We start from the raw sequence: 72,089 nt of genomic DNA on the forward strand, positions 1-72,089 counted from the left end.
GTCAATATTGTGGCCCGGCCCGCACTCATCAATGCTGCCAACAACACCCTAAAATCCACACTAAGGGACCTAGAGGCAGGTTCTGCAACACCCCACCAGGAAATTAGCTCAATCCACACCTCCTGCTTTAGGGATATCGCAACCCACTTCTCAGCACCCCCAGCCCACGACGACAAACGACCCAAAGCCAGGCACCGCTGGTTCAACAAAACGTGCCGGTCCCTAAACAAGCGCCTAGTTCAAGCCATTAAATCCAAGGACCCCATCGCCATCCGCGTAGCTAGGAAGTCCTATAAATCTGCAATATGCATAGCCAAGCGTGATCAAGATAGCAAATGGTGGACATCACTCAGCGACGCTGTGCGCAAGAGAAATTATAGTCTGTTCTGGTCCCTGGCAGCGCGAGGCCCCGAAACCAGTGGTTTGGACATCACAACCAATATTGCCCCAAGAGACTGGATAGCCCACTTTAGTAGTCTGTACTCCCCTGATCATGATAGCCCCACCTCTGTTTGTACGGGCCCCCTCCTATTTCACTCGTTAGCACCAACCACCGCAGCACCCCTGTTGTTCTCCCAAAGTGATATAACTTACTCTCTAAGCACTCTAAAACGCGGCAGGGCCCCTGGTTCAGACTGCGTCCCAGCAGACCTATTCTCAACAGACCTAGCATCCTGGTCAAGATATCTCACCATTCTAGCTAACGCAATAGCATCTGGGGCGCCAATTCCCGACTCTTGGAAAGCGGCCATTGTTATTCCAATCTTTAAAAAGGGCGACAGATCTCTTCCCTGTAACTATAGACCCATTAGTCTAATTGACTGTGTCCAAAAAGTCTTCTGCCACTGCCTCCTAGGGAAGATAGAAGAATGGATAATTGACCACGATATCCTTAGCCCCCTCCAAGCCGGCTTCCGAAAGAAGATTTCCACCACTGATCAAGCCCTCAGATTCCTATTATTATATTGGAAAACAGTGTTCATCGGTAAAGGCAGCCTTTATGTAGCTTTCGTGGATCTCAAATCTGCTTTTGACCTAGTACCTCGCAACAAACTGTGGGTCACTCTCTCTCGGATGGGAATCCCGGAACACATCCTTGCCATTTTGATACGACTCCACGAGGACAACTACGCACAAGTCAGGTGGGGCAACAAGGGCCAACTTACCGATAGAATCCACGTCTCTAGGGGTGTGCGGCAAGGTCGCGTACTTGCCCCGACCCTCTTTTCCCTGTACATCAACGAAATTGTCCCCTCCCTCCTCAGACTGCAGGCTGACGCACCTTCACTTGGCACACAAAAAATCCCAGTCTTACTCTTTGCCGATGACACTCTCTTGATATCTAAGACCCCTAGTGGTCTAAGGAAACTCCTTGCGTGCTTCGAGCATTTCTGTTCATCCCAGGGACTCGAAATCAACGCAACGAAAACCAAACTAATGACCCTTAATCCCCACAGATCTTTCAAAGGGAAATTTACTCTAGAGGGCTCCTCACTCGAGAAGGTGGGCATTTTCAGCTACCTGGGCATAACACTCACTGACAACATGTCCTGGAAGCCACACATAGGAAAACAAGCCCTTAAATTAAGACAAACAACTGGGGCTCTACTAAAAAACTTCCACCTCTCACACACAAAACCAATTCGCCCAGCATTACAATTATACGAAGCCCAGGCAGTTTCCTCAGCGCTCTACGGGGCTGAACTTTGGGGTTATACCAAAACCCAAGACCTAACCACCGCTGAAAACAACTTCTTAAGAAACCTTGTGTCCCTTCCGCTAAGCACCCCACTGTTCCCTCTTTTCAAGGACCTCGGCATCAAACGCATTGGTCACAAAGCCCGCCTGCGACCTCTGCTGTACTGGCGGCGTCTCTGGACCACTCCGGAACTTGTCATCTTCACCGAAGCTCTACAGGTCATCCTAAAAGCCGACCACCTGCACAGAATCCCCTGGCTACGATCCATCAAGGATTTACTCCACTCTATCGGGCTCGATGATCTCTGGAACTCACCAGCCACGTCAGTCTTTCCCTCGAAAAGCGAACTAAAGAAACTTTACTGGCAAAGGGCCAACAACGAAGACACTCGGGCTGCACTCCACACTACATTATCTTGTGACTTTGCCAACCTAAAAGAGTCATGCAAGTACGAAACTTTTTGGGACCTAATCACGGCCCCAAGGGAAAGGAAACTGTACTTCCAGCTCCGCATTGGAACACTCCCATTAAGACTTTTCACCAGCAGCTGGTCACACAACGAATCCACCGCATGCCCTGCTTGCAAAGCCCCCGTGGAGAATCTCCCTCACCTCCTTTTTGCATGCCCCGCGTATACTGCCCCCCGTAGGAAATGGCTGGCCCCGGCATGCAGACTACTGGGAGCACGCTGCTCTGCGCTAGCTCTGCGAATCCTTAGATCAGACACCAGACCAACGCTAGTGATCGCTATCGCCAAATTCCTCGGAGCTAGTTGGCTTATTAGAGGGAAAACTCTCCTGGACAAAGACTCCAAATAAGACTGGCCCAACATCCTGCAGAGTGCATTTCACTTCATTTCATTTTTTCTAATTTCATTCCATTTTATTCTATCTCATTTTTATTCCATTTTAATTTTTATTTATATTTCATTCCCTTTTATCACCATATTTACCTGCAATTTTATTTTATCATGTGCATTTATTTGTATTTATTACTGCTCGCGCTTTTTTGGCTCTTGTAGCTGCAATAAAGCTTCTTTGAATTGAATTGAATTGAGACAATGATGGGTGGTAGGAATTTTGTGGATTCCTGCAGATTACGGAAGGTTCTATCACAAAAATGTGGGAAAAAGTTGTGCTTTCCAGAAAAGTTGCAGGTTTGCAGGGCATTGTGGGTAAGGAAATGGTGTGGGGTGCATGTGAAGCACACCAACCTGGAATCAACTAGATGTTTAGTTTTCAGATGTGTCTAGGTCTTGTGGATTTTTCTACATGGCAGCTTCCCAAAGTAAAAAAAAAGTGAAGCCCTCACCATTCCAAGTGGGACGATTTTGAGAGTTACCAAGCTCTCATGGCCAAAATGTAAAACAAAAAACCCAAATAATCAAATTTCCTCTTGCTTGCCATGGGATAAGATGTTTTAGTGCGCGGGGAGAGCTGAATGACTGTTAGCACCTTCAGTTCGGGTGGGGGCATAACCAGGCTCATACTGGTTGGTAGCCACCACCCCACTATTTTCTTTTTTTGTTTTTATTCCCTGGCATCTAGCAGACTTTCTGACCCCCCGGGGTGTGGATCGGGGGTAATTGCCCAACCTGCCCACTGGTGGGCAGAACAACCTTGGCCCCATTTATTTGGGGTGGGGGTATGGCCACACCCCCAACCTCTTATTTTGAAAAACAAATCTTCCCTGGTCTCTGGTGGGCTTTCTGCCCCCCCTTTGGGGCAGATGGGCTTTCCAAAAATAGGCCCATCTGAATGTTCCCCCCTGGGGAGCGGCCCTTGCCCAAGGGGCTGCCCCCCCCAATGCAAAACACACACATACACACACACCAATCCATGGAGTCTAGAGGTTTCTTCCCCCTTTGGGTGCAGATTGGCCTAACAAAAATCTGCTGATCTGCCCCCAGGGGGGTCATAAATGGCCTAATAATAATTTGCTCCCTCCGGAAGTGACCCTTGCTCAAGGGGTCGCTCTCCAAACATAAAAAAATAAAAATAAACAAAAAACTATTATCCCTGGTGTCTAGTGGTTTTCTGCCCCCTCCTGGAGGCAGATCAGCCTAATAATTTTAGGCTGATCTGCCCCTAGGAGGAGCAGAAATGGCCTAAAAATCATTTGCCCCCCTGGGGAGCGGCCCTTACCCAAGGGGCCACTCTCCTTATGTGCAAGTAGAAAAAAATAATAATAATCCCTGGTGTCTAGTGGAGGGGCGATCTTCCCCCGGGGGGGCAGAAATGGCCTAATAATAATTTGTCCTCCCTGGGAGCGACCCTTGCCCAAGGGGTCGCTCCCTAAACATAAAAAAATAAAAATAAACAAAAATAAATTATCCCTGGTGTCTAGTGGATTTCTGCCCCCCTGGGGGAAGATCGGCCCTGCCCAAGGGGCCACTCCCCTTATGCGCAAGTACAAAAAAAAAAAATCCCTGGTGTCTAGTGGTTTTGCCCCCCCCGCAAGGCCGTCCTGACCCCAGGGGGGGCAGAAATGGCCTAATCATAATTTGCCACCCCCCCGGAGCGACCCTTGCCCTAGGGGTCACTCCCCAAACATAAAAAAAAAACAATAAATCAAATTATCCCTGGTGTCTAGTGGATTTCTGCCCCCCTAGGGGAAGATCGGCCTAATAATTTTAGGCCGATCTGCCCCCGGGGGGCAGAAATGGCCTAGAAATAATTTGCCCCCCGAGGAGCGGCCCTTGCCCATGGGGCCGCTTCCCTTATTTCAAATAAGAAGAAAAAAAGAATTCCCTGGTGTCTAGTGGCATTTCTGCTGCCCGATCGCATTGCGATCAGGCAGCAGAAATGCTCAGAGAGACATGAAAGGAGAGGGAAGGCCTTTCCTCTCCTTTCATGCCTCTCCGCCCCTTCCACGTGATCGGAGGAGAAATGCTTTTGCATTTCTCCTTCAATCGGCGCTGAAAGCTGAGCTTCCAGCGCCGGGGGGAAGGCCTCTGATGAGGTCAGTGCGCGAAAGCGCACAGATGTCATCAGACGCCACGTGGAGGGTCACGGGGGGCGGGGTGGAAGGGGAAGCGATTCCCCTTCCATCTCTGCCCAGGGGAGGGGGGTGCTCGGCCATCGGGGGGAGCGCTAGAGGTGGAGGACGGGACGACCTCGTCCGCGGCACCCAAGGGGTTAAAGGGATACTTAAGTGGGTGGCACAATCAGTGCTGATGGCCCACTAGTAGTGATATAGCAGAAAATGTTAGTATTGTTCCCTCATGTTATAGAGCTCATCTATGTGTGACAGTTTATGTCTTATGTTAATCAAATTATTAATAGTTTAGTTGTAAAATGGTGCACTGAAAAGCCATATTACTGTGCATTCACTCTAGATCAACCATAGAAACCTATGTGGCATAGCGTTTTAATTTCATGTTTATTAAAGAATTAATTTGCTTCTGTGTGATAGTTTAGGATGTAAACTAACAGTCTGCATTAAAACAATATCAGTGTTTATAGAAAAAGTATTCTAAAATTAATTGTGAATGTAGAAAATGTAGAAATGTGCTACAGTTACATGACAGGGTTAGCAGAATCTTGTTGTTTTGAATCTGCTGTAACATGAGCAACTCTAATAGCTTATTAATAAAGAACTTAAGGGTTAGGAGATGCTATATGTATATTAAATGCATAAATGAATGTGCTGTCTTAACTCACTTGCATTAGCATAAGTGAAGCCTGCAAGGCCAGTGCATTGTAATTCTTTCTAGCGGGAACTTTCTTTCAGATATCATTCCCATGAGAAAGCTGGCTTTGAAATAGATATTCTATTGTTTATGCATAGCAGGCTTATTAGCTCAATCTTGAAGTTTGAACATTCAGAAACTGTAGAATACATAGTTGTACAAATGATTCAAATATACACGGAAGAGTACAGATGGAAACCGGTCACACAAAAATCCTGAGAAACTTCACCGATGTTGCAGTCTAAATCGTATCACTGTTCGTCATTGGACATTTCACCTTTTGCATCATGTGTTGTTAGCTTGGCCTATGACCTTCAATATACTGTTCCTCAATTGGCTTGGAGCAGATTCTACCTTGCAGCACTCTTCTCATTGTCCTAGTAGAGAAGAATCACCCACTCTTCACCACTTGCTGAACACCTTGGACTCTTGAGAGGTATATTGCTCTCTACCCTTTGGCTCTTTGAAATGCCTTGCTGAGATTTAGAAGGATTTTGTCTTTGACACAAGAAGAAGACTCTTGTCCAAGCTTCCGACATGCTGATGCCTTCCCTTTTTACCTACTTTTTGACAACCTTAGTTAGTTTCATGATTTCCCAGATTTCAGTTCTCATAATTCGTATTGCTCTTATTGTGCTTTTTACCTTTCTGGCCACCTGTGCTTGTCCCAGCACACGTTCTATGGATTTAGTAATTCATAGGGGTTCCCCTTGTCGAGGCTATTAAAAATGCAGGCTTAGAACAAGCTAAATGACTAACCAAACTAGGCAACACATGTTTCATTCCTTTCAGATTTTGGACTGGTCTTGTGTTTTGCAGTAATTGAGTGTCTAGTGTTTTTATTGTTAGTTTGTCTGAATTTCTTGAGGAGGTTTAGGCAGCTTATAATGGTTCTGTACCTTTATACTCTTGTTCTAAGAATGATACATGTTACTCTAAGCAATAATTTGTAATAAAGCTTTTTAAATTTTGTTTCAGCTTGGAGAGTCATTCGTGTGATTTAAGGAGTCAGAGTAAAATTTAAATTTGATTTTTGAAGTTTTTATGCCAGGTATCTCCACACCCTTACATGCAGGGTGTAAAGATCCATTGACCTTTACCTAGCATATATCATGTGAAGGAGAATGTGCTTCAGCAGTAGCATTTAACCTACAGGCCCTTGGCACATGCAGTGCCCCTTTACTAGTGACTTACAAGTAAATGAAATATGCCGATTGGGTAGAAGCCAATGTTGCCAAGTTTAAGGAGGGAGCACATGCACTTTAGCACTGATAAAGTGTGCAGAGTCTTAAGGCCAGCAATAATGAGATCACAAAACATGGAGGAGGAAGGCAAAAAGTCTGTGGGAAGACCACCCTCAGGCTGACAGGTCTAGCGTGTACCAAACATCCTTATCCCCTCTTTAACAGTTACCGTAGCTCTTTATTGCACCCAACCTGCTCCTTCAATCTCAAATGTTACTTTTAAGCAGATATTAAACACATTAGGCTTAGTTATGGAATCCATCTGACTTTGACTCATAATCATACTCAATCAGAAAATGTCTCAAACAGTCAATTAATGGATTATATATAACCACAGCAAAATAAATACATCACAAATTAAAATATCCATATGCAGTAAATGGATCAAACATCACCCATCCTCAATATGGTCTCGGCTAGTAGGCCCGCCACCAAACAACTGAGCTCAAGCGAGGAATCTAGTGATGAATATGGACTCCAGTTTGTCAATCATAAAAATACTGCATTAGTCCAAAATGTTTAAACTGCAGTTTGGCACTTCTTTTCCTCATATTGGAAATAAATGTATCTCTATCTATATTGCTTGAAATGCTTGTCCTGCCCTACTGATTGGAAGGGTTAACCCCCCAAAAGACAGGTCTCATTGCGCCCCTGCCTGAGATGTTTGCCTTTTAGACCTTTAAACACTGTAACAATCCTAAAGAAAAAACATTAAAAGTAAGCCGGTAGCTTTCACTTCTCCAATATTAGTAACACATCTAGTTCTAATCTGTACATCCAGGTCATTACATTTTTGCATTTAAAGGATGGGAAAATGCAAACTACACACATATCAAGCTGTGTTGGACACGGCCCTGAAAAGACTGTCACATTGGCAGCTTTCCCTCTGCCGTATTTGGATGAATTGCAGCTGAGCCTCAGACAGCTGCAACAGTTATCTCCCTAACTGTCAGGCAGGTGGGTTCCTGCCAGTAGTACTTAGATCTTGCAGTTGGACAGGCGGTGCACTAAGGACAGTTTGCTGATTGAGGGAAGACATCACTGGACCCAACTGACGTCAGACAATGCCAGTGGCCGTGGAAAAGAGGTAAGTCACACACACATGCACCTCTACCCTTCACATATACGTCCCCCTGCATTAACACACAACACAACACACCACCTACACGCCATTATCCATTGCCATTACATCATGACCCAACACCGACATGCTGCAAACACACATACACGTACATCCATCACATGACCTACTCAAACTAGTGACACTGCACCCACACATGACACAACAACGACAACAAACTCATCTACACAAACACACAAGCACAACTACACACATCATGACAGCGACAGCCACACAACAGCATGCACCTGAGTTCTGTACGCAACAACACAACATACCCAACAACATCCACGCCATATGCAAGTGGCACACATACTGGCACAACCGCATCACACACTACACCTCCCTCAACCTCATCCAGCCAGTCACATCGCACATACATATACATGCACTGACTCACACACACAACCCAACCAAAACATGACAGGTGAATTTCCCCTTGGAATGTGCACACATCAGCACAGCTGACAAGTGTGAATGTACCGTCATTGTGATGTCAGCATTCAATTGGCAATGAATACTGATGCTGTAATGACAGTTGTGTATGTGTTTGATATGTGTTGTGTAGCAGTGTGTCCCCACAAGTGTCTGTCCCACCCATGTCTTCGACATATGCATGTCACAATAATTTAAAAAAATTACTGTGACATGTATATGTCTGCAGTGGTTCTGTGCCCATGTGCAGTGACCCTCACTGTACACAACCAATGCGGGTTGGTGACCTTCGTGTCCAGCGACAGGGGGAGGGGTAATTTTTTCTCCGGGGTCTCCTCGCAACAGTGACAAAGGGCCCTGTCTAGTCATGTCCAGCTGGAAACGGAAGTCTAATTGGGAGAAAAGGTGAGTTTTCATTCTCTTTCCCTCGATCCACAAGTAATAAATGGAGGTCGGACCGCCACTTTTTGCTTGGCGGAATGGCACATCCAAATCTGCTTGGGAGTAAGTGTGACTGAAGTCCCTCCATCAGCCACTCTTTCCTATGGTGTCATGACGGGGATGGGATTCCTTGGTGCGTCAGCAGTACTTGGGCGGGGTTAAAATCTATGGGACTGCCAACATCTAAATACGTTGGGCGGACCATCATGGCGGCAGGTGGGTTTTCAGTCGGAAAGCCAACGGCAGGACCATTACCAACAATATCTAAATCAAGCCCTAAATGTGAAAATAGTGCTTAGAAGTCACTAGTGGTCAAAAGTTAATTGAAGTCGTGAGGGAATAGTGCAAATCCAAAGTTCAGTCAGATAGTAATGGAAGGCAGGCCAGACTACAGAGCCCATGCAGGTTCTGCTGGAAAATTACCTCTGATGGAGCAAAGTATCGACATTGAGGGCACAATGCGTCGGTTCTGATCCACACAGTCGGGCATATGTGTTATAGCTGAGCCACGCAGTCGGGTCCCATGTCAGCATCGAACTCCATTGCAGTGAATATAACGTGTTGTCATTGAGCCACGCAGACTGTGAATCCGCTGCCATCAAAACAGCCTCTGCATCAGCATCAAAGGGCGATGTAGCGGAATTTCTCATGCACTCAGGCGATATATCAGTTTTTACAGAAATCAGCTGCAGAACCCATTTATGAGGCCTAGGACTGGAGGGGGGGGGACTCAGGCAAGGATAGGACTCAGAGATAGCAGAGTCCAGCAGCATTAGAAGATTTGCAGGCAGTCTTTGATGTCCCTGAGACTGCTGGAGAACAGAGGGCAAGGTGACAAGCCCTTGGAGAATCTTAGGTTCAAGAATGTAGAAGACAGATCCAGTCCTTTTCACTCTTGGTCAGAGGCAATAGGCAGCAGGCTAACACAGCACAGCAAGCCGCAAAATGGGAGTCCATCCTACAGCACAGCATACAGCAAGCAGTAGGCCAACAAAGTAATGCAGTTGCAGAGTGGCAGTCCCACCTACCAGCACAGCAGTCCTTCTTCCTGGCAGAATATCCTTGCTTCCAGTAGAGTTCTGATTTGGTGGGGTTTGGGTACTGGTACTTATACCGAAATGGGCTTTTGAAGCGGGTGAGTCTTCAAAGAGGCCTTTGAAGATCACAGGATCCCTGCCCTTCCTTCCCTGGCTCCAGACATTTTACAGGGGGATGTGCAGCCCTCTGTGCGAGGAGAGGCACAGCCCTAATCAGGTGTGTCAGTTCCTTCCTCCCATCTGGCCTAGGAAGACCCATCAGCCTGGTGATGGGCCATCAGGATCAGAAATGCCACACCCGACTCTCTTTGTGTGTGACTGTTTAGAGGAAATGCACAAATCCCAGCTGCCATCCATCCCAGACATCTTTTCAGAGACAGACACATAGGGGGTCATTCTAACCCTGGCGGTAAAAACCGCCAGGGCGAATGACCGCGGTAGCACCGCCAACAGGCTGGCGGTGCACCGCTGGGCATTCTGACAGAAACGGAAAGTCGGCAGTGTACCGCCGACTTTCCGCTGCCCTGCAGAATCCTCCATGGCGGCGGAGCGCGCTCCGCCGCCATGGGGATTCTGACACCCCCTACCGCCATCCTGTTCCTGGCGGGTCTCCCGCCAGGAACAGGATGGCGGTAGGGGGTGCCGCGGGGACCCTGGGGGCCCCTGCAGTGCCCATGCCAATGGCATGGGCACTGCAGGGGCCCCCGTAAGAGGGCCCCAAAAAGAATTTCAGTGTCTGCCTAGCAGACACTGAAATTCGCGATGGGTGCTACTGCACCCGTCGCACTCCAGCAACTCCGCCGGCTCTATTCGGAGCCGGCTTCATCGTTGCTGGGTCTTTCCCGCTGTGCTGGCGGGCGGCCTTTTGGCGGTCGCCCGCCAGCACAGCGGGAAAGCCAGAATGGCCGCCGTGGTCTTGTGACCGCGGTGCGGTCATTTGGCGGTAACCACATGGCTGGCGGCGACCGCCGCGGTTAGAATCACCGCCATAATGGTTAAAGTAAAAAAATTGCAACTTTCTAAAAGTGCCATTTTCAGACTTGCAAATTAAAATCTGACTTCAATATAAGTTGTGATCTTAAATTGTGAGTCCAGAGACGCCAAACTCCATATTTCTATCTTTTCCCAATTGGACAATACACTAAAAAGTTGTTTTAAAGCAATCCCAGTGTTAACCTATAGGAGAGACAGGCCTTGCAGTAGTGAAAAAACAAATGTAATAGTTTTTCACTGCCTGGAAATGTTAAACCTAAAAGCACATGTCCAACTTTTTAAATACACTGCTCCCTGCCCTTCGGGCTAACCAGGGCCTACCTTGAGGTGACGCATATGGAATTAAAAGGAAGGTTTGGGCATGGCAAGTGGGTGCACTTGCCAGGACAAAATGGCAGTTTAAAACTACACACCCATTCTCTGCAAAGGCAGGCCTGAGAAATGTTTGAAGGGCTACTGTTGTGGCATGCACAATCGGTGCTGCAGCCCCACTAGTAGCATTTAATTTACAGGCCCTGTGCACATATAGTGCACTTTCGTAGGGACTTACAAGTAAATTGTGGATAAGTCAATGTCACCATGTTTTGGAATACAGACCACCTGCACTTCAGCACTGGGCAGCAATGTAAAGTGCACAGAATCATAAAGCCAGCAAAATGAAGTCTGAAAAACAGGAGGTCATAAGGCAAAAAGTCAGGGGAAACCACGCCAAAAATGGCAGGTTTAACACTCAGGTAGGAGCCAGAATAAACAGATGATGACAGAAGGAGTAGGAGGCCTAGGGTAACTTTTTGGCCCTGCCACCTTTTGCAGCTTTATCCTCAAGCATTTTGCCCCCTCCTTTTTTTTTTAACCTGTTTTTGTTGGCTTTAGGACTCTGAGCACTTTACCACTGCTAAACAGTGCTAAGGTGCATATGATTTCTGTCTAAAATGTATTGGTAATTGGTTTCACCATGATTGGCATATTTGGTTTACTAGTAAGTCCCTAGAAAAGTGTACTATGTGTGCCCTTGACCTGTAAATCAAATGCTATTAGTGGGCCTGCAACACTGCTTGTGCCACCCACACGACTAGCCCTGTAAGCATGTCTCAGACCTGCCACTGCAGTGTCTGTGTGTGCAGATGTAAAACTGCCATGATGACCTGGCAAATGCACCCACTTGTTTAGATCAAACCTTCGTTTTTTAATACAAATAAGTCACCTCTAAGGTAGGCCCAAGGTAGCCCCATGGGCAGGGTGCAGTGTTTATAGAAGGTAGGACATGTACTGGTGTGTTTTCACATGTCCTGGTAATGAAGTACTGCTAAATTAGCTTTCTCTCCCATAGGGTAAGATGGGGATTGCCTTGAAATATATTTTAAATGTAATTTCCCATTAGGAGCAGATAGAGATTTAGAGTTTGGGGTCTCTGAACTCCCAAATTTAAAATTACATCTATTGGTGAAGTTGTTTCTTGAATTGTAAGTTTGCGAATGCCACTTTTAGAAAGTGGCCATTTTCTTGCTTAACCATTCTGTGCCTCTGCCTGTCTGCTGAATACACGTCTGGGTCCGGATGACAGTTGGGCTGTTTGTGTATTCACTCTAGACAGTCACACAAAGGGAGCTGAGGTGTGCCCTGCAAATCCTGATGGTGCATCACCAGGCTGATGAGTCTTATTAAGCTATAGTGGTAGGAGGAGCTGACACATGCACCTGAATAGGGCTTTGCCTGTCCTCACACAAAGCAGTCTCCACCCTCTTTGAGTTTTGCCTACTTCAAAGACAGAAATGGGTATGAGTACTGGACTTCTAACACCACAAAGTAAGAACACTCCTGGACTGAGGACATTCTGTCAGGAAGAAGAGCTAAATGCTGCAGAACGGACTGCCACTCTGCCTGTTGCTCTGTTGTGCTGCCTGCTGCTTGCTGCTTCTGTCCTGGGAGTGAAAGGACTGGACTTTGCTTTCTACATCCTGTTTTCCAAGGTTCCCAAGGGCTTGAACTGAGCTTGCCTCCCATTAACAAATCTGAGAGACACCAAAGACTTCATTTGCCTGTGTCTGGGCTCTTCTACTGAGAGTCCTGACTTGCCAAGTGGTGCCAACTCCAGTCCCTGGGCCCTTGGTGGTGACTTGAAGGAAAAAATCCATGCACCAATGTACAGCGGCAGAAAAATCGACACAGCACCCGTCCCGCAGATGGAGAATAGATGCAGCACCTGTTTCACCGTGGCTCCATTAAAACAGCACATCTGGATTTTCCACACACCATCCCCAGGGCATCAGTTCCTCATCAAGCCCACACCGCAGTGAGGAACTGAGGCTGCATGTCCGGAAATGAATGCAGCACCTTTCATGCAAGAAAGAACCAATGCATCACCTTCCCTGTGCAGTAGGGGACCGAACCATTTCTTTGAGTTTCGTCGCCTCACCTCCCCTTTGGCCCGCATCGTCTTTGTTTCTCCACATCCCAGGTACTTTTTCCCAAAAAGATACATTCATTGATTCCTGTAGATTAAGAATAATTTCAACTTTTAAAAAGCGATACATTTACTGGTGTATGTTGGATTTTCGTCTTGTTTTACTCAGATAAATATTGCCTATTTTTAATAAACTGGTAAGGAGTACTTTTGTGGTGGTTTTACTGTGTTACTGTGTGTGTGTACAAATACTGTACTGATTGCCTCTGAGATAAGCCAGACTGCTCGTGCCAAGCTACTAAGGGGGTGAGCAGGGGTTATTTTAGCTGTGTGACTCCTTAATCCTGACTAGAGTGAGGTTTCCTAATTGGACAGGGTACTAGCCACTGCAAACTAGAGACCCCATTTCTAACAGACCTGAACAACAGTTAGTTTGAAGTGTACTGTTTGAAAACATTTGTCTTTGCAACTGGAATTCTGAACTATACACGTGTAAGGGAGTGTAAAAAAATAGGTTGCTGGTTGACTAAGATGTGAGCCCTGGTTAAGCAGCAGCTACAATTCTTGGCAGGGCAAGATACAAGCAAACCCCAAATTAGCCTGTGCTCACACTCTGGTCCCTTGAGGAACAGGGTCAAGACTGATTTGCATATAGCTGGGTCCAAACTGGGGTGGCATGGTGAGCAAAAGAACGATGGATTAAACCCAGATCTGTGACTGGGGGTGAGTGTTTGCATTGTTCAACACTCCGTCCATCATCCTTTTGTCTTGCTAAGCTTGACACCGAGCAGTCAGGCTTAACTTGCAAACAATGTTCAAAGGATTTGTGGGACACTTCAAACAGTAAAGCAATTAAAACATCACAAAAGAAAGGATCCCACACCAGGTTAGAAAAATAGAACTTTATTTAATAAATAAAACAAGACTAAAACAACAAAAATCCAATCAGTAGAACATGAGTTATGAATGTATGAAGAATAAACTGTAGTTTAGCATTCAAAAGCAAAAGGCACCAACCAGGGATCTCTGGTCGCATTGAACTGGGACAAAGTCGAAAGTTTAGGTAGACCGCAATCGAGCACAGGCCGGCTACAAGGACCCATTTAGTCCTGCTGAGCACAGTACCTTAAATCCTGGTTGCTGAGTGTTGTGTGGATTCGAGTGTTGTGTGGATTCGCTGTGTTGCACAGCTGATGCACTGTGTTGGTTCTGAGATGCAGTGAGGCTGCGGTGCGAGATCCTGTTGTGTTGGGGATCCCATCAACAGGGCTTGTGATGTGAAGAGCAGTGTCAGGGATGAGTTGTGCAGCTGAGCCGATTCACAGGTTCCCATAAGTGATAAAAATGCGATGCAGAGCTTTGGTGTCATCGTCAAGGCTGCTTTTGACATAGAACATGAGGACCTCCTCTGAGGAAGCATCACACAGTGATGATCCAAAGGCAATGCATCAAACCCAAGATGCAGGATGCAAGCCTTCTGCGCCCAGTCCAATCCATGCAGCAGCAGCGATGTGTTGGTTCTGTTTGAGGATGAGCCAGTCAGCGGAGGAGATGCGTTAGTTCTGCTAGGGGATGTACTGCTTAGCAGAAGAGAAGATGCATCAGTTCCACTGGGAAGCAGCTCAGGCCCATTTCCAAGGACCCAGGACTGGGGTGGCACCACTTGGCAGGGTAGACTCACATATGGCAGAGTCTGGGTTCTGGGTTGGGGAGATACAGGTCTACTCCTTCTCACTCCTAGGCAGGAGGGCAGCAGGTAGAAGTCAGCACAGCAAAGCAGGAGTACAGCAGAGTGCAGTTCAGCAGAGTGGCAGTCTTTCAACAGCATATCAGTCCTTTTTCCTGGCAGGGTATCTACAGGTCCAGAAGTGTACTGAAGTGGTGGTGTCTGTGGTCGAGTTCTTATACCCAATGGTGCCTTTGATGTTGGGGAGACTTCAAAGAAATACCATTGAAGTGCACAGATGTCCTGACATCACTGTCCTGGCTCCAGACTAACTACAAGGGGTATGCATCCCTTTGTGTGAGGATAGGGCACAACCTATTCAGGTGTAAGTGTGGCTGCATCAAGCTCCTCCCTCTCATCCAGCCCAGGGTGGCCCATCAAGTCACAGATGGCCCATCAAGTCACACCTACACTCCCACTGTGAATGGCTTTTAGGGGAAACACACAAAGCCCAACTGCCAGCTACACCCTGTCATGTGACCAGAGACAGACTGCAGGCACCAAATGGCGAAGCCAAGACAATTCCAACTTTCTAAAAATGGCATTTTCAAAATTACAGTTTAAAATCCGACTTTACCATAAGTTAGGATGTTAAATTGCGATTCCAGAGATGCCAAACTTGTGGGGCTGATCTCCTCCCATTTGGAAACTCTGCTTATGAGGTGTAATAAGGCATCTCAAATGTTATCCTATGGGAGAGATAGGCCTTGCAGCAGTGAAATTTTTTTTTACGAGTGTTTCAGCACTAAGGTGTGTAAAACTTAGAAATACATGTCCAAGGTTTTAAATACACTGCACCCTGCCCTTGGGACTGTCTAGGGCCTACCTTACGGGTGACATATGTATTAAAAAGGAAAGTTTGGGATTAGCTAGAGGTTTACTTTCCCAGGTCAAAATTGCAGTTTAAAACTGCACTCACAGGCTGTGCATCGGCAGGCCTGAGAAATATTTAGAGGGCTACTTAAGTGGGTGGCACAATCAGTGCGGCAGACCCGTTGGTAGTATTTCGTTTCCAGGTCCTGGGCACGGGTAGTGCAGTTTACTACAGACTTATAAGTAAATTGAATATGCCATATGGGTGTATGACAATGTTACCACTTCTTAGGAAAAGACCCTAAGCACATTAGCACCGGTTAGCAGTGGTAAAATGCACAGAACCCTAAGGCCAGGAAAAATGAAGTCAGCACAAAGCGGAGGTCTGAAGGCAAAAAGTTAGGGGAAACCATGTCAAGGAAGCCAGGTCTAACAGGGCATATTTCAACTACTCCTCCAATCACAATCCCAGTCTATATTATTTAGTAGACAAAATGCTCACACCTCAGGTAGCACAGAATATCTGCTAAAATGGGATGGCAGGGTGCTTATCAATGCACTCCCCTGACCCACTGCATTCACCCCAGAGCAGGAGGGGCAAGATCCCAAGGACTGTCCGAGCTTCTGCTAGAGCTTCCCTATTAGAATCTGCGACAGTGTTCATGGTTGCTCTTTCTCTCCTTAGTCTTGCCTTTGCTGCACCGCCTGGCTCCCCGTTTGCCACATGCACAGGATTATTGGTTTTCTGGTTGCTATCTCTGGCACCAGATCTTGCCCAGCTCCTGCTATGGAGTAGTGGAGAACCCTCAGTCTGAAGCAGCCACCAGCAAATGAGGCAGGTTAACTAAAATGATTGCAGTGTTGTTCTGTGAGTGTGAATGATTTTGTGAGACTGCGAGAGAATATTAGAAAGTGTAAGAGTATTATGAGTGTGTGTGTGTGTGTGTGAGTCCAGTGAGTGAAAGTGTGAGTTCGAGTTTGTAAGTGTGAATGACCGTGTGTGTGTGGGGTGTGCGTGTATATCAGTGCGAGAGGATGACAGTGCACATGTGTGTGTTTTGGGGAGAGGCTGTACATGTACAAGAGAGTTAGTGTAGGAGTGTGAGGGTTCAAGTGCTTGTGATACACCTTAAACGTGTGAGAGGGTGTGAGTAATTGTGTTTTAGAATGACTGTGGGTGTATGTGTTTGTGAGGGTGTGTGTATGAACATGAGAGTGTACAAATAATGAGCTACATCGTTGCAGAAACAGCAGCAATGACATACAAACAGCAGAATGAAGCCATCGCCCTATATGTAGAACACCCAACCATCCTAAGCATTTCTAAGATGATGCAACGCTCGGGGACTGTGGCTGGGGAAGTCCAGCTCCTAACATGTTGTCTGACGTTTCACGCCAGTCTTGAATATCACCAAGCACCTTTCCATCAGTTTGTACCATTTTTATCTCCTGGTCTGTTTTTACACCCAATAAGCATAAGGTATGCGTACCATGTTCCTTGGCAGGATATCATGCCAATGTCCCACCATAACTTGTAAATGTTATCTCACACACCTTGGATACCTGAGACGGCAATGTCCATAGATGTCAGCAATCACTGGACCCATTTGCAATACCTAGGGACGGTCTACCAGCTGCGCACTCCCATCTTTGCATCTTCCATCCCGGAAGTGCAGTGAGGGCTTAGTGATTAATACTCTACATAGGAATCTAGGTTTGGTACCAGTCAGCAAACTCCTCACCTGGGACATGTAGTTACTGGAGAGGTGAGCGAGGGCTCCCGGGGAGGAGGAGTGGTGTGCATGGAAAACTTAATATAAATAGTAAATGTGAATGTTCGGAATAATGAATGGCCACCTAGATCCCGAAAGGGAATACAGGCAGATGCCAATAGGTGGAATGCAAAATACAAAGAACTAAAGCCCATTTTTAGCTTTTTTTTATGCAACGCAGTAAGACCCCTAGCTGCGCTGCTCTGCTCTGCGTGAAAGGGTGAAGGCAGGAATGCACCATCTCTATCAAGGCATGGCACATCCCTGCTCTTTCCTTGCGATGGAGCTCTTTTGGCTGCCTAGTGCCAACGCAGGCACCCTTGCACCATTGTACAAGGGTGCTGCTTTGCAGGCACGATTGTTTTTGTGCAGGAAGGGATGCCTTCCTGCACAAAAACACTCATTTGATGTGTTTCCTCTTTCTACGAGTGCTGCAGTATGTGGCACATTTAGAAAGAGAAAAACATAATGAGAAATAAAGATATTTCTCCTTGTTGTGCCTCCCCTGGAAAGCCCTAGCATTCTGACAGATTCGCAGGTCTACCACTCATGTTAAATCTAGAAATGCAACAAAAATAATGGGTGGCTGCTTCACGCTCCACCCATGGAACTCCTCCCTGGGGCAGAGTAAAACAAGGCAGCAACTGTGCACTGCCTTGCATTATTCCAGATTTACCAAGCCACGCAGGGCTACGCAAGATGGCATTGCGTTGTTTGCAAAATCTCATGTTTTGCGTTGCCCTGCTTCCCCTTGCGTGGCACAAGGGTGATGTAAAACCTTAGATAAAACTAGGCCAGTAATCCTTGTGAAAGAAATAGTGCTGGAGCCTGAGGAGCAAGACTTCCTAGATGCAGGAATTCAGAATGAAAATAAAGCAGAGAGATGAAGTAACCAAGTCCAGCTTCACTGAAGTGTCTCTTCCTCACGGAAATAAGGTTCTCACATGGCACCATCACAGGCAGATTAAGGTGTTGCCACAGGGTACGAAATCAAAACCTGAAAAAAGGGTGGCCCCAAAGAAACGGTTTGTGCCAGCGCTTTCCGGCAACAGGGCTCCGTACACCAAGATCACAAGTATGGCTGACACATAGTACCTGGCCTCAGATGCTTCATTAGAGCAACCACACCTATGACTTGACAGCTGATCTGTGTAACAGATTTCCTGCAAACCTAGGAAATCATGTCACTCATTAACAGACCGACTGAGCTGTGAGATAAAGTGAAATCTCTGTGGCACATCCACCTCGTTACCAAACACACTGAGGTGAGAGATAAGATGTAAACCCAAGCGACTCACTGGGAAATTCACTAAGGTGTGACAAAATGTGGACTCTCTGGGACTCATGCTGTTTCTTTCACAAACACATGGAGGTTGAAGGTAACATGGAGTCTTGAACCTCATGCAGCTCACTATAAAACATGAAGGTGTGAGATAACATAGAGACCTGGGACACGCTAACAAAGTCACTGAGGGGTGAGATAGTATGAGAGCCCTGGAATTCATGAAACTTTTTAACAAATCTGCTGAGATTTAACATAGAAGGATTTGGGACTAATAGACCTCCTGTAGTGTGAAATAACATAGAAGCCTTAGGACTCGTGTGGCCTGTTGACAAATTCTCAGAGTTGCGCAATAAGTTGTAAACTGTGAGGGCCATTAATAAAGTCACTGTTGTGTGATTTGCATGGAGCCCCAGGATTTTCACGAATCATAACCAAACTATGGAGGGGAGATAGTAGGGAAGCCCTGGGACCTTTCAGTCTAACTAACCAACCGAATAAGTTGTGAGAAAACACCGACCTCCTGTGGCTCTTAGGGTTCATTATTAAACCCACTGGGGTGTGAGACAACTATCATAGGACTCTAGAACAAGTCCATGGAGGTGTGACATCAGACCAAAGCCCTGAGACTTACTGTGCTGGTGATAAATCGCACTGAGCTGTAAAGTAACAGGAAGCCATTGTCACTTACCTGCCTCATAAATATAGTCACGGAGTTGTGAGGTAACTTTGAAGTCCTGGAACTCGTCAGACTTATTAGCAGGTCAACTGAGATATGAGGTAATACAGAAGCTCAGGGATTCAGCACACCCTAACAAACGTAGTGAGGTGTGTGATCACCCTGACACTTATCACACTCATTAACACACCGACTGTGGGGGAGGAGAACATGGAGTTCTGGGACTCAGACAACTCATTACCAAACCCACTGAAGTGTGAGTTAACACCCACAGGAGACTTCTAGCTCTTTAAAAATGCTCTGAGGTGTGAAATTTAAGTGGAAGGACTCATTCATTAACAGAGCCTCTGTGCAATGGGATAAAATGGAACTCATCCAGCGCATCAATAAACCACTGACGTGTGAGACAACACCCACGATAGTCTTCTAACTAATTATATCTAGGTCATTGCCCTTGCACCAATCATTATTTATGAGGAGGTGGTGCCACCTTCTTTGAGCCAGGAACTTAACACAGGAAGGTTGCCAAACAAAGCCCAGCCCTATAGGCTCACTCATATGGCATAAGAGAGGCTGACTTGCCAGCATCCTCCTGGATTTTTTCTTGTTCCTTGAAGGCTGTGCAAGAACATGGGAAAGATAAAGAAACTGGGCCCCTTCTGGGCTTAAAGGTAATTCTGCAGCATAAAAGAAGTAGGGCTCTCAGGAATCCCCCTGCTGGGCCTGTGAGGTCAAGGCAGCATCTGCGTACTGCTGAAGCCGTGATTGGCTTGACTGGAACAGTAGCACATTCTTATAATGCTGCAGGATTATGGTTTTTATATTGCTTTGATAAAAAGTAAAAAAAATCGCCTTGTCTCTACTCACTGCTGTTTGTCTGTTACTAATTTCTGACATCTAGCACAAGGGAAGCTCAACTAAGAAGTGTCTTTGGCTTCTAAATGTGCTAGAGTGTTTTGTTACTGGGCATGTGCAGACTTTCGTTTTCAGTTGATCTTGAAGAGTGGAAGGAATTGGCCTTTTTATCAGCGAGGAAGAGTTAAGTAAGTTCTGTATGGATCTTCTATCGAAAGAAATCGAGTGATAATGCCAAAGCCATAAGAAGGAAATAAACATTCTGACACCATCTCATCAAGAGGGAGTGAAGAAGAAGGCGAGCAATTGACTAAGGGCCACTGGGGAAAGTATTTTGGAAAAGTGTTCTTACCAGAAATGTTTCTTATATCGGAATGAACATGGGATTTGCTGTATAAGATGAATTTATTACATACTCAGATGCAGTTTTAAGGCAATTAAAAAAAAAGTTGCAGTATCATTTACCAAACTTGATCATGTTTTGGATGTGAATGCAATGTTGATAGATTAGCCTCATAAATTAATGTATGGATTTCCTTCAATTCTGTTAATTTCAAATATCACAGCTTGGTTGAAGGACTCCAACAGGGCTATTATAATGGTAGCCTCCGTGTTGGCCATGTAGGTTTTGGTTCCCTTTACTTCAGAGGGTGTCAATAAGTAACTATTGGAAAATTTCGACAGGCCACTCCTCTCTCCGTCTTACAGTGATTTCTCAAAAACCTTTTAATTGGTTTGGAAATTGAGAGAGGAGGGTTACAGAGAAAATACATTTCAAATCATGTGGCAGAGGCTATCCAGAGTTCCAGAAAACTATCAAATTGAAATCTTATTGTAGGCATTGGGGATCTCTTAAAAAATTATGTTAAAAAAAGTCTTTGCAATGTCAGTTAGCTACAGTCCTGGACTTTTTGTGGAATGGTTTTGAAAAATGTTTAGCTGTTTACACAGAGCAAAGTGGTCAGCAGTCAGAGGTTTCAGGTAACCCTAGGAACATCTTAAGGAGGGCGAAGACATGGATAATGGCTATTGAAGAGCATCAGGATATCTTGTCCTATTGCCCACAAAATGACTCCTGAATGGGATTTAATTCATGTCCTTCACGTTTTACAATTACATCCATTTGAACCTCTAGACTTGGTTGATTTTAAATTTCTGACAATGAAGGTTACATTATTGATTACAATTACATCGACTATAAGAGTTGGAGAGTTTGGAGCACTAGTCTATATGACTTTTTTTATCTGTGCTTGATGATGGTATTCTGTTGAACACGAATCATTCTTTTAGTCCAAAATTACTTCTATTACTAATCCAAATCAAGAGATTTCTTTCCTTTTTTTCCACATTCATCAATACAAAATGTGGCAGTTATTCAATTTCAAGAGGACGGTTTTGAGCTATCTGGAAAGATATAAAAACTGTCGACTGACAGACCATTTACTAGTGACTTTTTTGGGCCTCAAATAAAGGACATAGGGCATCATATTTCACCTTGAGCAAGTGGATCAGGTTAACAATTGCCCTTGCCTACTCTTTGTCAGGTTTAAAGCTTTCAGAGGGCATTCAAGGAAGGTGGATGAGGGGTGTGTCTGCCTCATGGACAGAGGTGCAAGGACTGTCCTTCACAGAAAATTGTAGGGAAGAGACACAGCCCTCTGTGAATACCTTTAATGAACGCTATGGGCCTGATTACGACCGCTGCGAACGGGATTACTCTGTCCCAAAAGTGACGGAGATCCTGTCCGCCATTTTACAAATTCCATAGAATATAATGGAACTTGTAATACGGCGTGCGGGGTATACGTTGCGTTTGGGTCCGAGTATCCCATCCGCCAAGGTCGTAATGAGGCCCTATAAACTGATTTTATAAGATTAAAAAAGCTTTTGGTGTGGAAGTCTTAAGTGATATTTCTTCTTAAATCACTTTTATGTTGTACTTAACCAAAGTGGTGAATGCATTAAGTGACGTATTGTTTTTGTTTCTTTGGTCAAAGCCCAAAACAGTTGGCTTGGGTATTCCTCATAAGTAATGACTGGTGAGAGGAGAAAGGAGTTAGAAATAATGGCTTGATTATTTACCAATATTCCTCATTAACAAAAACACTGTGTGAAATAATGTCGAAGCCCTGAGACTCATCTCACTCATTTACAAACCCACTGTTGTGTGAGAATTAATCGAATCTCCGGGACCCCTATCATTTAGACACACAGGGAGGGATCAGTACTGATTCTATTGCATCTTTGTTAATCTTCATATTTAAGAAACAAGCATTGTGACACCTCCCACCCCCGCCCTCCATTTGCTACCTGCAATGAGGAGAACGTGGAAGGTTCAGAAGTCCTTTCATAAATTCTCTTTAAAGAAATTCCCTGTCCACAGTTTTGGGCTACACATGTAAGATGGTAACAAGTGCATCGGTCTTGATGGTGATGGGACCTTTGGTCTGCGTGTCCATTACAGTTGCATAGTGAAAGGGGCTCCCACGGTACACGGGGCGAGTCGTATGGCAATCGAGGGATGGATGACACGTATTTCAAATGGAGCAATTACATTGAAATAGAATGGCCGGATCCAAGGCCAATTCCCGGCATTATAAGGGTAGTAGGAACCGCTCTGTTTTGAACAACCTTTTACACCACTTTGGGAAGAAGTTGGACTAAAGGGGATGAACCTGCCCTCAAGTAACTGACTTGGATGTTTTTTTGTGTACTACTGCGCACGCAGCGAATGCTGGGAATGCAGTGCTGGCAGATGGGTATTTTGCTGAAGCTTAATGAACTTTATTGGGTATTATTTCTTTACGTTGTTCTGTACCTGAGTTCCAAACCCTCACCTAAAGTTAGCCTTGGTTGCTGGGCCAGACATTTGGGCAGTGCAGTTGTACACACGGACATTGGACCATCATGGTACGAGTTGCCTCCCAGAGACCTGCCCAGTAAGTAGTGACTGCCTCAGACCTGGGGATAAGGCATGAGGGGTCCTCGGGCTCAGACGCCACGAGTAGCCACTGCCCGCGAAAGGCCCTGTTGTAAGAGGCGTAAAGAAGCCCCCTGCAGCTTCTAATGCCCTGTCCTTCAGGGGGGCCATACAGCCCACTGCCAATGACTATTTGTGTTACACCACTGCGTGTGGGGCGGCCCCAGGGACATGAGCTTGTATATGAAGGGGTTATAAATTACATTGTCAGTATAATTCTGACTGTAATGTAAAACATTTCTGGGAGGCTTGTGGACAATCTATTCCATTCTAGAGAGAGCTGAGTGTTATTAATTCAGTCATATTAGGAAGGTCGATATCTGTTGGTATCCTTTTCAGTGAGCTTTGGGTTCAACATCGTGGCAAACTGCACAACAACTGGAAAATCCCTTGTCTTCATCCTGGGCAATATGGGGCCCAAAATGCTGTAAACGCCTATATGTACAAAAATCCAACAAAAATAGAAGACACAGCAAATAAACAGAGACGAGTTTCTTTATTCAGATAGATGTTTAAGGCATGCAGTAAATCACGTGAGAAAAGAAATCAACATTTTATAAGATACAAGCTTTTTCCTGTTAATCCGCAGGTGAGCCCCTGTTTTCCGAACACCCATCAGTCCTTTTTAGCTAATTTCATCATATTTTAGCGGAGAGACAGAGTCCCCCTGTACTGGGGCTTAATCCGAGCACAGGGCTGTGGAAACTGGAAGGCCCAATTATGACAACAACTCCGTGAATGCATTTGGGAATGCCTGGGAAAGCCAGAAGTGCATCCCAACCCCTATTTTAGTACAATGATGTTTTAGAGTTAGGGGGCTTGTGTTTGTTTACATTTAAGCAGGTGGGAATGGTCGGAGCTGCCTCTAGTCATCTAGAATTTTCTGAAACTGCACAGGTTGTTTGTCACCGCACTCGAGCAAGACGTGTCTCTTCAACTTTTGGGTTTTGTATACACACTTAGGTGGCTCTGTCACTTTATCAAGATCACACTGAATGACGTTATAGGCTGCTCCGCTCTCCACATTTGTATACATTTTAGTGATGCATGTTGCCAAAATGGTTTCTGGTTTTTCATTGATGAATTTGTGTCTAGGTTTACAGAAGAGTCCTTTGTTTATTTTCATATCCTTGATGGTCTTGGTGCAGAAGTCCTCGCCCACCAGGTTGGGGGCCACTTTAACAATGTGTTTCTCCTGGAAGTCTGTCCAGCGGTCAGCAGAGGCTGGGCTAAAGCCACACAAAGTGGCGACGGCCACTAGGGAGAGGATGAGGGGAGACATCTTCAAAGAAGAGACCTATGGGTGAGAGAAAGAGAGAGTGAGTTGGACAGCAGGCCTGGCTTTGCGAGATGTAGAGACTATGGGGGTCATTCTAACCCTGGCGGTCCAAGACCGCCAGGGCTAAAATGACGGGGGCACCGCCAACAGGCTGGCGGTGCCCCGCTGGGCATTCTGACCGCGGCGGTTTGACCGCGGTCAGAAGTGGAAAACCGGCGGTCTCCCGCCAGTTTTCCGCTGCCCATTTGAATCCTCCATGGCGGCGCAGCTCGCTGCGCCGCCATGGGGATTCTGACAGCCCATACCGCCATCCTGTTCCTGGCGGTTCGCCTGCCTGGAACAGGATGGCGGTATGGGTTGTCGTGGGGCCCCTGGGGGCCCCTGCAGTGCCCATGCCAATGGCATGGGCAGTGCAGGGGCCCCCGTAAGAGGGCCCCACAAAGAATTTCACTGTCTGCATTGCAGACAGTGAAATTCGCGACGGGTGCCACTGCACCCGTCGCACATTCCCACTCCGCCGGCTCCATTCGGAGCCGGCGTCCTCGTGGGAAGGTAGTTTTGCACTGGGCTGGCGGGCGGCCTTTTGGCGGTCGCCCGCCAGCCCAGTGCAAAACCCAGAATACCATCAGCGGTCTTCCGACCGCAGAGCGGTATTTTGGAGGGGGAAGTCTGGCGGGCGGCCTCCGCCGCCCGCCAGACTTAGAATCATCCCCTATGAGTGGAAGGACTGGACAGGAAGTGACTGTGACGTGAGACTAGATATTAACAATGGGACAGAGAGTGGGTAGCGGCAAGGAACCAAGGACTTGTATAAGAGAGAAGAGAGAGTGACAAGGAGACCAGAGACATGTGGGTCAGAGAATAAGTGAATAAGAGAGCTCAAAACCTGTGGGTGAGGGAGCAAGACATAACTGGGAGAACATGGCACATTTGCATAAGGGACGAGATGGTGACGCGGGAGAACAATTTCCTGTGCACGAGAGAAGGGGCCGCAGTGACTGGTGGTACAGGGTACCTGTGTATGAGAAAAGACACAATGACTTGAGCGAACAGGCAAGCGATTCAGAGAGGTGACTCTGAGTAACACTGGAGCAAATATGGAACATATGCCTTTACTGGCAGTGGCAATGTGCATAGTGGTCAGGAGTTACAGAGAAGCTCGTGGTTCTAGAACAGTCACTCGAAGCAAGATTAGTAAGGTCAGGAGTTTGCACATATTCAGAAGACGCTTAACCATTCATACACAGGAAGATACATCACTGGAGTAAACATACACAAACATGAAACTGTGTCAGACAGGAAAAGGGAAGAAGGAGGGCCCTTTGTTCAGCAGCAGGAGAGGCAGAATCAGTTCAGAGACAGCATTCAGTGCTTGGCAACCACGGCTATTGGGTTTCACTCTAATTTGAACGTGTTTGGCTCCCCGGCCCTATTGATGTTGTTTCCCTTTGCCCGATCCCTCAGGAGATAGGCCCCAATAGGGAGAATGGTGCCTTTACCCCCTCCCTTCCTTTTGTTGCTGCGGTCCTTCAATCAAGGGGGGGTGAGGGGGGCTGGCGTCATTACTTGACTGTCTGCCCTCTACCTTGTCGGCTGGGGGGGCTAGTTACAAGGCGCCCACATTCCTCTAACAAAAACCTAAATGTCAGGTAGATTGGTGTACACAATCCAAACGAGGGATGCAACTAGACCCAAACTTTGGGAGGGCTAACAGGTCAACCATTGGAGGGGTAGCTAACACTTCAAACAATGGGGCGTTACTTTCTTTGGACCCAGCAGAAGTAAATAGAGTGATAAATTGTGCATATTAAACATAGTGATAAAACATGACAGGACAGAAATAAGCATGTTTTAGTGAATTTGCCAATGTCTATTGGTAACTAACAATATTTTTTACAGAGGGCAATGAGTTATTTGACAACTAAAAAGCTACAGCGACAGATTTCAGTACAAAGCACTGAAGAACCAGTTTTTGCCAAGTTGTTATAAGGCAATTGCCTTTTTTGCCAATTCTCTGAGGATTCCTTCTGTGAAATGACAATGAGAAAATCAAATATTTTTAATTTTATCTTCAGAAAAACCCTCCTGTCTGACTGTTGACAAAAAGTATGCTTTCTGTCTGCTCATTGGGATGTTAAAACATATGCTTATTTGAGGCCACACACATGTACGTGCCTCAGAATATTGAGGTTAGTGGGTTATCATACCTGATTTTGGAATTTGTGACTGGCAAAGCTCAGGTCTGATTCCTAATGTATCTTCTGTTACTCCTGAGACTGAATATGCAAGTGCCAATCAGATGACAATATTAACGTCTGTTAATAACTCTGCTTCTAGACTGTGCTGTGCTAAAGTATAATAAAATAGTTATTATTAGCACTCCATGTTGAACAGGTATCATATGAGATGATGGAGCTATACCCACCAGGCTGAAAGCAAAGGCAAAAACAAGTAGTTGCCCTGAAAAAAACTTTGCAACAAATGGTGTTCTAGAATGCAAAGGATGCAAGTATTCTTCATGCTTCAAAACAGAATGTGTGACTGATGGGCAATGTCCTCGAAAGAGGCTACTCCAATAGAAATGATGTCTCTTAATAGTATATGTTATTATAACAGCAACCATATTTTTAAATCTGTTCTGAAGCCTCAGCACATAAAGGGTCAAATCCACTTAAGAATCAATGTTGTTACTACACGCTTAGCATGAGAAAGATGGTGGGGGAGCTGACACAGCCTGCTGAGTTCTAGAAGACGCTCCCGCTATCCATGAGGGAGCAAATTTCAGTAGCGAAGATGGTCTTCCTGCTGCGATAACTCTATGTGTTGCAGATTGTGATGTGCTTGCCCCCCCCTCCACATTCATGCAGTTGGATAAACTGCTGGGGGATGTAGTCTGGACTGGTGGATGGAGTAGGGTCAAATTTGACATGTTTAGGCTCCCGTAGGGGAATGGACACCTCCCCATTCCTGATCTATTTTTTTTTACTGTGCAGCATCGCAACTCCAGCACTTGGACAGTGGCTAGAAGATGACCTGAACTTGGAAAAATGCTCACCCCAAGAACATACGACCCACACATGCTTCTGAAGGCTCTTATGGTGGGAAAAACAGAACCTGACTCCCTACCATATTTATGCAACAAGTGGATCGCGTTTGGATCAGGGTGGTGACGGTGGTCCTATGCAGGGTGGCATATGCAGAAAATGTTCCCATCTGGGCACCTCTAAAATTGCTACTGGCCCTGTGTCTAGTGCTTGAGGGCACCCACTAAATATATCAAAAACCTATACATGCTGGTTATGAGTGGAGTTGTTACTTATAAAGTGCCCTAAGGCTGGACAGACTAAACATCAGAAAAAATAAGAGGATCATCATTAAAAAGATGAAGTTTAAGAGCTTTCCAAACATAGAATGGTTCTGTATTTTGTGCAATCTAAGAAGAGTGTATTCAAAATAGAGGAAGCAACAAGAGAAGGAGCATCCCTCTCTACACCCTCACCAAATGTTTCTAACTCAGGGGACTAATAGCAGACTGGAGGATCCCAAATGAAGGGATTGCTTAGATTTGGAGCAAACACATAAGCAGCATGGGTCCTTTTTCATAACAGGCTTCGTGGGCAAAGTGGAGTGTTTTATAATGGATTTTCTAGAAACTGTCAGCCAGTGCAGCTTAGGGAGAGCCTCGGCTCGGAGACCCTATGGAATTTCGTGAAATTCAGGACCTATCATGATGACATATCCTGAACACCTTGAATACTGTAAATAGCTGACTCAGGAACACCAATATAGCAAGCATTGGCATTATTCAATCTAGAAATGACGGTTGTATTAACGACACAAGCTTTCAAGTGGCACAGGATTCAAACAAGGTTTTGTAGATTTTGAGGGAAGTGATAACTGAGCCTTTCAACCCTTTTGATCTATCCTCAGGCAATTTAAATGAGCCACATCACAAAATAAAATGATGATGGAGTGTAGAAACCTTTCAAACACTCACCCCCAGTCACAGATCTCGGTTTAATCGATTGCTCATCACATCACCCCAGTTTGGACCCAGCCATATGCAAATCAGTCTTGACCCTGTTCCCCATGGGAATAGTCTAGCCCGAACTGCCAAACCAGGTCCTCCCTGGACTGGAAACAAGCATTCTGAGTCCAGTTTTGTGGTACCACCCCTCTTCAGCAAGGCTAGCTTGAAACCAGTGGTGTAGCGGGCTAGGGACCCACGTCTGGGTATACCCTAGCCACTTTGGGCGCACATAGCAACATCACAAAATAAAATGATGGACAGTGTTGAAGCTTTTCAACCACTCACCTCAGTCACAGATCTGGTTTTAATCCCAGTGTTTAAAAGGTTTCAGCATTCCATCTGCACCCAGCCTTCCCTGTGGCTGCTTTCATGCTGCCAGCAGCATGAAAGCAGCAGTAGGATTGGATGGACCGCCCAGCCAGGGCGCTCTGAGGCAGAGTGGGAGCCTCTGCCTGATTTCTCCAACCCAACCCAGCACTGCGTTGCTGGGTTGGAGAGAGCCTAGTGCTCATGTATGTTTGGCCAGACCAAGACGGCAGCCAAACATACATGTGCACTGAGGGGGAGTGCACAGCACTCCCCCTCTGTCCCTGTCACGCCTGTGGCCCCGCTCCTTTTACAGTAAAAACATAAGCATAGTTTATTATGTTTTTACTGTAAACGTTATGCAGCTGCTGCTGCTAGAAGGGGTGGGGGGTGGTGGGAGAAGCTCCTTCACCATAGCAGAGGAGCCACCTCTGCTATTTGGTTAAAAGGGCTTCAGCCTCCCTGTGATGTGTCTTAGCCCGGGCTGCAACTGTGCTGTGCTGCAGATGGGGAGCAGTGGTAGACTTCTATAAAGAATTTCACAAATCCACCAGAAAATGAAGTATTTTAAATATGGGGTCTGTAGCCCTGAATGTGTGAGTCTACAACTATTTTGTGAGCCTTTCCCCGTCAGGTAAATGAATATGAAATACAACGTATAAATACAGGTTAAAGTAATTGATGGGGAATGCATTATTTTATGCTAAGGGACTTCTCAATTGGTTAATGTCTCTGCAGATGTCTGTGTGTGTAACCAGACAGGCGCAATCTGCATCCTGCTAAGTGCATGGGTGATTAGTGAATGTGTGTTTATAGTGCCACGAGGCCCCAGCCTGTGATTGAAAGCAATATGAATATGCAAATCTTTCTTTTAAAATTACATGAAACTAAAGGTAGTGCTCAAGCCAGGCATTCAGTTTGAAGCTCTCTTGGACTCTCGAACTCTAAACAAACTGAGCTTTTGTGGTTACTCAAACCTCATGTGCCAAGAATTAAAGCTAAAGCATTAACCTTCAATGTGTAAAACACAAGAGAGACAATAAAACAAACATCTAGTGGCCGAGTTCCACATTGTGAAGTCAGAAAACCTGGTCACGGCTTCCCCGCTTGACCAAATAGTGTGATTGTACACATATATTTTATTTCATTGTGCCTCTTTTTTTCTATATAATTGCATATGAGAGCACTTTGAAGTACATGAACTCAGGATGTATGCTGTACAAAAACCTCTTGCCTTTGATTTAATATTTTATAAGTTGCTCCATATTAATAAAAATGTAGGTCACATTTAGGGTGCACGTCAACTAACTTGTCTCTTAGTTCACTAATGGCAATGTAATCAGGCCTGGGGGATGGGAAGTGTGAATTTTTCTAGATTCCTGTTTATCAACTATCACTTTTAACAAATGTGCCTCAATGCAGTGATGTACTCTTCTGTAAAAGGTAAAATGCTTCAGCATGGTACCAAATATATTTTTTTAATTAACAAGAGATTTTATCATAATTTTACATGATGTTTGCTGGACGATTTACATGTCAAACATTTTCATGGATCAGCTTGTGTACCGGGTCTCAAAGCTAAGCCAGACACTCTGCTTGCGTTGATTTGGCTGGGGCTCAGCTCTCTGTGATAATTTGTTGGCTTGCTCTCTATATTACATACAGCAGTGGTTCCCAACCTTTTGATTTCTGTGGACCCCCACTTTAACATTAATGGAACTCAGGGACCCCCACTGACTCATCATGGGAATCCAGGGACCCCCACCTGAGTCATTACTGGAAGGTGGGGACCTAATTTGTCAATATTTGTTAATATATTTTAATTTTCTATGGTCTTGCGGACCCCCTGAGAAGGCTTTGCGGAGCCCCAGGGGTCCCCGGACCACAGGTTGGGAAGCACTGACATACAATATAAGATAGGCTACTACATCTCAAAAACATTAACAGGTAGAGAAGTATTTGATTTTTCAGTGGCTCTCGTGCCCATGGTGTCATACTCTTGCTCCTTAATCAGCCCACTTGTAACGTGCTCATAAATAAAATGGACCCTGATTGGGAAATGTGTGGAGCAGAATTCCTGCGTGAAATTCCATTCAGCACAATTATAAGAGGCCCAGGGTACCTGCACATGGATTTACTAGGTGTGGAAACAATGAACCATATTTTACCAACTGGAAAACCCAGCATGTAAATCAATGCGGGAAAACCTTACTTTTCTGCACAGACTCGGTCTTTGACCCTTGCCCAAACCTCAAAAGCATGCTCCTGTCTGCCAGCCAACATTTTCCACCCTTTCCTTCATCCTCCTTATGCCTTCCTTCCAACTGCGCCTTACAACACATTTTTACCACAGCCGTTTGGACATTTTTACTACCTGGTCAGAGAAGGTGCTAAATGTTTGTGTTAAACCCTACAGAAAAAGGAATACAATGTGGAACATGACCTGATAAATCCTGATCTGCACAGTAATTCCCAATTCCTCGTGAGTTAACTCAAAGTGGTGGGTTGCTACCACACAGTACTGGTAATTACTGGTGCAGAGTTTGCATCCCACCAGTTCTGTGCAACTTGTAATCCGGGTAATGGTGGCCCATTTAAAGTAACACAAAAGAATGATGGACAGAGTGCTGAAACTTTTCAAACACTCACCCCCAGTCACAGACACAGATCATTCTTGACCCTGCTCCCCATGGGTACATTTGAGCCCGATCTGCCAGGCCAGCCCGAACTGCCAGGCCAGGTCCTCTCTGGACTGGAAACAAGCAATCTGGGACCAGTTTTGGGCTATCACCCCTCATCAGCCAGGCTAGCTTGAATACAGTAGCACAGTGAGCAAGGGACCCATGTCTGGGCATACCCTTTCCACTTAGGGAAACTTTAGTAATAGAGAAGGATGATGGACAGAGTGCTGAAATTTTTCAAACACTCACCCACAGTCACAGATCTGGGTTTAATCCATCTTTCTTTTGCTCACCATGCCATCCCAATTTGGATCCAGCTTCCAGCTGTATCCAAATCAGTCGTGACCCCACCCCCCCACCACGCGCCACTCCTTTTCCCTCCTGCGAGCTGTGACTGCCAAATGGGCATTGCACCCCTGATACAAACCCATGGCTTGCCACTGGGAGGCCAGCCCCAGCTCAGCTTCTCAGAGAAAACAGTGCATTGTTAGCCCTGTTGCAGGAGGTCTCTTCATCATGGAGGGTGCACTTCGAACTTCCTGCAAATATAACCTTCTTTTCCCACTTTCAAAGAAATGTAATCTGGACTACAAATCCAAGGCTACATTTTCTGAGAAGCAGAATGGCACAGTGTCAAGCTGCCTTAGATGTGCATGAGTGTTTGTTCTGTTTTCAGTTTGGCTTTTCCACAATAATGAGCCATAAAATGCACTTTGGGGTATTTTGGTACAATCCTCTGATGCTAGTTCTCAAGGGCTAAGGGCACGCCAGATTTGATGGGTTATTTTTATAATAAGAGCTAGCCATTGACTCTAGAACCCTAGCAACAAGCTACTACCACTAATTCACAGAAGTGGCAAGTGCCTTCTTTACAGGATTTGACTTCTAGGGCCAAACGAGATAGAAAAGCCATGGATTACTTTAGAAGAGTGATGTAGATTTAAAAACCGGGATATCGATAACACGTAATTGACCCAATACTTGTTTTGCTCAGTCTGTGCCTTGCCTGTGTAAAAGAATGTGACTTTTATTATTTTATGGTTAAATATTTTAGCAAAATGCAACAGCTCTGCATTTAAACATGTTTCCACCAAATATGGACAAACTAATTTATTTAGTAGTTGTAACACAGTATCAGGCCACACATCTAGGACTGTCACATGAATGCTTGGGGTTGCAAATGCAGCATCATCAGGCTTTCGTCCTCAATTCTAGAATCTATGCTACTTTAAGGAAGGGTAGAAGAGAGTTGTATCTCTGGACCAATATGTTTCTCAGTATTGGTGCAAGAAGTTCCACTGAAAGTATAACAGGGAATTGAATTTGTGGCGAAAATAGCAAGATTATGTCGATAATCAGTGGAAGTTTTTTCCATTCAATGAACCAAACAGATCTCATGCCATACTTCAAAATCCGGAATGAGCCAAATCGTAGTGCATTTTCCAGGCATATGGCTCATCCCCAGGGACCGCATATCATTTAATTGCTAAAGTGTCTCAGAATCAAAAGGTGATAGCATCCATCCCATAATTCTAGCAGGGAATGTATATTGGCTTCATACAAACCAAAACCAATCAGATGCTTTTTCTGTGGTTGCTGTTGTTTTGCCAATGCTGGATACTTCAAGGGTAAGGGACAGAGAACACATGCTTTCAATCGAGGCAAGATCTCTGCGACTCTTATTTTGTGTAGATGTTACTTCTTGCAGGCCACAAACCATCCTGCTTGCTCAAACAAGTGGGATGAACACAACACCCTCTCTGTTAAAAGACTTATAGATCCAAATCAGACACACAACAACATGGTTACAATGGCCTGTGCATGAAGAAGCCTTCACAAGCAACGCAGGCATGCTGAGGGACAGGTAAGACAGCTTAAAGGGTGTCAATCACTATCTAATATTACATCCCTTTGACTTGGGGCTACACACAAGTGTCCTAGCAATCCTGTTACCAAATGAACAACACCATTATGCTACATATGACAGACGGCTCTGGTGAATCAGATAGGACATGACCGCCACCATTATGCTACATATGACTGATGGCTCTGTTGGATCCGGGAGGAACGATCAGGGGGAAATTGCTATCTGCTCTGGATCATGCTCAAGCCTGTGCACTGCTTATATTGCACTCCCTATAGGTTTTTGCCATGGTCCCCTGTAGGCTACCCATCAGAAGATTCTCTACAACCTTGGCTGTTAGTAAAGAATCACTTAGACTTTCCTCATCGACCAGTCTCACAACGAAAAATGGCATCAACTTCGACTTGCATCCCTATGTGGTGTTTTGCAAGGATCTCCACTCTTGGCAACTCTCTTGAAGCCCACATTTTTCTAATGGCAAATATCTTGTAAAGTTTTGACTTAAAATACTACGTTAAAATTCATTATACTCCAATTCACACATGGCTATCTAATATATCTGGTGGTTTCCTTTCCCACGAACTGCCTAACTCATGTTTAAAGACAGATGCCCCAGAACTGGGTAAAGGTGGACACTTCAACAAGAGAAGCCAGGGCAATGGGTTTAATGACCCAACCATTCTACTACTTGATTGTCCATTCTCCAAGGGCATTCAACCAAATCCCTTTTCAAAATTTCCACAACTATGGAGTTATATTTGCTTCTTTCTAACTTCTTGCTTATTTCACAGGAGAACACCACTAATACTCATTTTTCCACCTACACATCCTCTGTGGGATCTTACCTCTATCTCTCACTCTGCAACCAATCAACCTTGTGGTATCAGAAGACATTTCTGGAATCGGCTATTGCAACAGACTGTGTGAAGGCTTTCATGCTAAAACAATGATAAATCTCCAAAGCTTGCAAAATCATTGCCGCCCATCTCACCCTCAGCCTGAGCAGCGCAGAACACACCTCTCCCACACTGATGACACCTGCCAACCCATGAAATGGTAAGCTAAGACTCCATGCCTCTTTTATGAAGCCTTCCAAATTAGAGCATCAGCTTACCTTGTGTCAGGTACTGGTGGCCCTAGAGACACTCTTAATATAATCGGTGAATAACATGCAGTTCTTTTGGCAACATGGGACCTTTGTGAGTCAGACTAGAACCCTTTATCTTAAAAAATGGAAGAATAAGCACATTAGAGAGTGAAAAGCAGACAGTGACTTCAGAGAGACAAGGGGAGCAGAAGGCCTCCAGGTGAAGAGGAGGAGAAGGTCCGTTCAGACAGATGGGAAGAGAGGTTGCTTTAGAGAGGCAGAGTAGGGGGAGAGGGTCAAACCAGAGAGAGAAAATGAAAATGTCTCCTTTAGCGAGAGAGAGTGAGATATCCAACACGGGGAGTAGGGAAAGAGGAGCTTGAACTAGTGCATGTGCAGTCTGGTGAGCTGATTCATAGTAAACGTATTTTTTTCAAGTATACAGAATACCTTTTGAAAAATGAATTTTAATCTTTTAAGTGTCGCTGCTGATAGACAAAAAGCATCGTCTCCCAGTCTTTGGAATGTGAGTAAAACCCACAAGGGGGCCAAGAGCACACTCGGCATCTTAGAGTGGGGAGTCCTTGAGTGCTCAGGAGCACGTGGACTACAGGCAACCATGGAATCCAGGGCAGAGGAGCAGTGAGGATCACTGTTTAAAGAGAGTGCTGATTGCCCCCTATCTCCAGTGATAGGTAAGGCAATGTGTGGGCACCCAACGTGAGGACTAATAGTAAAGGGAGCTCTCTCAAGCTAGTATTCTATGGCCCTCATTATGACCCTGGCGGTGTTGCACCGCCAGGGCCAACGGGGGCGGGAGCACCGCCGACAGGCCGGCGGTGCTCCCTTGGGCATTCTGACCGCGGCGCATTGGCCGCGGTCAGAAATGGAAAACCGGCGGTCTCCCGCCGGTTTTCCGTTGCCCATTTGAATCCCCCATGGCGGCGCAGCACAGGAACAGGATGGTGGTAGGGGGTGTCGCGGGGCCCCTGGGGGCCCCTGCAGTGCCCATGCAGGGGCCCCCGTAAGAGGGCCCCGCTAGTATTTCACTGTCTGCATAGCAGACAGTGAAATACGCGACGGGTGCAGTAGCACCCGTCGCACCTTCCCACTCCGCCGGCTCGATTACGAGCCGGCTTCATGGTGGGAAGGTCGTTTTCCCCTGGGCTGGCGGGCGGCCTTTCGGCGGCCGCCCGCCAGCCCAGGGGAAAAGTCAAAATACCCGCCGCGGTCTTGCGACCGCGGTACGGTATTTTGACGGCGGGACTTTGGCGGGCGGCCTCCGCCACCCGCCAAGGTCCAAATGAGGGCCAATGTGTTTAAAGGTATTAGCACGTTCCATGTGTCTGCTACCAGCATTAATATCGGGGCACTTTACTGGGAGAAATACAAAATGAAACAATGAGTAGGAATGAGGTCCGGAAAGGTCAGACCTTCTAATATACTCACTTGCGGTGTTCTCTGGTGCGCAGACAGATGTGATGTCGCCTCCCGATTGGCACTGCTAGAGCTGGTACCTGATGCTGGGCACTGAGGAGTCACTGTTTTCGTAGGGTCTTGAAAGAAAAAGGCAAATTTACAAATGTAAGTTGTAAGAATTTATTGTAGATATTTTACTGTTTACTGAGATTCTAGTAGCAAAACGTGATTCTCTGAGCCACTCTTAGGGAAGCGTGTAAGGTCCTACAGACCAGATGCTTCATTGGCCGTAGGCAGAGCGTGTGGCATGTGCATCTTTTCTCATGGAAGGCAGCACTGGGTTTAAGTGAGGATGCTTTCCCTCTGCTTATAGTGGAGAGGATTCAACCCCTGAGATCATACACTGAGCGGATATCAACTGAGAGGATCCACCCATTTTAATGGAAGGATCCAGTCTCCTACGTCTGAGATCCAAGACCAGGAGCAATTATAAAATGAAGATCTCTAAAATTATGCTAATAATTCCCTACAAAGTTAATTCACTCCACATCCTCACAAATTAAAGCATGTGGTGCCATCCTTCAAGCAGGTTGAAGACAATACAAAACTCCAACACCGTATGTGTTACCCTTCACTGCCTACAAGAATGCAACCCTGGATGTGAAAACAAAGAATATCTTCCATCTCATCTGCTGACCAATTTGGCAATGTGGAAAGGAAGGCAGGTGCTTTTCAGTTTGTTGAGGGGGAGCTGCTTCAGGGGGGTCCACCTGTTCAATTGCATGATATCTGGATGTCTGCTTCCTTACACTCCTGAAAATTAGGAACTTAGGGCCTGATTTAGAACTTGAAGGACGGGTTACCCAAGCGGTCCTGAAGGAGAGGTCGGTATAGGTACACAGAGAGCGCCCACCTTTGATGCAAGTCTGACTATAAGGGGACACTCCCTCTCCAGGATACCAGAGGCTACTAGCCTTGAGTGTTAGGGTCCTCCCCAGGTATTCCCTTGGTTAAGATAGGCCCTTCCTCCCCCCTTTTTCTACTGTGATTATTTCTGCAGCGCTTAAGAAGCATATGCAACAGGGATCCAACTCCCTGATGAATGCCCAGAGACCCTCCATAGCTCAATTATAAGGGCAGAAACATGTCGGCTACTTCTTTTAGATAGGTGACCTTGTGAGTCATTGTTCTCACACTGGTTCCCCATTTCTTTTAATCACACCACACAGAACCTTCTATTAAACTCACCCGGGTATCTGAGTAGGTGTTTTTATCTCCATAGCATAGCTGGATCCCCTTTTTCCAGAAATCAAATTAATTTACGTACTCCCTCCTGTTCTTTTAACAGTGAGGTCGAGTCCGCCCAGGTGGTATTGTCCTACCTGGGTGGGGCTAGGTGGTCATATGATGAAGCATGACACTATATAGTGTGTGAGACCACCTAGTCCGTAAAGGAAATCCCCCTCTACAGACCTCATACCACCCCACAATCCATCCACAATTTACCTTTAGTCAAGGTATAAGATTGGTCTAGTGTCGCAACTGGCACACTATCGATCTACTTATAGTTACAAGAACCCCGTACTCTCTTTTGTGATTTAGGACGGGTTACTCAGTCACAATGGTGACTGATGTCCCGTCCACCAAAATTTAAATCCCATAGGATAGAATGGGATTTAGATTTCAGCAGATGGGTATCTGTTACCGTTGTGATAGAGTAACCTGTCTGCAGACTTCTAAATCAGGCCCTTAGTTTACTCTGGTCACACAGTGAGACAATAAACAAGCTGCATGACCCCAGAAAGTGAAGAAATAAACATCAAGACAGACTTTCTTGTTTCTAAAATATTTTCGCCTTTGCTAGGGTTTGAAGGATTTGTTAACTTCAGCATGTTTGGTACAACCCATAAAGAAATTCCTTCAAGACAGCCTTTTGGAACTTACCTCAGCTCGGCTCTTAGTCTGGCTGTGAGTTAAGGAGGCTAAGAGCTCCTTTATATGCAGGTTCAATCCCTTCCAGGGTATCACGTGATACACGTCGAAAGAAGAGGATTAGTCAGAACCGCTGCCTGAAAGTCCAATCATGGAGTTCCACGCAGCTTCTAGGCTCCTGCCCTATACGTCATTTTTGGCAGGGTACCATCAACTACAAATTTGCTGGAGTTTTTCCTTAAAGTATGACTTCCTTGTTTTGTGCAAAGGATTGATTGGTAGGTACAGGCAGCATACTTCATATTTATGTATATTTGTGCCTTTTCCCAAGGACCACTTCACTTCCTTGAGAGTTATATGCAAATGGGGTACCTGGCTATGTGCTGAAAAGTCTGTAGGTATTCAAACTATTATGCAAAACATGGAAAGAGAATCTGTACTTCATGTGAGCTAAATTATACAACAGTGAAGAAAAGACAATGGCCATTAAAATGTCTGTTCATGCGACTGACTATGCCTTGTAGGCAAACATGCCCTTCAGTTGTGAATGAACAAAGGGGCAGACACATATCTGTGCAGGGTCATATGCTCATTTCATATTTATGTTATTTATGAATAGAAACAAAGGCTCAGTTTAGGAATGATTTGAGTTCAGCTCATTGACTGCACTGTATTCTCTGGATAGACATCGAAGCATATGTCCAGACCCATGTTTTCAATTTTGGGGCCGTTTATTCTCAAGATATTGGCCATTGAAGCATTGCTTGAAGTGAACAGTGAACTGGTGTTTCCTGAAAAGCAGGTGCGCAGGTAACTACAATGATGAATCCAAGCTTCGTCTCCAACTCGTAAAAACAAGTGCTTCCTTCTCACTACTCTCTCCAGCCTCTCCTCTTTACAGCATCAACGGCTTGCAAACAGGGACGGCTTTAGAGCTAGTGGCGCCCTGTCCCACAGTCTTGGCACCCGACACCCCATGACCACCACCTCGGATTCACTCACTTCCACTCCGCAAATGTGCCCTTCAGCTCTCAATAGCCCACCTTTCACATAGATTCATTTGCTTTAAAGCGCTTATAAAGGATGGCTTTACTAATCCACTCTGCTATCCACATGAAATTGATCTCTGTTCTTTGCAGCAGGGATATTAACCCTCTACACTACTTTATGGCAAGTCAAAGCTGCTGCTAGACAAAATTCCCATCTCTCTGCCTAGCAGGAACAGAAATCACAAGAGGTATCTTGACATTTTAATTGTTTCCTGAATGCTGGACGCACGAGGAACATCTTAGCAGGTGCTTTTAAATCGCAAATGTTGTAAGTTATTGCTAAACACAGTGCCCCCTTGAGGTCAGCGTCCCCAAATCCAGGTCAGTATCCAATGCGGCCGCACCTCTTGCACCTGCCTAAAGCCGGCCCCGTTTGCAATCACACTGTTTATCTCTCAGACTCTAAAGCTACTCTCAAGAATTATGTTTCCTGACTGTAATCATCCACCTTGCCACTTGGGGAGTAATATTTTCTTACATTTTGCACAAAAGAGTATAGATTAAAGGTTTGTGGTCAGAACAGACTATAAACAGAACACCTCACAAAAAATGAGAGGTTCAGTGGCCGAACAGGAAGCCAACAGTCCCACTTCCCTCTACTGAATAGTTGCTTATCAAAGTTTATGCTTAGTTAATTAAACCTTTGTTAAAACACAGAAAGTGGAAAAGTCCTGTTGTCTTGTTTATCTTTTTAACTTTCCTAATCTGCGGTCTGATGGCATCCTGGCGATGGGTGTGCCAAGAACCACCAGAGATAGCAATCTTGTCTGCAAGATACGTGGGGGAGATGTTGTGATGGCTTTGTAAATGCTGCAGCACTTCGTCCTGACTTCCCCCACAACCCTGATTGTAATCCAGGGTACTGAAGCAACCCACAGACATGCCCCATTGTAATCAGCCAAGATCATTATGGCAACCTATGTTTGAAAACCATTGGGATCATCTTGACTTCTTTGTTCTGCACAAACCACAATTGTGAAATAGACAGACTTACCAGCTCACACAGAGCCACCGTGTGACACACAATACTGGCTCCCTTCACACGGTCACCCAGTGTGGAGTGGATATCACACGGTGGCAGGGAAAACGAGTTAAAAACCACTTTAAACTGTGGATTTCTATCTTGTTTTTGGAGGCTTTGAACTGCCGACTTCCATTAGGAAGTGTAAAAACACCCCAGAGTATCGGCACCAGCCTCAACAAGCTTTTTTCTGTATTTGGAGGAGGGGGTAGATACGAGGTGGGGGCAAAAGTGCCTCCTAGGTACTTTTCTGAACGAGGATCTGCCCCCTCCAAAACTCGGTCCCTCTTCACACTGTGAAATTTTTGTTTTAGTCGGCAGGTTTGACTACATAGCCCTCATTACAAACCTGGTGGTCGGTGATAAAGCGGCGGTAATACCGCCAACAGACCAGCGGTAAAAAAAATGGAATTAATAACATGGCAGAAACCCCCAACACAGACAGCCACTTTAACACTCCGACCGCCACGACGGTAGAAACAAACACCGCAGCGGTAACCGCCAACAGACAGGCTGAAGACAATGTACCGCCCGTACTATTACAAGGCACCAGTCCGCCAGCTTTTCCGGGGTGGTACCAATGCCATCAAAATCACGGCGAAAACAGGAATTGGAAAGAAAACCACTCACCCCTCGTCACCCAACGAGGAACCAGGACGCCATGGAGCCCGAACTACAGGTGTTAGCAATGTTGATTTATCTTCTCATCTACCAGGAGTACGAAGGACGACGGAGACGACCACAGTGATTACTGCACCTAGCACACAGGGGAGGAGAGGAGGGAAAAGAGAGTTACACACACATGCAACATCACCACCCACAACAACACACTCACACATATCCAATCACATCACAGATACACCCCGTGACCCCCTGGAAGAACGCAAGGCCCAAATAAAATTAGTTTAACTAGTGTAATATTCGAACAATCAGATAGCCCAAGAGAATAATAAATAAGCAGTATATACAAATATTTACAGCAAGTACACAAGTCCGTACACTGTCCCATTAAATGTCTTTGGACCAGTGATCCGAAAAAGCATGGGCGAAGCCCACACATGACACCTGCCTCAAAACGGAGAGTACACTGCAGGGGCATCAGGGAAAAAAAAACAGGCACCTCAGGGGGAAGGGGAGGGGGGGCACCTCAGCTGGATGATGGGACTACGCCACTGCTCCTCGAGGGGGCACCATGACCACTGCTTGGTCTTGGGGAATACAAAGCCACAGTCTCTCAAGTGGGTGGTTTGCCCACTGCTTGGTCCTGGGGAGTACAAAGCCACAGTCTCTCAAGTGGGTGGTTTGCCCACTGCTTGATCTTGGGGAGTACAAAGTCACAGTCTCTCAAGTGGGTGGTTTGCCCACTGCTTGGTCCTGGAGAGTACAGCGCCACAGTCTCTCAAGTGGGTGACATGTTCAACTGGTTCTGGAGGGGGCTTTGTGCCCAGAGTGCTTCATCCTGCCAAGGACTGGGTTAGTGAATGCTTTTATCCACTGGTTCTGGAGGGGGCTTTGTGCTCAGAGTGCTTCATCCTGCCAAGGACTGGGTTAGTGGATGCTTTTCTCCACTGGTTCTGGAGGGGGCTTTGTGCCCAGTGATGCTGCACCTGGGGTGTGGCAGTTCCTATTCCCTCACCTGGGTGTCTGAGCCACGAGATTTTCAGGGAACAGGTAGCATGATACTCCATGGAGGCAGGCCCATACCTCACCTTGCGGCGACCTAGGCTTTAAACTGCTGGTAGTGCCAGTGCTGGTGTTGGTGTCTCATGTAATGTGTGCAGGGTCCAGGACGTGTCCTGCAGCCTCGGACGGCTGCCCACTGGGGATGCTGCTGATGTCTGCTTCAATGGCACTGGCTGGGCACGGGGCAGGTGGCGGTGGCTGTGGCGGTGTCTGCGGCGGAGATGCTGGTGGTGTTGCGTGTGGTGCAGGTGTCTGTAGTATTGGAGGGAGACATCAGGCCGTCTCCTGCAGCCTTGGACGGCTTCCCACTGGGGATGATGCTAGTGACTGCAGTTGTGGGAGCTGCCATGCAGGTGGCGGTGCAGATGGCGGGGCAGGTGGGGGTGCAGGTGGCGGTCGTTGTGGCGGTGCTCACCGTGGTACAGTTTGCTTGCCAGTCATGAGAAATGGGGGTCACCAGTCCCTCACCAGGAGGCTCCGTGCCCTGAGGTGACTTTCTTTTGCTTTTGTGTCCCTTCCCCACCTTAGTAGTTGCTGCTGGGACCTTGCCACTGTCCTCTTTGGTTCTGGATGAGGCCTTGCTGGGTGGGTGGTGCGGCTTTTTCCTTCTTCATGCTGGCCCCTTCTTTACCTTGGCAGGTGACGTTATCGGGTGGTCCTTAGCTTCAGTAGGTGGCACACTGGCAGCCCTGATGGGTGGCCCCTTCGTTCTTCCCGGATTTGCAGGGACCACAGTGGACGACAATTTGGTGGCCGAGGTGCTGGTCTGGGCTCTAGACATCATGGCCCTAGGGGAAGGATGGGGGGAGGTGTAGGGAAGAGGTCAATGTTAGCCAGGAAAAGTTTTTTAGACACACTGGGATGGGAAGATGGAGGGGGTTTGGAAGTGGAGGAAGAGGTAGTGGTTGTAGGAGGTGTATGTCTGCTGAGTTTGGGTGAAGGTGCATGGGTTGGAGGCTGTTGTGAGGTGGATGGCTGTTGAGTGGGTGTGTGCCGGCGTTTGTGTTCTTTGGGAGGATGCCTCGCAGACACACTGGGAGAGGACACAGGGGACGTGTGAATGGTAGTGGGGGTGGTGATAGCACGTGAGCGGTGTATAGTGATGGGCACGCTGGTGATGGAGGTAGTGGCTGAGGATGTAGTGCATGCAGGTGTGAGTGGAGACGAGACTGGGAGGGAGGTTGAGGACGTGGAGCAGGGGGACACAGTGGACGCAGTGGATGTTGGTGTGTCTGCATGGGTGTGGTGCTTATGTGAATGCCTGTGGGATGTGTGGTGTTTATGTTTGCCTCAGCCACTTTTGTGTGTTGATGTGTGTGCATGCTGGTCTGATGGTGTGCTTGGGATAGGCTGAGGTAGAGGGGAATGGGTCTGGGTAGTGGAAGTTGGAGCGGGGAGGCTGGACACAGGGACAATGGCTGCCATCAGTGCTGAGGCCAGAGCCTGAAATGCTCTATGTTGGACCGCCACGCCAGAATTAATGCCCTCCAGGTATGTATTTGTTGGCTGCAAATGCCTCTCGACACCCTGAATGGCATTCAAAATGGTTGATTGCCCAACTGTGAGGGATCTCAAGAGGTCAATAGCCTTGTCACTGAGGGCAGCAGGGCTGACAGGGGCAGGGACTGAGGTGCCTGGGGTGAAGGAGATGCCCACCCTCCTGGGTGAGCGGGCACGAGAAACGCGCTGAGGGGCTGCTGGGAGGGCGGTGCTGGTAGGGGGGGCGGCGGAGGTACCTGTTTTTGCGGTGGGCACAGAGGTAGCCACCACCGCAAGGGAGCTCCCATCAGAGGAGGAGTCGCTGTCGATGGTGTCCCCTCCTGTCCCCGTCGTGGAGCTCCCCTCGCCCTCCGTCCCACTGGTGCCTTCAGACTCCATACATTCACCCCCCTGGGCCATGTGGGATGCTGCTCCCTCCGTCTCTGGTGCCTCTGCTGCTCCGCCAGATGATGCTAATGCACACAAGGACAGGGTGACAAAACAAGATGGGGGGAAAGACAGAGGAGACACATGGTCAATACCAGCAACACCACTACCGTTGGCAGACACAACACACAGGGAGCAGCACTGTTCACTAGGCCATGCACTACCAGTTACTGGGAAAACACCTGCCCATGGGGGACTATGCCTAACCCCATTTGCTGCACACCTGGAACCCACAGGAGGCTGACTAGTTGTAGATGGCCACTACCACTATTGGGGTTGGAGTGCCACAGGCCTGCCTAACAAGGGACCTACCCTACCAAGTTCGCCCTGGACTAGGGGAACCCACAGCCCACATCCCCCACCCAGACACCTCGTAAAGCGCGCAGAGTCAGCTGAATGAGACTGTTCTCACCCCTTGTGGCTGCTGTGATGCCCTCAAGCGCCCATCCAACTCCGGATATGCTACCACCAGGATCCGGAACATCAGGGGGGTCATGGTGAGACAGGCACCCCTTCCACATTGGGAGGCCATCCCCAGCTGGGCCTCCACCGTCTTCTTGCTCCAGCGGCCCAGGTCCTCCCATCTCTTGCAGCAGTGGGTGCTCCGTCTATGATAGACCCCCAGGGTCCGCTCTTCCTTGGCAATGGCACGCCAAATACCATTCTTCTGGTGGGCGCTGACCTAGAAGAAAGTTAAAGGATGAAAGGAAATGACTCTCCCGTCCGGTTCATCATACTCATTGCCCACCACTTCCCACCCATGCCCTCACACACATACACTCACCATCCTCTCATGCAGGCCTCAGCCCCCCATGTATCTTACATCCACACCACTCCATACATTCATGTCCCATGCATCATGCTCACAGTGTACTCACCTGTTTGTCTGGAGGACCGTAGATTAGCGTGTACTGGGGGAGGACCCCATCCACTAGTCTCTCCAACTCCTCCGAAGTGAAGGCAGGGGCCCTTTCCCCAGACACTCGAGCCATTGTCGCTTCCAGACACAGGTCACAGCAGCACTTACAGTGTAGGTCCTCTCCTGTTGAAGGTCAGGTATTAAATGAGTGAACAGATGGAAAATGGCGGTCACGTCGGCAGCGGTGCGTACCGTCACCACCGGCGTACATCATCATTGGCTCCTGGAACCCATAGGGCCCAATGATAGCCAATGCTGAATTCCGTGGTGGTCTTCGACTGCCTACCGCGACGCTGCACAACGCCAGCGCAGTTACCTCATTTCCCCTTGTCCCTCCTTACAGGTGAGGCAGCCGCCATTTAAGGGTGGCACATGGCATGGCACCTAACTGAGTCACAGCACATTTGGGCAGAAATACGGACAGACAACGCCACACATGGATTTACTCACATTACTGCAAAAACACTTGTGCAACCTATGTAGTACCTGACCCTCTGCTCACCATTCTCCTCCATAGGGCACATCCGCTGGGGCAGATGATGAGATGGTGTCATCCTCCGGTGTACAGGCCCCTGGTGGACCTGTCGACAATGGAAGACAGACACATCATTATCACCTACAGACTTGATCGTGCCACAATCCAAGAACTGTGTGCCCAATAGGAGCCAGACCTGATGTCAGCTATCCACCATCCCACAGGTATCCCCCCTCCAATGCAGGTCATGTCAGTGCTCCATTTCCTGGCAAGTGGTTCCTTCCAAACAACAGTGGCCCTGGCATCAGGGATGTCTCAGCCAATGTTCTCTAACGTGTTGACCAGAGTGTTATCTGCCCTGCTGAAACACATGCACAGCTACATCGTTTTCCCCCAGGTGGAGGATTTGGCCACAGTGAAAGCTGACTTCTAGGCCCCGGGACATATCCCCAACATCATTTGTGCCATTGATGGTACACATGTGGCATTTGTCCCCCCCCGCAGGAATGAACAAGTGTACAGAAATCGAAAAAGCTACCATTCAATGAATGTGTAGATGGTGTGCTTGGCAGACCAGTACATCTCTCATGTGAATGCCAAGTATCCTGGCTCTGTGCATGAAGCTTACATTTTGAGGAATAGCAGCATCCCTCATGTGATGGGCCAACTCCAGAGGCACCGTGTGTGGCTAATAGGTGAGCCCAAGATCACCACACAGTATGAATAGGTGTCTGGGTATGGGGTATTCCCTAAGGGTTGGTGTGTGTCTAACAGATATCCATCGACATTTGCAGGTGACTCTGGTTACCCCAGCCTCTCATGGCTACTGACCCCAGTGAGGAATGCCAGGACAAGGGCAGAGGAACACTACAATGAGGCACATTATTGAGTAGACTTTCGGCCTCCTGTATGCCAGATTCCGGTCCCTCCATCTAACAGGTGGCTCACTATACTACTCACCGAAGAAGGTGTGCCAGATCATCGTGGCATGCTGTATGTTGCACAACCTGGCTTTGCAACGCCAGATGCCTTTTCTGCAGGAGGATGGACCTTATGATGGTCTTGTGGCAGCTGTGGAGCATGTGGACAGTGGGGAAGAGGAGGCAGAGGAAGAAGATATTGACAACTGAAACAACATCATCATGCAGTACTTCCACTGAGACACAGGTAAGAGACTGGCACAGCTCATCTCATATCTGACTACTGTAGGGCATTGTATAAGTCAGCCTTTTAACCTCTGTGTATGGACCCTGACAGTTCACTTTGGCTTTCCTTTTCACAGATCTGGGTACCTCATTCTGCCTTCTGCTATGTTTACTGCTGCCCAACAACTGTCATACATTGGTATGCCCAAATGAACATTTACATTGATATTTGTTGAAGAAATTCTAATAATACATTTGTGAAAGTACAGACTGACTCCAGATTGTTTTGTGATTCAAGGGTGTTCATTTAAGTGCTAATAAGTAGAGGGGGATGTGCAATGAGCTGGGGTGATGGTGGAGGTATGTCCAGGATAGAGTCCAGTCTATTTGTATCACAGGTGCATTGTCCAAGGGGGCATACGAAGGGGAGTAATGGCAGTTCAAGGTGGACAGGGTGACAGAGTGGGACAGAAGGATGAACCTCAGGAGAGTCCTATTTCCTGGTGGGGGTCTTGGCAGTGTTCTCTGTCTTGAGCCTGGATCGCAGGGACCGTTTGTGGGGTGGTTCTCCTTCTGCAGGGGGTGCGGTGATGGTGGCCTGTTGGTCCTGTAGCGGGACCTCCTGTCCACTAGCTCCGGCGGACGTGGAAGGCTGTTCATCGTTTGGGCTGGTGTCAGGGGCCCGGTGGTATGCCACTGTCTCCCTCATGGTGTTAGCCATGTCTGCCAGCACCCCTGCAATGGTGACCAGGGTGGTGTTAATGGACTTCAAGTCCTCCTTGATTCCCAGGTACTGTTCCTCCTGCAGCCGCTGGGTCTCCTGAAACTTGGCTAGTACTGTGCCCATGGTCTCCTAGGAATGGTGGTATGCTCCCATTATGTTTGAGAGTGCCTTATGGAGAGTGGACTCCCTAGGCCTGTCATCCCCCTGTTGCACAGCAGTCCTCCCAACTTCCCTGTTATCCTGTGCCTCTGTTCCCTGAACCGTGTGCCCACCGCCATGGACACCAGGTCCCTGATTGTCCTGTGTTAGTGGGGTTGCCTGGGGTCCCTGTAGTGGTGGGCACACTGCTGATTGACGTGTGGGGACAGTGGCGTGGCCCCCTAGGTGGGTGCTGGTGTTTCCTGAGGGGGGAGGTTCAGTGGTGGGTTGGGACTGTGGCAGGGGAACTGACTGTCCAGAGGTCCCTGATGGGCCGGGCTGGTCATCTTGATCCAGGCGTGCAGAGCTACTGTCGTCACTGTGGGCCTCTTCTGTGGGGGGACTGGATATGGCTGGCACCTCCAGTCTGGTGACATTGTGTGGGGGTCCTGTTAGGGTGGAAAGGCATTGTTATTGTATCTGTGTGTGCCATCTTGTGCAATGGATGTGTTTCCCTCTACTACTGTGCTTGCGAAATTGCCTTGTTCCTTGTGTGAGTGGTGATTGTATGCCCTGGGTGAGTCTCTCCCTTGGACATTCATTGGTGATGGGTGTCCATGCAGGTCTGTGATGGGTGTCCATGCATTGTTGTCACATGCAGGGCTTGATATTGGGATGTGTGGGTTGTGATAGTGGTGTGTATGTGAGGTGTTGAGGTGATGGGTTTGAGGGTAGGGGTTGGGGTTTGTGATGGCATGCAGGTAGGGAGGGGGGGATATAATAGTAGAAATATGACTTACCAGAGTCCAGTCCTCCTGATACTCCTGCGAGGCCCTCAGGATGCATGATCTCCAAGACTTGCTCCTCCCATGTTGTTAGTTGTAGGGGAGGAGGTCGGGGTACACCGCCAGTCCTCTGTTCGGCTACCTGGTGTCTTGATACCAGGAACGCACCTTCCCCCATAGGTCGTTCCAACTCTTCCTAATGTCATCCCGTCTTCTTGGATGCTGTCCCACTGCGTTGACCCTGTCAACAATTCTCCACCAAAGCTCCATTTTCCTTGCAATGGATGTATGCTGCACCTGTGATCCGAATAGCTGTGGCTCTACCCAGATGATTTCCTCCACCATGACCCTGAGCTCCTCCTCAGAAAACCTGGGGTGTCTTTGAGGTACCATGATGTGGTGTGAGTGATGTGTGAGGTGATGTTAGAAGTGATGTGTGGGGTGATGTTTTGGGGTGTGTGGTGTTTTGTGCGTGGAAGGTGTATGAGTGATGGTGTTGTGTGCCTCTGGATGCAGGTGTTGTCTTAGCTTTTCTCTCTCTCTGCTTCTTCCAAAAATGTCGTTGTAAGGGGTTGTGGGTAATGTGGGTGTGTTTTTATATTGGATTGGGTGTGTGGGTGTGGTGTGTGTAGGGGTATCAGGTACGTGTATTTTGAATTGTCCAATGTGGTGTAGTTTTGCAAGTGTGTGTGTATTTTGAGCGCAGCGGTGTGTACCACCAATGGTTTACCACGGTTGAATGACCGCCGCGTTAATTCGTGGGTCGTGATAGTGTGGGCGTATTCCTGTTGGCGTAACGGTGTGGGTTTTGGTACCGCCAGTTTATCACTGACCTTTGGTGTGGCGAACTTGTGTGGGTGTCTGTATTGTGGAGGATTTCTAAGTGTGGGTCATAATACCCGTAGCGGATTTTCGCAGTGCACACTGTATGTTGGCGGCAGTCAGCACGGCAGTCAGCGGACTTTACCAGGGTTGTAATGAGGGCCATAATGTATATTATTTTGGGAGGTGTACATCCACACACTTTTTTTTATTTATGTCTGTTTTGTATAAGCATATCTATTAAAACCTTTACTGTCCCTCCAATATAGCCCTAAAATAGATATGTGTGACTGGGTGCAAAAATACATGCCAGTGGAAGTGTGAATTCTGAAATCATACTGATTTTCATAACATCAATGTGGCATTCAGTTGTTTCAGATGGAGGCAGCAGACCTACCCCGTCACCACTGCTTTGAGTTGTCTATTTTTCGAGGTGCTGTCATTTGAGGTTCAGCACCTTCTTGCTATTTCATGCAGATCTCAGGTCTCATCTTTGTGAGGGTGGCTAAACATTTTGTAGTGATGGAAGTGTCTTTAGAGTCACACTTTTTTGTCCACTATGAATAAGAATTGGGAATGATGGGCATGGGAATAGATGATGTACCTAAAAGATCATCTTAACACAGAAGCTGCACGTTTGTTGCAGAGTATCAGATGGGGAATTGAACCCTGAGAGACCCCACAGAGTACACTTTGAAAATGAATGGATCGGTCAGACTGGATCTGTATTACTACTTTTTATTCCTTTACCTTGTTGACCACTACTAGGCTGTGTCGGGTACATACCCTGGTTCTTCTGCTAAAGAGAGAAAGTGGAGGCTTTTTTCCTCAATGGACAGCAGTCGCCGCCCACTGTCCTCAGTGGCTGCATTCTTGCCACGCTCCACAGCTCTGGAACACTACCAACACCCCACAACATGATTAAATCTGTGTCTGGATCACCATTCTAGAGAGAGGTCACTTGCAGAACAGAGATGGCATTTTGTCAATGCTGATATTAATCAAAAGATACTGTCAATTTATGGAGCTTTCTAATTAAGTTTTCATCATCGTTAAATTACAGGTATTACTTTAGATTCACTTAATATCAATTAGTTTCTTACCACACAAGAATGAGGAGTTAACTTTCCCCAACCAGGATTTGAGCCTGTCCTCGGAAAAATCCCAGCATCGATAACTTACCAGACTGAGCTGCTACATCCGTACTTAAGTTTGTCACCTTTCCTCTCCCCTTCTCTGTGCCTTTCCTTTTTGCTATTTTTTACTTGAGCCCACTCTGGCCTGTTGTAATCTATCTGTGGGCTTTTAACCATGCCCAACACACGCCCATCACTATCACTCGTTCCTGGGCTTGTCTTTCAAAAATCCTTTGTTATTGTTGGTAAACGCTTTACGTTTGTCCCTCCTTGGGGCAGTTTTGTTATGGCCTTGGCCATCGACCCTGTTACATGGATAAGTGCACTTTTGCAGATATGTTTGACTGCAAGCAAATTTCTTTTTCTTTTTGTGACTCTCCTTCGAGGTCACGCTCATGGCGGCCGTGGTGCTTTGAATAGGCTCCCTTTTGTCAACTGTTTTATTTTTTATTTTCAATTTGTATAGCAAGAAAAGTCCAATTTGGAATATACAAAGCTAAAAGCTCTTACTCGAGCAAACGCCACTCATTACATTGTAAATGCTTGTTTATACTTTTAGCACAAAGAGGTTTAAATGTGAGAAGTATGTACTTGAATCGTACAGTAATGGGCTTCAGTTTTGTGAACTGTCCTGGACTTCCTTCCTGGGGTGCTCTCTTTTAAGAAAAGAAGTGTAGTAACACATGTAATAAAACGATTAAATTAAAGTGTTGGGAATAATAGCATGCTTGCAGCCACATAAGTACATAAATGAATAAATCAAATTCTGAGAACCCAACAGTGAAAGGTATTCTTAGTTTTTTGCCAGTACAATAGCAATTCAGTGTTACACATTGAAACAGATGCAAAAAGATTTGCCTAAAAGCCTGTTTCTGTTTCATGTTCACCGATGATGGGTCATCGTCGGATGCTTCCGGGTTGTTTGATTCTGTGCAAGAAAACCAGTGTTGAACACTCGCTTGTTCCCCCTCTTTCGAGGAGATTGCATCTGCATGGTATGTAGCTACAAACTCTTCCTTCTAAATATGGAGATCAGTTTAACCTTATTTCCCTGTTCCGTGTCACAGCTGAACTAATGGACACATGATGTGACAGGCGCTCGCTCATTTACTTTTCCCACATACTACATGTGTATTTAAAAAGTCATTCATAGTATGATATTTACACCATCAGAAAGTACACAATCACTTGACAGATAACATCGTTGATAATTGGTGCTCAGAAACACCTTTGAGTAAAGGTCGCTTTATTCAGCCTGCGTGACCCAAACCCAGTGGCATATTTATCGGCAAGTTGCATCCTGGACTCAAGGGAGACGCAACTACTAAAACGGATTTTTCAAGCCCCACAAGGCCACCTTGCATGGCCCGGAGTGGCTTGATAAATCCAGAGTAAGGCAACGTGGCACAAACTGCTGCGTTGTGTTACTGTGCCCCAGAGTGGCATTCTATGGGTGGAGCAGGGGCGTTCCCACAAATCCTCCCATGGAGTTTGGCACATTCCCGGATTTTACTTTCATTGCTAGACCTGGGAATGCATCAAAATTCTACGCCTCCCCAGCTGAGGTATAACGAGGAGAAATATCTTTATTGATCCTTGTTTTCATCTTGCTGTGCGTGCTGCATCCTAAAAGTGTAATATGCCTCTGAGGATTGTTTTTGTGCAGGAAGGTGGCCCTTCCTGCACAAAAACAAGCCTGCCTGCAACGCAGCCACCTTTGCACCACAGCACAAAGGTGCCTGCACATGGCGCTAGGCAGCCAAAAGGGGGCCAACACAGGAAAAGGACAGGATTGCGCCATATAATGTTAAATATAGCACATTCCTGTCTTTTCACGCAGTGCAGCAAGGTGGCATGAAAGCTTGATAAATATGTCCCCTAGTATTTGAACATAGCCATTTGGTATCAAAATCAAGTGAACATCTTTGGCTTTATACATGCTGAGTACAGTGTGGTAATGAATAATGATGCCCCGTACTCCTGCAGAGGGTGATGAGGCCCCCCCTTGGTCTCTTAAACCTTATAGAAAGTCATAGGATTTAGTGTAGCGGTCTTCACACTGAGTTGCAGGTTCCCTTGGACGGCCTGAACTGAGCTCAGGGGGAAAGGTGCTAGACACTGGTCAAGAGGCGCATCAGGCTGAAAACAGTGCTCTCAGTGAGTCCCTCTGTAATGGGCCATCTGTGAAAATCATTTATCAGCCATGCCATAGCTGGGAGTGAGTGTCAAAAGGAGTGGTTGTCTCGGGTGTTGGTACAAATAACCTTCAAGGTCTCTTCACCAGTTCTAGTTGTCCATCACACTGTGGACACTTTTACACCTTGGAGAGACCAGGCTGCTCGTAGCACATTGGCAATTATTTATTTGATTGCATTTTAAAATGGCAAACCAAAAATAACAGCAATGTTTGAATCATCGAATAATTGTCAAAAATATGTTTGTTATTCTGGGTTGCCTAATCAAACACTGTTACACCTGGGCGGCATTAAAATTGTGAAGATCACTGCTTTAGGGTGAATTCTGAGAATGTCTGATGGGTGCGGGCCAGAGTAACACACTTGCTTGGATGATATTGTGCCATGTTGTGCTTCCTGCTCCATCTTAACATATCAAAGCTTTATACTCTTAGGTGTCCTCTTCAGTCCGCAAACAACTTGTCTGCATGTGGTTCTGTGCTGTTGTATCTCCCTTGTTTCTTAGCAGTGGGATTGTTATGTGTTAACTTCACTAAAACATTGAACTTGTCATCACTTTTCATGTCACCCAGAAATAACCCTCTGCCAAGGTGTTAATGTCAGTTCCCACCCTGTGGGCCATCCCTTCCAGTCCTTAGAAGCCCTTCAGCCAGTGCTTTAAATGGACAGGTACTCACAGACACTTAGTAAAAGCACTTCTTTGCAAGGGTGCAATACTTTTAATAGGAGAGTACAAGTACTTTTCATCAGCAAACAGGTACTCTGTGAAAATGAGTACCTACACTTGTATGTTTCTATTTAAAACAAGTCTCCATGTCCAAAAAGAGAGGTGTATAGCATTCTTTTGATATAAGTCCAGCTTATTGTATGTTGTGTTAGGGCGACCTGTAGCAATGAATTCTCTTTTGTGCCAAAGCCTGCTATCTTTCTGTTCAGCTCCTTTGCTGCTCTGTCCACAGCTGACCCCTTCATATTGCTCCTCCATGCTCATTAGATTAATTGCTTTTGCAACCACACTATGGACTAGGCATCTCCTTGCAGTCTCCACCAGATCCTTCTTAATCATTTTGTATTAAAGCCTGCCATATCACGTGAGGCCAGTCAATTTTACCCAGCTTAATTAATAATAGGGTGACAGCTTTTCATCCTGACCAGTTTGCAGAGCATGGGCAACAACTGTAGCCATCTGAATGTCCCCCTTACCAGACAGGTCAATTCCACTTTCTTTCTAGACATTCCCATTTGCCACCCGTAGCTTCTAATTCTGTAGGGTTCCCTGACTCTAGAACAAGGGTTTAAATGGTACACTATGCTGTCCTATAGGAAACATACAAGTGTTCCCACTCTGCTTTGGTCTGTCTGACCTCCCAGTCAAACCTGACTTTATTCCCTATCAACCAATGCCTGCTCTTGTTTCCAAAAATTATGGACACCCAAAATGCCCCATAGACCACGGTGACAAACATTGAAAACCATTCTAAACACTCCACCACCTTTGTCAAAATCAGTTTGTCACCGGTCTCCAGCTGTCCATCCCATTCCCTGTAATAGGCCTCATCTTCCAACATCCTCTAACACCCCATTGCCTAGGGGTTCATATACTGAAAACATTTTCCTAGAAAATTATCTGTCCAATCTGTATGCTATTGTAGCAGGAGCTAAACCTACATTTAGAAACCACACTACGTAGCCCTCCATATCTCACCTATTCAACAAATGCCCATCCTTTCTGAAAGGAAATTCCCCTTTTTGCATGATCACCCCTAAGTTTTGAACTGATGCTGCTCATTTTCAACTCTGGATGTGCACTGATTCCTGGCAAACAGGCTCCAGTGCCAGTACTGTTACTCTTAAATGACTGTATGTCTGATTGGTTCACAAACAATTGGCATGTTATCTTACTTATAAGTCCCCAGTATATGGCACCAAGCCTGTAATTTAAAGTGTTCCTCGTGGACTGCAGCACTTATTGTCCCACCACGAATGAGTCAAAGCAAAACATGACTCCCAATCCGCCAACTGCTAGCTCAACCTTGCCATTTAAAGTAAAGGCAAAGCCCAAACCTTTGTTTTTAATATTTATAAGTCACCTGAAGGCTGGCATATTGAGCTTTAAAGGAAGGGTGCATCATGTAAAAAAGTTGTACACGTTTTTTTTAACTTTACATGTCCTGACAGTAAAAATTCAGCATTGACATTTTTATTGTAGAAAGGCTAGTAGCCCTATTGGCAAGTTCAGAGTTACACACTGACAGCTCAGTTCTAATTCTCAACTCTAACTTCTGAATGCAACTACTAAATTTGATACTTAAAGGAATCAAAAGAATTATTGCATTAAACCCAACTTGAAGATCAAGGTGCATTTGTGACTTATGCTCAAATGGCAAGTAGCCAGTTTATTGTTCAAAGCTTTCCAGTGACCGTTTACGGTTACTGACCCCAAGACAGCATTCTGTTATTCTGAGGGGAGGTGTGACTGACTCTAAGGATGGAACACAAAGGGCCTGCCATTTGAAGAGGAGTGACATCTCCCTGGCAGGAAGGCCAAACAGGGTGTGAGCCCAAAAGGTGAACTTAAAAGGGAAAACTGCCTTTTAGGGGCAAACAGTGTACACACACAAGAGGGTTGCCTTTTTGTTCTTGCAGACAGGTTGGTGGTGGGGGCAGAGAGGGATAAACAGTTGCCAAAGCGTTTTTTGACATGGTAGTGTAGCCCAGGTGGCTACACCTCTAGGGTGGGCTAGGGCGCTCAAATATCAGAAGAATGGTTCTGCCATTATGGGATGGGGCAGAATTGTGCATTCTGAGCTAGCTAGATGCAGCTATGGCCCTCATAGGTATCACTTAAACCATAAATAACTCATTTAGGTGGTTAAATAGGCAACTGCAATTAATGTAGTCTCCATCTCCTCATAACCCAGACCACCAAAATTACATGAAATCAAGTGCACAGTGTCCCAGTGACCAGAGAACAATAGGAGAAGAAAAGGAATATTTAAACAATTTCTTGTGTTTCTCATAACAAACAACGCTCTCATAATTAGTCTGCATGCCTTATCACAGTTTGTTTGTCAGATTTGGTCAATAGACTAATTTTGAGAACTCTATGTTGTTTTTTATGAGAAACAAGAATTTGTTTAAAATATTTTTTCTTCTTCCGTTTTCTGGTCACTGGGGACACTGTGAACTTGATTTCGTGCAATTTAGTGTATGTAAAATTGTTTTTATATGTGACTTCCTATGTTTGTGTATAATAAATATTATTTAAAATCATTTTGGTGGTTTGGATTATGAGCAGATGGCGACTACATGAATTCCAGTTGGCCATTAGTGAGTTATTTATTGCTTAAGCGATACCTATGAGGGCCATTGTTTCAATTTATCATTTATACCCAGGCCTCACAGGTTTATGCGTAGGCCTTGTAGCTCAGTAAAAGCCTTCAAAGGAAGTTGGCACTAGTAGGGAGATAAACCTGGGTAGTAATCACCACACCCTCTGAGGGTACAACCTGGGAATAAAAGTGGCAGCTCTGGCATCCAGACCTCCGATCACATCTGTACTGAAGAGTGGACTGAAAAAGCACTGCCCTGCTGTACCCTCGACCCACCAGAGAGAAGTGTTGGAGTGTAGCTTTTATAATCAAAATTAACATGAATTGCTTGCAAGATAATGTGTAATGAAGTTGCATAGAAAACGTGCCAGACTAATATTAATGTACGCGTTTAAAAAGTGCCGACGGGGAGTGGCCACCAATGTATACAATGATTAATGAAATTGACTAATAATGGATTATTAATGTACTAATGTATGATTCTGTATAAGCATTAAGAGTTATATGTTAAGGGTTTGTTAAATTAATCACTAGGCCTTAGTTAGCAAGGGTCTGGGCCTAGCTGCCTGGTCTCATATTAAATGCATTTTCTAACGTGCACTGTGCTGTCTCCCTGAAGAACATGAAGCTGTATTTTCCAGAAGTTAGAGATGTGTGTGTAACCGTAGTAAATTCTTTCTCATGAGACCCGACTTGCTGAAGGAGACATTCTTGCCGAATGCAACAGTGTAATTCACAACAGGTGCAAGGTCGCCTGAACTGGTAAAGACAATGGAACTACTGACTGAAACAACAAGTGTAACTTTTCCTACCTGACATTCTACCCATTGAAGAGGTCAATTACAGGAGCCAATAAACTACGTGAGAACTGTCTCAAGTGAAAATTCTAGTAAGGTGATCGATGGATTATTGGACAGAGATAATAATGCACCAAATATTGCCGAATTGGAAATTAGAAGCTGGTTACCCGGATTCGATATAACGAGATGTCACAAGGAGAAATCAGCCATTATTGAGCCATTATAGGGACGTTCATTCTGTTACTTTGAAATTCTGCCTTAAACTTAGCTGTTTGATTCTTTAAACCATCCTCACCTTTCCTGCCTTGCCCAATACTTACTTCACCTCCTTATGAGGATAGTATTCCTTCTTACTTTACCTTGCTGAAACTTTGCTGCTTACCCGGGCTGATCGCGAATCAACTGATGACCCGAGGACGAAGACTTACTCTGTATGCTGACCCATTACGGAGGGTAACTATATGATAATTAAATTGTAATTGTCTGTTTGCATTTCCTAGGTACCAACAGCTCTTTTGATAGAGTCCATAGTTATATGTTTTTTCAAAATTTGTGTTACTAAATTTTTTGCATGAAGCCCAACATGCTGATTCTAATTCGAGGTTAGTTAAGGAGTTCACCAGTGTCGGATGCAAATAGACAAATGACTGAATCTTTGCTTTGTTGAATAATGTGCTAATGATACTCTGCTAAAGTTAATTCATGTTGATGTTGTGCTTTGTTCTAATGTTCATGATCTTTGCTTTGATGAATAAATATCATTAATCTTACTAAACCGGTGTGGTTATTCATGGCTGAAGGGTCATGAGGTGTGTTTCCGATTCTTATTAATGTCATTAACTAATTTGATTGATTTGTTATTGTAAATATTGATGAGGTTATTGATCTAGTGATTGAAAAGCGAGATAGCTATCTCGTCGTAAGGTGTCTCCAATCAGGGTCAAAAGGTTCATTGGCATAAAACGAGTACCCATGTAAGTTAAATTATTAAAGTGGGATGCGTTATCAGTTCTGGTAGCAGAGGACGGTTTAGGCCCTTTGGGGCCCTAGGACGAGGGACCATTGATTTGGAATTGTTTTTGAGATAAGGCAAATTGGAGAAATTATGTGCCCCTAAATCCCAAATGACTTTCCCTGAATCTCGGAGCTTGCCGAAGTGAGTTGGGTAGGTTCTCGGCGTTCTAGTGATAGAGTGAGTGACGTAGAATTTGCGCTTGCACAGCTTATGCATATCACAGGTGAATTGTGAGGTTTTTGAGAATTGAGGCCAGGTGATGTTTTAGTAGGAGTGTGCGTACTCCGCAGTATGAGAGTAGGGAAGTCGGCGAACTTCATGTGAGTGTGGCGCTTTGTGCTAAAAAATTGTCCACGTGGTTGTTGGTGATGTACGGACCCTGCGTTGTCTAAGACTCCGGAGTGTATTGATAAGTGTATGAGACACTTGACGAGTCGAGTTTGAGTCAATGTGAGTGAATGAAAACTTCGGTGTAGATTTGGCGAGTTCTAAGGTGCACTAGGACAAACCATTGACAAGTCAAGAGTAAAATTTGTGGGTCAAATTTTGCTTGCGAGTGCGGGATCTGAGAAGGAGAGAGTAGCGGCCGAGGCTTCAAGTGAAATCTCTGTAAAGTTCTGAAGCGATTGTGTTACCCTTCCTATAGTAAACCAGCAAGTTTGAGTTTTGTTGTTAAGTGCTCGCAATACATTGCATTAGTTTTTATGTGGATTGAGAGTGAGGAAGATAAGCTGCAAGACTTTGTCAGCCACAGTGTGTGTGAGTGTGACGTCATTGGAGAAGCGCTGGGATAGGTCGGTTAGTGAGAAGGGTCGCGCACGGATTGGCAGCCGTCCGTGAGAGGCAAATGGTTGAGAAGGTGGGCGAAGAGTGTTCTGGGAATAAAAGTCACTTCCTGATTCGATTCTAAACAAAATAAAAGACACAAAAATTAAGTTTTTCAAGGCATTAAGGAGTGCTTTGAGGGGAGATGTGTACATTACCGCAAGTGTGGAGGAGCCTACACCGCCAGAGGATACTCCGGCTTATGCCGTAATGGAGGAGAAGGTAGTCGCGCCATGTCTGTGGCTAAAGCAATGGTGCAAATTGACAGAGAAAGATGGGTGTTTGGGGTTCCCAGAGAACGGGTCGTTCAATATAGGGATCTTAGAGAACTTGCGGACAGCGTTAAATGAGCAAAAGCCACCTCCAAGGCCAGCCCAGTTTGAGGCACTAGCGATTTGGGAATGAATGGCCATACGACAGAGGCAACAGAAGTTTGAGAGGAGGATGAGGAAAGCAGATAAGACACTAGAGGAGGATAGATGGGATAGTGAGCACAGGATGTGGAGAAGGGACATAATAGATGGAGTTAGGATGTTTCTGGCAATAACTCAAGAAGCTGACACACAGGGAAGAAAGGCCACTTGTAAAACGGACAAGGGCTCTAATAAGGAAAGGGAGACTAAGAAGTCTTGGGCAGATGCAGATGATTCAGATGATGATAATTTTCTTAATCAGTTGTTACATGATCGCCCGCCACCATATGCCATAGATGACAATAGACCGAGTACTAGCGCAGGTCCTGTAAATTCGACACAGAATCAGGGGACCAAAAATACGGCACAGGTAAATAATGTTACAACACCATCTCCAATATAGAATAGTGTCAGTGTGTCTACTGCTCCAGAAATGCAGACACAGTTGCAGCCACCACCAGTTCAGAGGCTTTACCCTGATGTTCCAGTATTAGAGACAACTACTCATTTGATGGTGCCGCCTGATCAACCATATACGAGATCAAAGTTAATACAGATTGAGCCAACTCCACCTTTGATGCCCCAGCCGCAGCAACAGGTGGTTCCGAGTTATACTACAGGACCGCAGTCAGTCACAGCACCCGTAACGAATCAGACTATGGGAGTTAATGCTCCACAGGCTTTGGGAAACAGACAGGCGCCAGCTGCTATATCTTTGCCGATTACAGTTGACCCACCAGTACCGCTGTATGCGCAGGCGAAGCCTAGTGTATGTGACTAGGGGGTAATGACTCAAGAGATGATAGAGGAGGGTTCGCAGGGAGCTCTCAAGGGATGACACCGGGAGAACAGACAGTAGAGAGATCTAGATCCTTGTTAGACTTCAGTCTGATTGGGATTCCTCCAGATACAATGAGACAATCAGCTTTGGGATTGCTGACTCCGCAGATAATAAGTGCGAACATGCCACAAACACCGATGATGCAGGCTGGAAATATCTTGTTGCAAGGTTTAACTGTGCAACAATTGAATGAATGGTTAGACAAGCTTAATTCACCACAGACTACTCCGGCGACAGCAGAGTGGTCAGAGAGGGAGGAAACCTGAATTTTGTGAGGTTGGCCGTGGAAGCAGCTGAGTTAGTCGAAGGAAGCATGTGAGTGAACAGGCTGGACTCATACAATGAAGCAGAATTGAGGTATTTGTGCCCAAAAATAACCAAGGAAGTGAGTAAAGTGCACCAAAGGTTAGCAAATTTGGCAGACAAATAGGGCATATACTTAGACAATACTAAGCATCTGAAGAGGAGTTACAGGTTAGACTTTGAACCTAAAGATTTTGATCACATGAGGTCTACTGGGTTGAAGGCACACCTTAAAGAGATACTACAGAGTGCTCAAGTTTGGGGAGCATTAGAGCAGATGGGCAAAGAAGAGAGATAGGAGGAAAAGTGACTGCTCGGAACAGCAGCAGGCGAAAGCCGTGCCAGATACAGGTACAATAAAGATGCTACCAATGCGAGAGACAGCCGGAAGAGTTCTTGTTCATGTACCATGGTCAAGAGGTGACATTTTGTCATTCACAAATGACTTTCCCAGGTTGAGGGAGAAGCCGATAGAATGGTATCAGCAGACAGACATGTTTGTGAAGCTTGCGAAATGTCTTTGGGAAGACTTGAATACCCTGTTTGAGATTATAGTTCCAGCTGATTTGTGGCTTGAGTGCAAGAGAAGTGTGGATTGGCCGACACAAGAACCGGCAAGGGACAGAGTCACAGGAGCACCGTCTCCTGAGGTAATGAGGTATTACTACAAGGTGATTGAGGTTTTGAAGCAGAAGGTGTCGCCACAGAAGATTGATGGCAAAAGATTGATTGAACGGTGCTTACTATGAGAGGTTGTTGAAGGCTTTCAATCACTACAGTGGTACAGAGGTCATATGGCGAAGGACATGAATCACCTAGTGTTCAGGTTCGTTGAAGGGCTGAGACCGGAGATTAGTCAGATGATTAAGAATCATTTGATCTGTTGGCAAGCAAAGCCGATTGATGAGGTGCTGCAGTATGCGAAGTACTGTAGTGACAAGATTGAGCTGAAGCAGACAAAGTTGAAGGAGAAGGTGATGGTGATGCAAATTAAGGCAGCGCAAGCTGGGATGCAGGGGAAAGGAGAGCAGCAAATGATGCAACAACCGCAAGGAAACAGAATGTTTCAGACGCAAGCGAGAGGCAGAGTTCGAGGAGGTTTTGTGAACCGTGGTCCAGATTTGAATACTGTTGTGGTTCAAAATGATGTGCAGGGGATGAAGAAAGTGTTACCATGCCATGCGTGCGGGGGCGTGGGACATTGGAAGTGGGAATGTCTGATGATGGTGCAGGAGGGTGTTGTTCAACAAAGCAATGATGTCAATGTATTCCAAAATGTTAAAGGACCAAGAATGATGGGTCCAAACCCGAATTTCCAGAATAACATGGTCCAGATGCAGGGTCTTCAACCCATGCAACAAGTGCAGATGCCGCGTGTACAACAAGTGCAGATGCCGCAAGTGCAACAGCAGATTCCCGTGGTACCTAGACAGCAAATGCAATTGCACTTAGCACCAATGGGACAGCAACATGTCACAGGTCAAGGAATGAGTCAAAATAATGCAGTACAACAGTTCCCATTGCGTGGTGAGAATGGACTAAATGATGAATGGTCGGATGACAATTCAGATAGTCAGAAGTGCAGGCTTGCAGCGTCCCTAGAAGTAGATCAGAGAGGGCCCTATGTGCAAGGGAAAGTGATGGGTCACAAAGTCTCGTTCTTGGTTGACACAGGAGCTACACGCTCTACAGTCAGAAGTGCAGAGGTTCCGAAGCTGCCTCTTTCAGGGCGTACTATAAAGGCAGTGGGAGTGGCAAACCAGCTCCTGACTAATCCAATTACAGATCCGGTTCAGGTTGAGATTGGTACTTTTCAAGGACTGCACAGGTTTGTAGTCTGTGATTCAAGTCCTGTGTCCCTACTGGGAAGAGACTTAGGGGGTCATTTTGACCTCGGCAGCCTTTTTTCAAGACCGCCGAGGGACCGCCGTGCGGAAGACCGCCAGTGCAGGCGGTTTGCCGCTCGGCCTATTATGACCGTTGGCAGCTCTCCGTCCCTTTACGGATGGTGAGCCGCCAACAGCCATACTGGCGGGAGGCAGGGAAGTGGAGGTTGCTCCACCTCCACCGCCACGCCAACAGAACACCGCCCAGCGAATCGCGTCCTGTAATTTGCCGTGGTGGTGTTCTGTTGGCGGTGTGGTGTCGGCGGAGCTGCCCCCATGGCTCCCGTCCCCTCCCGGAGGATTGACGGACCAGGGAAGTTGATCGTCCGTTGGGGGGGGTGGGGTGTTGTGTGTTGTGTGCATGCATGGGGGTGTGCGTCTGAGTATGTAGAGGGGGTGTGTGAGTGCGTGTATGCTTGTGGGGGTGATGCATGTTTGGGAATGAGTGCGTGTATGTCTGTGGGTACGTCTGTATGGATGTGTGCGTGTATGTTTGAATGTGGGTGTGGGTGTCTGACTGTGTGTGTGGATGTTGGCATGTATGTTGGGGTGTGTGCGTGTGTGTGTTGGTGGTGCCTGCATGCGTGTCGGGTGTGTGTGAGTTATGTGATGTTGGGGGTCGGGGTGGGGAGGGGGGCCCTGCCACCTTTGGGGGGTGGCAGGGGTGGTGGGGGGTGTAGGGGAGGGAGTCGGGGTGGGGGTGAGGGGTGGGGGAGACCCCTATCAGTGCCAGGGAAGGAATTCCCTGGCACTGATAGTGCTTACCGCCATGGATTTCATGGCGGTTCAAACTGCTGGAAATCCACGGCAGTAAGCCGGGTTCAAATACCGCCGGCAGTATAGTGACGGCCGCCGGGCTGGAGACCCAGGTCTCCAGCCCGGCAGAACGGAGAACCGGCAGATAACCATGGCGGTAACCGCCATGGTCATAATTCCACAAGGTAAGACTGCCAGCCTGTTGGCGGTCTTACCGCCGGTTCTCCGCCTTCTGCCAGGGTCGTAATGACCCCCTTACTGTGCAAGACGAGGTGTTCAATCACCTATTCCAGTGAAGGAATTGAAGTGCAGACAAACAGTGATGATGAAGGGGATGATGGTCAGATCTCAGAGCCAGAGACGGAGACCATAGATAAGGAGTACCCTTTGATAAGCTTCTTCCCAATGTTCACAGTGACCGATTTGCCAGCAGAGTTGCAGGGAACAGTCACGGAGAAGGTGTGGGACTTGACAGAAAAGGAATTGGGATTGATAAAAGGAGAAGAACCGGTCAAAGTAGATGTGAAGCCAAATGCCATGTTTCCCCAGGTACCGCAGTACCACATGGCACAAGATGTCCTGATACAGGTGACGCAGATAATTGCAGACTTTGTGAAGCAAGGGGTCTTGAAGGAAGTGATGAGCAGCCCATGTAATTCACCCATAATGGGACTGAGGAAGCCTTGTGGGAAAGTTCGAATTGTCCAAGATCTGAGAAAAATTAATGACATAGTGGTAAAATGTTGCCCAGTGGTGCCAAACGCGGCTGTGATTATGTTCCAGGTCCCATGTGATGCAGAGTGGTTCACAGTCGTGGACGTGTCTCAAGCGTTCTTTTCTGTGCTTGTTCATGAGGACAACCAGTTTCTCTTCAGTTTTAAATTCTTGGACAAGGTTTACAGTTGGTGGCGAATTCCTCAACGGTTTTCGGAATCACCTTCCATCTTCAATCAAATCCTGAAGAAGGATTTGGAGTCATTGGGTTTGCCTTTTAATTCGACTCTAGTGCAGTACATTGATGATTTGTTGATTGAGTCCAAAACAAGAGATGACTGTAAGTACAATACTATTGCCTTACTAAATCACTTGGGAAAGAATGGGCATAAATTATCCCCAAAGAAGCTGCAGTACTGTCAGAAAGAGGTGAAATACTTAGGTCATCTAATTGAGAAGGGGTGGAGGAAAATATCTAAAGAAAGAGTGATAGCCATATTGCAGATGAATCCCCGACATCTAGGAGAGACGTTAGGATGTTTCTGGAATGGTGGGCCACTGTCGTCAGTGGATCCCCAATTTCTCAGTTGTCTCTAAGCCATTGGTGAGACTGACGATTAAGGAGGTTAGGGATGGCCCAGATACCATAACTATGTCCGAGAAAGAGATGAGGGCGTTCATTGAGCTGAGAGAGTGTATGTGCAGGGCTCCAGCTTTAGGTATGACTGATTACACAAATCCTTTTGTTCTGTTTTGTCATGAACATGATGCATGTTCTTTGTCTATCCTGACACAGATCCATGGAGGTGCAAACTGCCCAGTAGCATATTTTTCAGCTACTTTGGACCCAGTTGCAGCAGCCTTACGGGGTTGTCTGGTGCAGTTGCAGCAGTTGGTCAGAGCCTTAAGCAGTGTGAAGGCATAGTGATGGGACACCCTCTAACAGTAATGGTCCCACAGTCTGTTTAAATTTTACTGACCCGGACCAAAACGCAGCACATGACAAATGCCAGATTAACGAAATATGAAACGATTATATTAGGGTCACCAAATGTGTCACTGAAACGATGTACTGTGTTGAACCCGGCAACTTTGCTTCCAAATGAGAATACAGAGGTTGATGATGCTGAGGAGGTAGAACATGACTGTCTTGAGGTAACAGAACTGTGCACCAAACCGAGACCTGATATTAAAGATACCCAATTGGAAGAAAATGATTACATTATGTTTGTTTATAGCTCATGTCTGAGAGACTCAGTAGGTGTACTGAGAGTCGGATACGCTGTGTGTACAATCACTGGTATCCTAGAAGCATCTTGGCTTGAAAGAGTATACTCTGCTCAAGTGGCTGAATTGGTTGCTCTTACTAGGACAAACTCAGAGTCACTATCTATACTGACAGCAGGTACGGATTTGGAATTGTCCATGATTTTGGCCAGATATGGTCACAGAGGGGTTTTATGAACTCTTCTGGTTCTCCAGTGAAAAATGGCGAAAGAATTAAGGAATTGTAGCACGCGATTCAGTTGCCTCTTGAAATTGCCATGGTGAAATGCAGCGCTCATGTGAAATCACAAGACTTTGTGTCAATAGGAAACAGATATGCAGATCAAGTCGCAAGGTTTTGTGCATTGAACTGTATATCGTTTAAGGATCAGTGGGAATTATTACCTGAAACAGAAAATGAGAGATGCACAGGTTACGCATTGAGGGTGGTTGACACATTGGAAGAATTAAAATTGCTGCAGGGTCGTGCCAGCAAAGAGGAGAAACGCTCTTGGCTTAAGATGCAATGTGTACGAAGACCAGATGATCTGTGGGTTTCAGATGAAGGGAAAATGGTTTTGCCAACAGTCTTTTGTCACAGTTTGCAAGGTTTTACCATGGTCAAGCACTTAGTGGGAGAGATGCCATGATCAAGCTATTCAAAATTGATTGGTTTAACCCGAAATTCAGGCAAGCCGCAGAAGTGATTTGTCACAGGTGTATCATCTGTCAGCAGATGGATGCGGGGAAGGGGACAGTGGTGAACTTGAGCCACATTGGGAGAGCAGGAGGTCCATTTAGCAGGATGCAACTGGATTTTATTGAGATGCCTGTATGTGGAGGTTTGAGGTACGTGCTGGTGATTGTGTGTATCTTTAGTCACTTGATTAAAGCTTACCCCACACGTAGGAATGACAGCCTCACAGTAGCAAAGTTGCTGCTTAGGGAATTGATACCACGTTTTGGGTTTCCAATTTCTTTAGAATCAGATAGAGGAAGTCACTTAAACATGAGGTGGTTAAGCTCTTGTGTGCAGCATTGAACATTGAGCAGAAGTTGCATTGTAGCTACCGTCCTGAAGCCTCAGGATTAGTGGAGTAGATGAATGGTACCTTGAAGTTGAGAATGGCAAAAATATGCGTAGCTACAAATTTGAAATGGCCTGACGCATTGCCCTTTGTGCTAATGTCAATGAGAAATACACCCAACAAGAAAACAGGACTGTCTCCTCATGAAATTCTCTTTGGCTGAACTATGAGACTGCTCGCAGTGCCAGCAAATGCTCTTGTGAATATCACGGATGATATGGAGTTGGACTACTGCAAGGGTCTGGCTGACGTGGTCCGCTCCTTCTCTCACCAGTTGGAAGCAACCACATTGCCACTGATAAATGATCCAGGTCACAGCCTGAAAGCTGGTGACTGGGTTGTTGTCAAGAAACACGTGAGGAAGTCGTGTTTGGAGCCACGTTGGAAGGGGCCGTATCAAGTAATACTGACAACTACTACTGCTGTGAAATGTGCGGGAATTCCAAACTGGATCCATGCCGGTCACACAAATAAGGTGACGTGTTCAACTGATGAGGAAATTGAGTTGTCGAAAATAACAGCTACAGAAAAGAAAGTCTCAGGGCCGGAGAGTAAGAAAAGGGGAGCTGAGATTGAAGGAGAGCCTGTTGAGGACGGCTTGGTCACTCAAACAGTAAGCGAGATCCAGAGGGGTGACGGTGAGCCTATCTCACCTGAGGCACCAGAACGACCGACCCAAAGAGAGGTTCTCCCAGAATCAGACGGATACAGGTTTGAAGTCGAACCCCTGACAGACCCAGAAGGCAAAGGAGTTGAGGCAGAAGGAAGTCAGAGTGCCCGGACTCCTTCTGAGCCAGTTGCAGGTCCAGCAAGAGAAAACACCATAGAACAAGAGGAGAGCATTGAGCAGCGACAAGGAAAGTCAAGCAGCAGAGAAACACCGAAAGGAGATAAATGGCCAGAATCGCAAGTGACAAAAGGAAAGGTGGTTGTTGATGAAACAATAGAGGAAGAGGTTGATACCACAAGGAAAGAAGACCTGAGTGAAGGAGAATTGCAAGGTGACCACAAGTTGAAAAGAAAGAGAATCGCAAACAGAAGATACGCAGGTCCTGAATGGGCTTATGCTACATCAGCTGAGTGGCAACAAGAGTTCTTGGCATTCTGTTTTGATCGAGAAGTCACAGGTCAATACTATGGTACCTGAGTTTGGCCAAGAGGAAAAGAGACTGTGTTAAGTTGGAATCTGACCTAAAGAAACGTGAGAAAAGAGACTGATAGATTACCGGAGGTGCGGATGTGACACTGTTAACATGAATTGACTTTTGAACACTGATTGTGACAAGCTGCTAACCTGAATTGACAAGGATCCTGGGAGTGAATGAGAAAGCTCTAAATATTTGCTGAAGAAAGACTTTGCCTAGCTTTGCTGGAAAAAAAGAGCTTTTAACCATCCTTAGTTAATTGTTGTTTACACTTGTAGCACTTTACTTTCTGATCCTTTACAGATCATGCCTAGCACGGGAGATGATAGTGAAGGGAGTAGGCGTTGTAAATATTTGGGTGTTGCTTTGGGTGTTGTATGCGTGATATTCATTATAGCTTTGTTTCTGGAGATGCGACTGGTGGATGAGAATGAAACTAACAATGCTACAATTTCTGAGACTGCTACACTAACTCCTTGGGAGAGGTTCGAGCAAGATATAAGGTATCTGCATGAGGAAACTAACACAAAAGGGGAACTGTCTACTAATGTCTTCTATCGCTTGCTGAGTGAGTATGTTGATACTATGGATGCGAAGGCTTGTTATGTGTGTACACAAATTCCTGTTTCAGTACAAGAGGGAGTTACCTATCATAGTTTGCCACTAACTTATGGGATAAACTGTAGTTTGCTACTAACCCGTTTCTATAACCAAGAGGAAGTGCAATATTTTTACTCCAACCATGATCTTGTGTTCTCTTATGTACCTATCATAGAAGATTTGAATAGTGTAGCTAAATATTATGCCATAAAATTGATTAAGGGATTCTTTGAAGCTAGAGTAACAATTAGTACCTCTTATGCGCACCGCAATAACTTGACATGCTTGCTTACACCTGTAGAGAAAAGCTTTTTAGATCACACTGAAGACAGAAGAAGAGTTCTAAAGGGAAAATTAGAAAAAGGCTTGCAGCAACGATCCTTTATTGATAGTGGGAGCTACAGTGGAATTAGGGAACAAGGGAAATTAGCTTTAGATGCACTACATGTAGGTAATAAGCTTTGCATTACGCGACCTAAGTCATATTATGACAATGTGTTTGTGGGAACGAGTGAGTGTAAGCATGTGGTTTTGTTTCAGAGTAAATGGACGTTCATGTTAAATGAACAGGATCCAGCGATCCCTGGGGTCTATTATATTTGTGGACTTAACGCTTATTACCGTCTTCCAAAGGGATGGTATGGGACATGTTATTTGGGAATAGTTTTTCCAAAGAGATATCAGCTAGAGGACCTAAAGAAATTCCCAAAAGTGTCTGAATTACATCATACTGAACAAAAGAGAGAAACTGCTGCTGGTGTGGTAGGAGACATATTTGGAGCAATAATCCCTTCAGTAGGGGTTGTTTTGAACTCCATAAAGATTCAAAAGTTGTCTACTATTGTGGATAACATGCTGACAAACTTCACAGGAGCTATACTCCTGATAGATACTGAACTTGCTGTGGAGAGGGCTATGACTCTTCAAAACAGGCTTGCTTTAGACATTCTTTTAGCAAAAAATGTTGGAGTCTGTAAGAAGCTTAATGAGCGTCACTGCTGTGCCTACATACCTGACAATAGTAATGAGATTAGAAGTATGCTTACTAACCTAACAAGAGATAGTGCAGATTTGAAGGAAATGAAAGAACCAGGAGTTTGGGAAAAGGTTGGAAAGGGACTTTCTAAAGTGGGAAGCTGGTTTAGTAATATTTGGCATGGGATATTGGGAAAACTAATACAGGGAATAGTGATTGTTTTGGCTTGTTTATTTGGGCTATGGTTGTCATGCAAAATTAGTAAAAGAATTAGGGCAAGATTAGCAAAACGCAATGCGAGGAGGGAAGAAAAGAAAAGAGAAAAACTGTTCAGAGCAAAATATGCAAAGGCAAAAGCAGGGGAAGAAATAGAGATAAAAGAGATAAGAAAATGAACAAATTGTGAAAGGAAAGGATTTGTGTGATGACAAGAGTCATCAGAGGAGGGATTGTTGGAGTGTAGCTTTTATAATCAAAATTAATATGAATCGCTTGCAAAATAATGTGCAATGGAGTTACATAGAAAACGTGACAGACTAATATTAATGTACACGTTTGAAATGTGCCCACGGGGAGTGGCCACCAATGTATACGATGATTAATGAAATTGACTAATAATGGATTATTAATGTACTAATGTATGATTCTGTATTAGTATTAAGAGTTATATTTTAAGGGTTTGTTAAAAAATTAATCACTAGGCCTTAGTTAGCAAGGGTCTGGGCCTAGCTGCCTGGTCTCATATTAAATGCATTTTCTAACATGCACTGTGCTGTCTCCCTGAAGAACATGAAGCTGTATTTTCCGGAAGTTAGAGATGTGTGTGTAATCGTAGTAAATTCTTTCTCATGAGACCCGACTTGCTCAAGGAGACATTCTTGCCAAATGCAACAGTGTAATTCGCAACAGGTGCAAGGTCGCCTGAACTGGTAAAGACAATGGAACTACTGACTGAAACGACGAGTGTAACGTTTCCTACCTGACATTCTACCCGTTGAAGACGTCATTTACAGGAGCCAATAAACTACGTGAGAACTGTCTCCAGTGAAAATTCTAGTAAGGTGATCGATGGATTATTGGACAGAGATAATGATGCGCCAGATATTGCCCAGTTGGAAATTAGAAGCTGGTTAGCCGGATTCGATATAACGAGATGTCACAAGGAGAAATCAGCCATTATTGAGCCATTATAGGGACGTTCATGCTGTTACTTTGACATTCTGCCTTAAACTTTGCTGTTTGATTCTTTAAACCATCCTCACCTTTCCTGCCTTGCCCGATACTTACTTCACCTTCTTATGAGGGAAGTATTCCTTCTTACTTTACCTTGCTGAAACTTTGCTGCTTACCCGGGCTGATGGCGAATCAACTGATGTCATGAGGACGAAGACTGACTCTGTTTGCTGACCAATTACGGAGGGTAACTATATGATAATGAAATTGTAATTGTCTGTTTGCATTTTCCTAGGTACCAACTGCTCTTTTGATAGAGTCCATAGTTAGGTGTTTTTTCTAAATTTGTGTTACTAAATTGTTTGCATGAACCCCAACATGCTGATGGTAATTCGAGGTTAGTTAAGGAGTTCACCAATGTCAGATGCAAATAGACAAATGACTGAATCTTTGCTTTGTTGAATAATGTGCTAATGATACTCTGCTAAAGTTAATTCATGTTGATGTCATGCTTTGTTCTAATGTTCATTATCTTTGCTTTGATGAACTCTTATTCAAGTTGCCATATTGTGACATTGTTGATGTGTTTTCTGATATTGAGACTAATAAACTTGCTAGTAGAGTGTAACAAATAGGGAATACATTTAATAAATCTTACTAAATCGGTGTGGTTATTCATGGCTGAAGGGTCATTAGGTGTGTTTCCGATTCTTATTAATGTCATTAACTAATTTGATTGATTTGTTATTGCAAATATTGATGAGGTTATTGATCTAGTGATTGAAATGCCAGATAGCTATCTCGTCTTAAGGTGTCTCCAATCAGGGTCAAAAGGTTCATTGGCCTAAAACGAGTCCCCATGTAAGTTAAATTATTAAAGTGGAACGGGTTATCAGTACCTGCTCCAAGATTTGACTGCACCTGCTGGTTCTTTGGCTAGCAAGGAAAGTACTGTCCCTGTGATGCCCTGCTCGAGGAATAGTCATCCTGACCCTCAGACAGAAGGAGTGATTGCAAGAGTAAACTGAATGACTTCCTATTACAGCTAGTGGGCCACAAGTGCTGGAGTAGCCTGTCTTTGCGAGTTGGTGTGGAATATTTAACTATGATTCCCTGTGTTTCTCAGAATCTGGGTAAATATCCAATATAACCACTTGGTCCTGTCAGAATTCTTTTAACATCTTTTGTCAAATGTTTTCAAGAGGAGGCTGCATACCGATTCCCATTTACACAGAAAATACATCTTCAAAAATAAATCACACTGAGCTCATGATTTTTTCATGTTGTGTATATGATATATATATATATATTTTCTGTATTGTTGAACAATTTTGAACACTTTGGGTGCCAGTTGGTACCAACAACGCTTGTCTGTTGCTGACTGCTGAAGTGCAACCTGGTAAACCAAGTCCTGGCCCTCAAAAGTTGCACCCAAATCTGCTGGACCTGGAAGAGTCGTTGGAGTGCAGTTTGGTCATCTAAGATGGAAGTTATCACCAATTAGAAGGGTACACTGGTTTGGTTGCAACCAGAGACCAGTACACCAGTGGCAACTGGTTTTTAGTTGAACCTCAAATGGACTTTAAGGGATGTATTGTGTTGAATCAAAAGCAGTGATTTGTTAGTCTTTTAAAAATTCATATCTCTAGATCCCTCCAGTGAATTTGTATCCTTGTCGTGTGTATTTGATGATTAAAAATGCAACCTATTTTTATAACTATTGTCAGATTTTTGTGGTGTCCTGTTCTTATTTGACTGCTTTGGTACTTCTTAATGTTTTTATTATTGTTCCTTTAATAAAGCCTGACTGCTCAGAGCCACTGCTGTCTATTGTTGAGCTAAGGGTTTTCAAATGAATTTGACTGGACCCAGTACCGATGGTGAATTAATTACACTGTGAGGTCTCACAATCAGACCACATAATATACCACTTCCCTCAAATTGTCCCTCTTACTGCAACTTGTTGACTCAAAAAAAGTTGGCTCCAAATTGCCCTGTGAATTCCTAATGCTGATGCTGTCAAGGATCACCCTACCATTACCTTAGATTTCCAAACACAAATGCAGCTCCCTTAGCAACCTATACGCTGTTCACTTATGATAACTGTAAATGCAGTGCTTAATTTGTAAAAAAATCAAATAAGTAGCAGCCCCCAAGGTATTCTTCAGGATTCTACTGCTGCTAGCACCACCCTTGCTACTACCACTGCTGCCAAATGGCATTGCCACCTCTACATTTCTGACCATCACAATCATACGAGTGGGGTGTTTTGGACTATCCCAGATAACCTCAAGATGTATGGATGGACTGAAATCTCTGGTTCCTTTAGATTTTTAATGTACACTGATTTGAATATAATAATCTACTGATTTGCTCTGGTCGTAAAAGGCAGACAGTGCCACCATGTGGTAGACTTTTATAAATAGCAGCAACTGTTGAGTACCTGCAAACACCGGCACAAACTAAGCACTTTCTGAATGACATCGTACTATGGCTATTTCATTCACCTCTCAGGAACATGAAACTCAACATTCAGCCTTAAATGAAGCAACCAGATCACCTTCAACAACCTGTTCAACAACATGTCCTTTTCACTTTAGTTGTTTACCATTAAGCTATCAATTACAAAAACTAACTTGGAATTTTGTAGTGTTTTTCTCCTATCCCACAATCACTGGGAAAATACCAGGAAGTGTAGGCTATACATCACTCTCCTCCACTCTTTAGGCTAGTATGTTATGTTATGTTATGTTATTTTTATTTGTACCGCGCACAGCTGCCCCAGCAAAGGGGCGTCCCGGCGCTTTGAGAAGGTAAACACAACACAGCACTAAAAGCGGGCAAAAGAAGACAAAACACAACAGATAAGCTTAGACAAATAAAAAGGTCTTAATAGCCTGCCTAAACTGAAGGAGCTCATCAATGGCCCGGATTTGTGGAGGAAGAGAATTCCACCAACTCGCTGCCAGGACTCGAAAGGAGCGGCCCCCAATTCTGCTCAGCTTAAAGCGCGGAACCACTGCTAAGTTCTGGCCTAACGATCTAAGAGTGCGAGAGGGAACATAAGGAATCAGCAATTTATCCATGATTTGCGGGGAAGTACCCTTTAAGATTTTAAATGCAAAACAGAGAACCTTAAATCTAATCCTCTGCTGCACAGGGAGCCAGT

At 45.8% G+C, this 72,089-nt stretch overlaps 1 long non-coding RNA gene across 1 annotated transcript; it reads right to left on the reverse strand.

Moving 5' to 3' along the window:
* Positions 1–23,663: 23,663 nt before the first annotated feature.
* On the reverse strand, positions 23,664–37,805 carry LOC138294143 (uncharacterized). The gene is made up of 3 exons (XR_011203220.1): positions 37,782–37,805; positions 35,868–35,974; positions 23,664–24,468 (listed from the first exon to the last, which is right to left on the reverse strand). It is a non-coding gene; the product is annotated as an uncharacterized lncRNA (long non-coding RNA).
* Positions 37,806–72,089: the final 34,284 nt, after the last annotated feature.

Source organism: Pleurodeles waltl, chromosome 4_2, assembly GCF_031143425.1.
Source record: "Pleurodeles waltl isolate 20211129_DDA chromosome 4_2, aPleWal1.hap1.20221129, whole genome shotgun sequence".
Lineage (NCBI taxonomy): Eukaryota > Metazoa > Chordata > Amphibia > Caudata > Salamandridae > Pleurodeles > Pleurodeles waltl.